Source organism: Malus domestica, chromosome 08 (genome assembly GCF_042453785.1).
Source record: "Malus domestica chromosome 08, GDT2T_hap1".
Taxonomy (NCBI): domain Eukaryota; kingdom Viridiplantae; phylum Streptophyta; class Magnoliopsida; order Rosales; family Rosaceae; genus Malus; species Malus domestica.
The window spans coordinates 26,211,319-26,282,695 of NC_091668.1; the positions used below are offsets into that span (position 1 = coordinate 26,211,319).

The 71,377-nt window shown below is 38.7% G+C and overlaps 6 protein-coding genes across 12 annotated transcripts in view; 2 read left to right on the forward strand and 4 right to left on the reverse strand.

The window, feature by feature from the left end:
• Positions 1-93, forward strand: part of LOC103410928 (uncharacterized) — a 2,663-nt gene extending 2,570 nt beyond the window's left edge. The window contains exon 4 of the mRNA XM_008349580.4: positions 1-93. This exon is cut by the window's left edge and continues 193 nt beyond it. Coding sequence (XP_008347802.3) covers positions 1-2 — 2 coding nt within the window. The 3' untranslated portion in view covers positions 3-93.
• A 1,929-nt stretch (positions 94-2,022) lies between these two features.
• Positions 2,023-6,666, reverse strand: LOC103410927 (pectin acetylesterase 8-like). Of its 4 annotated transcripts, none has more exons than XM_070826507.1 (13): positions 6,558-6,666; positions 4,664-4,785; positions 4,494-4,576; positions 4,192-4,321; positions 3,932-4,011; positions 3,717-3,803; positions 3,510-3,634; positions 3,346-3,406; positions 3,153-3,206; positions 2,997-3,074; positions 2,695-2,800; positions 2,378-2,523; positions 2,023-2,281 (listed from the first exon to the last, which is right to left on the reverse strand). In XM_070826507.1, the coding sequence occupies exons 2-13, from the start codon at positions 4,782-4,784 to the stop codon at positions 2,171-2,173; spliced, it is 1,182 nt and encodes a 393-aa protein (XP_070682608.1). In that variant the 5' UTR covers position 4,785; positions 6,558-6,666; the 3' UTR covers positions 2,023-2,170. The 4 variants fall into 4 exon arrangements, with proteins under 4 accessions (XP_070682608.1, XP_070682610.1, XP_070682611.1 ...); XM_070826509.1 differs by having other exon boundaries at positions 6,523-6,632; XM_070826510.1 differs by lacking the exon at positions 6,558-6,666 and adding an exon at positions 5,260-5,374.
• A 3,764-nt stretch (positions 6,667-10,430) lies between these two features.
• On the reverse strand, positions 10,431-14,330 carry LOC103410929 (pectin acetylesterase 8-like). Its single transcript, XM_029107254.2, has 13 exons — positions 14,008-14,330; positions 13,180-13,301; positions 12,958-13,040; positions 12,538-12,667; positions 12,369-12,448; positions 12,148-12,234; positions 11,941-12,065; positions 11,774-11,834; positions 11,640-11,693; positions 11,482-11,559; positions 11,153-11,258; positions 10,870-11,015; positions 10,431-10,773 (listed from the first exon to the last, which is right to left on the reverse strand). The coding sequence occupies exons 2-13, from the start codon at positions 13,298-13,300 to the stop codon at positions 10,648-10,650; spliced, it is 1,197 nt and encodes a 398-aa protein (XP_028963087.2). The 5' UTR covers position 13,301; positions 14,008-14,330; the 3' UTR covers positions 10,431-10,647.
• Positions 14,331-27,431: 13,101 nt separating this feature from the next.
• Positions 27,432-28,403, reverse strand: LOC139198137 (uncharacterized). Its single transcript, XM_070826398.1, has 2 exons — positions 27,629-28,403; positions 27,432-27,565 (listed from the first exon to the last, which is right to left on the reverse strand). The coding sequence occupies exons 1-2, from the start codon at positions 28,401-28,403 to the stop codon at positions 27,432-27,434; spliced, it is 909 nt and encodes a 302-aa protein (XP_070682499.1).
• A 9,330-nt stretch (positions 28,404-37,733) lies between these two features.
• Positions 37,734-40,712, forward strand: LOC103441694 (heat shock 70 kDa protein BIP3-like). 2 transcript variants are annotated; one of them, XM_070826511.1, is made up of 7 exons: positions 37,734-37,895; positions 38,128-38,431; positions 38,554-38,765; positions 38,984-39,595; positions 39,682-39,842; positions 39,954-40,021; positions 40,176-40,712. In XM_070826511.1, the coding sequence occupies exons 1-7, from the start codon at positions 37,847-37,849 to the stop codon at positions 40,615-40,617; spliced, it is 1,848 nt and encodes a 615-aa protein (XP_070682612.1). In that variant the 5' UTR covers positions 37,734-37,846; the 3' UTR covers positions 40,618-40,712. The 2 variants fall into 2 exon arrangements, with proteins under 2 accessions (XP_070682612.1, XP_070682613.1); XM_070826512.1 differs by having other exon boundaries at positions 38,984-39,571.
• A 315-nt stretch (positions 40,713-41,027) lies between these two features.
• On the reverse strand, positions 41,028-57,475 carry LOC139198212 (heat shock 70 kDa protein BIP2-like). Of its 3 annotated transcripts, none has more exons than XM_070826515.1 (7): positions 56,299-57,232; positions 56,071-56,213; positions 55,882-55,964; positions 55,613-55,765; positions 54,690-54,834; positions 54,100-54,192; positions 41,028-41,181 (listed from the first exon to the last, which is right to left on the reverse strand). In XM_070826515.1, the coding sequence occupies exons 1-7, from the start codon at positions 57,017-57,019 to the stop codon at positions 41,167-41,169; spliced, it is 1,353 nt and encodes a 450-aa protein (XP_070682616.1). In that variant the 5' UTR covers positions 57,020-57,232; the 3' UTR covers positions 41,028-41,166. The 3 variants fall into 3 exon arrangements, with proteins under 3 accessions (XP_070682616.1, XP_070682615.1, XP_070682614.1); XM_070826514.1 differs by lacking the exon at positions 41,028-41,181 and having other exon boundaries at positions 53,821-54,192; positions 56,299-56,937; positions 57,181-57,475; XM_070826513.1 differs by lacking the exon at positions 41,028-41,181 and having other exon boundaries at positions 53,821-54,192.
• Positions 57,476-71,377: the final 13,902 nt, after the last annotated feature.

The following is a 71,377-nucleotide window of genomic DNA, read 5'->3' on the forward strand; positions in this document are numbered from 1 at the left end:
GAGTAAACTTGAACTTTTCATGCTTTGAGTTGTGTATTCACTGTCTACTTTGTACATAGAAATCTCATGAAGAAGGAAACTTATTTTCTTCCATGCACCCGTCTCTTTAACTCACTCTAGTCCATAACCGTTATTAGCAATCAGTTTAAAGGTTGCTAAAACAATCTTAAGGCTTGTTTGTGATTGTTTCTTTAGAAGGCACTTATGCTAGAATACTTTTATTAGAAATTCATTGACATTTCTATAAAAAATTAAATGCTTTCGTGAAAAAGCAGGTGTAACCGTGTAAGTGCTCGCTGAAGAAGGATTTGACAAGTGCTTCCACATAAAGAGCTTTTATAACCTAGCACTTTTTAATTATTTTATGTCAAACACAACTTTTGTGTTTACAAAATTCTCAGAGATCTTCACTTTCCTCTACCTACACTGCCTCAACTTTGGTGTGACAACATCTCAGCAGTATCTTTAGCATCTAATCCTGTCTTTCATGCTCGCACAAAGCATGTTGAGATAGACTACCACTATATTTGAGAATTGGTTTTGGCTAATCTTTTTAAAGTGCAATTTGTTTGCAGTGAAGACCAATTGGCTGATCTCCACACCAAGTCCCTATCTAAAAGTCGATTTCACTATCTGTGCTCCAAGCTTCCAATTGGAATCTATTCTGATTCCCCTTCTAGCTTGAGGGGGTGTATTAGGAAGAATGACAAGTCATCCATTTTAGTTACTGTTAAATAATTTGTTACAACTAAATGTAATTAGTTGTGCTAATGGTTGTGATTGGCTAGGATTGTTATAAGGTTAGGCAGTTAAGGGGTATCTATGTAAATAGCCAAAGGCTATATATATAGCTTCACAGTGTACAAATAATCAATTAAGTAAATACAATTGAAAGCTTACAGAGGAAGTTTTCTTGTTTCTATAATTAGGAAGCGATTTTAGCTCTTTCAATTGATGAATGGTGTCCTCTGATTGATTACTTGGAACAGAAGCAATCAAGGATTGTTGGGTTTAGAAGATGATGGACCTTCTAAACGAATATAACATACATAATTCCTTGGAAAGGACTGACACTATTTTCTCTAGTGAGGAAAATGGCATTGTTCCCTGGTACCAGCTGAGCCCATGGAATGTCGACGCTGTACAGCACTATACAGCCCATTAATTCCATGCCTAGTGATTGTGTTCTCTCTTCCAATCAGTCCAGTAGAAAATAAAGGTTGACTTCTTGTTACTGGGTCATTGATCCGAACCTTTGAATAGTTGAATGAAAGTTTTGTGAGCTGTACTCATTTTAGACAATTTAACATGCTATTTTGTGGGACTGCCAATTTAAACCGATGCTCAAGTGGATTCTTGTTTGAATGTATACTTGAGATGAACGGATATTATATGCTATGCACTTGATGGAATTGTATTGATAGTTTGACAATATAATATATTAGACAGAAAATTGCCCAGCTCATTGGGGTTGATGTGCCTGGGCTCCATAGGGAAAGCCCTGCCAGTGTCTAGTGGTCCGATGTTACGTTGTACTCAAACTCCTCCGACTGCGGTATGTGTGACTGAAGGAAATATTTTGCAAAGTTGTAGGATTTACTCATTCTTAGACTTCATTTAAAACGTCGCATAAAATTTAGGAAATAATGCAGTAGGATATATAATTCGAAAAGTAAATTAGGCTCAGAATTACGTAGATGATGAGCGCTTTCAACACCTTTCTTTTAATAACACCGTTCTTAAAGAATCCTCTCCTTGCAAAGTCACATTGACGTTGATAACATGTTTTTTTTTTAGTACAATGATATATTTTACATTGAAAGGAGGGGGGATGGAGTTCGGTTAAGCCACACAATGAGCAACCTAATTTGGTATTGAATTCTCTATCTACGATATTTGAACCTAAGACCTCTCACTTACAAGTGAAGAGAGGAATATCACAAGACCGTAGTAGAGGCTCAGCTATTTGTGAAATAAAATAATTAGAGCGAGGGACATCTATAGAGAGAAGGGGCTCAGCTGTTTGTAGATGTGTATTTTTCCCTTGTGCATTTATTTATACAAATCATATAACCCAAAGTAATACAAGCCATAATAGGTTAAAAAATCCTAGATCTTATGGGATACAAGAAGCTCGCTACCAAATAGAAACTATCCCACTAGCTGATCGTTAAAAATCAAATTCAGCGTTTTTGCAAGTGGGATTGCAAGGGTAAGGGCAATCGATCTTTCTGAACGGAGTGAGGTCGTAATACCAGTCTCCAACTGCCTCTGCAATTGTCTGCATAACACAATAACACGTTAAAGACGAGTTCAGTTTTCACGTTACAACCGAATGAAACCACGATTGAGTGCAGATCACGGTACTCAATCTTACCGTCTTACACAACATAGGAGAGTCAGCTGCCAGCCATGTCTCCTGCATTTCAATTTGGCAATGGGCATAGCAAGAGTGTATGAACCACCCATGAGATGAAGAATTGCTCGCACCAGTAATCGTTTTTAAGAACTGTAACCTAAATTCTGAAACATATTCCAGACGAAAAGACAAGTCAATTTTCGAAGCAGACAGCTTTTTTTTTTTTTTTTCTATGGGAACTCGTAGACAGTGAGGAGTCTTAAGTTGCTTATTATCATCTTAAACACTAAAGTAAACAAGCTGCTGGTATGAAGTGGAGGAGGGTTTTGAAATACCTTGCATGGTTTGAAGCTGACTGGGTGAGCAGTTCTTTATATTAAGCTTGCACTTTTTCCAGGCACCTTCAGGATCAGCAACATCCGGTGCCAAAATGTTCTGTATCTGAGAGGATACAACAATGAATCAGAAAAAAAAAAAAAAAAAAATGCACGCTAGCAGACTCTCCGAATGTGGAAAAAGAGAACTAGTAATTGTTGATTGTTAGCAAATTTAGAGAACTATGGAGCAGGTTGTGCTAAGAAATTAGAATAAAATGGAAAGTACAGGACGCATTCAAGAACTAAGAGAATCAGCTAACCTGCCACCAATCGTAAGCTGCATTGACGAAAAATATTGGCGTCCGGGTTAGTGGTACCACATTTTGTGGGAAGAAGCACTGCAATATTGTAGTGCGAAATATCAGAAGTAATAAGGAGAGCGAATAGCAAAACCATGCAAGAGTATAAACACACACCAGCCCTGGACTCATTCTTGAAGTGCAGGATGCAGGCAAGTTCTTCGCCGAACCCTGCACAAAACATAGATTATCAGAATTAATTAGAATCCAACACTTATCACATGCACAGAACGGAGGCTTGAAAGAGAGAGAGAGAGAGAGAGAGAGAGAGAGAGAGAGAGAGAGAGAGAGAGAGAGAGAGAGAGAGTACATGTAGCGCAACCACTTCACTATAAAAGGCTTGAATGTATGGTGATCCGGACACCGTCCTCCTGTTAGTCATTATAGGCTAGGGTTTTAGAAACTAGAAACGTTTAGAAAAATAAAATATGTTAGGTCAAGCTTTCATGATTAAAGTACTTGCTTAGTGCTTACGCATTAATGAAGTAACCAGCATCTGGTACACATTTCACTTTAGCATCCACAGGTAGAAGAGAACGGAAGTTATCACAATGAAGAATCGAGGCCAATCCGCCAGCCGAACAACCAGATAGAAGAGCCTGTAATCAAAAGTGGTACGAATGAGCTATCGGCAGTGAGGACAGGATGAAAAAAGCAGACAGTTCGTAGAATGGGCCATACAGATTGAGCATTTTTCATTCCTTTTGCCAATAAATCATCCATGATGGCACGGAAAACCCTTGCTCCTCTGAAGTGAAGATTTGTTGCCTGATCAAATTAGTTTGATTAGAAACATGCCATGTGATGCGAAAGCGGAGGGTTAAGGAGGTGCATTAGAAACCAGGTTTAGACTTGTATCAATGCAAAACATGAGTTGCTCATTAACTGAAACTTACAGGGTCTACAGCTTCAACATCACCAGTAAATGATGAGCCATCACAGTATCTAACTTTGATTCTATTCCAATTGTAGAAGTCTAGCATTGAAAAGAAAATTGATTTTACCGTTAGCGAAAAGAAAATGATAGGTATGTTCATCACTATTGGGTAATTCTTAAGATATATATGCTTGTTTAAACAAAGCAAACCTTCAAAGCAAGGCAAACACATTAATTGAAATACACAAAGCTATTGATGAGGTATAAAATCTACCGAACCTGGATTAGTCTTTTGCTTGTTACTAAGAACCCCAGAAAACAACATTGTCTTTTCCATTTTGGTTGATGAACCGAGGGAATAATTCGAGCGATCAAGGCAAGTTGCAACGGTATTACACCATCCTCCACCCTAATAACGAAATATCAATGGAAGAAAATAAACTTCAATGCAAAATTTTATAATTACTAAGCTTACTGAGCTAATTAATCATACACCTAGATGCATGGACAAGAGAAAAAGGTTTGTGACACAAGAACTCAGAATTCGGAAACTATTTTAGCATGATAGGGGAGACACAAACCTCAAAATAAACCAACCAATTGTTGATTCCGGCACCAAATCCCTTGTCAAAGTGGTAAGCGGGTGCGCTCCCATCCAAACAAACTGCATAGCATGTCATATTTAGAAACAGCGCAAAAATAAAACTCAACAGACACAGACATGGTCACATGGTGCACTAGTTTTTCTCACCAGCTCCTTTAGCAACTGCATTCTCGACAAGAGTGATTCCCACAGGGTGGCTTTCTGCTTTCAGCAATATCAGTAAACATACTAGAAGAGTTAACCATTGGCCTAATCTTGAACAGGCCATTCTGCAGATACAATTTTTCAGCAATTAATATACAGAGCATTTGGCAGCTTTTCTTCACTGAAAAATCTGTGTCTAAATCTAATAAAGAATCCCTCTCTATACAGTCTCTGTATATATTTGTCAAAGGAATCCTCCGTCATGGGCGGTAATCCGACTACATTTAGCCGAAAACAAATCCTTCCAAACTGGTTTGGGCAACCAAAATCTTACCCTTGATCTTTCGTACAGTCAAAAGATCCAATTCCATCAGAGATTCAGAACCAAGACGATGAATCTTCATTCATTCAATGGATAAAATACAAATTTTAACAAGCATATAGTAAGAGTAAAAAGTATAAATAAAAAATAAAGAAACAGTGCAAAGATTTACAAATTGCATAATGATCAATTACAAATCATAGATTACATAATATTACTAACAAAATATATGAAACTGCAATACTATTATTCTTCGTTTCGGAATCCATTGTCTAACCAAAGCGATAAGTGACAATGACCCCACTTAGTGCGATAGGTCTTGGTTGTTGTTGTAAGCTCAATCAGCTTGATAGGGTTTTATGAAAAAAAACAGAAACCAAATTTCAAACTTTGATTGAGCTCATATAAATACATGTGTTATTATACTCCAGTCCGAACCACCAAGGTCAGTCCTAAGATTTTTGAGGCTCGGGACGACACCAAAAAAAGTGTCATAACTTCATATAAGAAAATTATTTGTTTATATACGTAAGACTTCGATAAATTATATTTAGAAAAGCACTTCAAACTAAATAATTTCGAAACACGGAAAAACTAATTTATTTTGTATTAAGAGAAGGGAACTAAAAATCACGGGCTTATAAGTTCATAGATTATGAGTTTTGTTTTCCTTCTATATGAACTTTTAAAGTGTATTATATAAATCGTGATGTGTTTTTTTTTTCTTATTTACTAACCTTGGAAATATGGGACTAAAAAAATAATGATATTTTCGAGTCTTTAATTGATATGTATAAGCAATGAACGAGCACTAAAAAAAACCTATTAGCGACACGTCATATAATTTGCAAATTTGGTCTATGCATTACTCTTTGTTGAAAGTTAGACTTGAATTGAAACGAATGTTTAAAAACTGCGAGCCACATAGCTACTAGCTAGGAATTAAAAAGAATTAACAACCAAACAGAGAATCGTGAAAATTGAAAAGAATAAACAAAAACTATTGCATTTCGAACTTCGAACCTCTCGTTAATTTTAAACAACAAAAATCATTGCTTATGATTGACTCTCTTGATCATTTAGTCAAATTTCATAAATTTAAACTCTTATGAAAAGAAATTCGTAAAAGTTGGAAAGTAAAAAAAACACACCTAATGTTTCAAACACGGGACATCCTTGTCAATTTTAAACAACACAACCACCAGTCATGGTGTGTTGAATCCAAGAACTCCTTATTAATTTCAAACAATGGAAGCCACCAATTCTAGTTAAATCTCTTTGTCAATTAACCAAATTTAAAAAATTTGTACTCTTATAAAAATATATATGAATATACGACTCTAAAATTTTTGGTGCCTCTAATTTTTGTATGCCCTAGACGGTCGCCCGACCTGCACTCGGTCTGAGGACCACCAACTTATATTACACAAATGAACATAAACTGAATCAAAGTTTTGATTTCATAAGAACACCAAGTGATAAAAGGAAACTAAAATAGGACAGATTTATCTGTTTAAAATAATATAAATTAAAAATATACCAAAAAAAAAAATAGCATTGCACCGTAGTCTGCACCTGATAATAGGGAATAATCTGAAAGCTGTTGAACGCTTGAGCTTATTCCAAATATAAATATAGATGTATCTGCGTGTGTGTGTGTATATATAGATGTTGTGTGTATATATATCTTGTGTAAGTCTTCGTCGTTCCGAGCTATATTAAAAATATGAAATTTTATTAATAAGTCAACGACTTGTAAGTTACTCTAAAGCAAGAGTCAATCTATGTACGCGTCATGCAGTATGGTCAAAAATCAGAAACTTCTTTCTTAAATTTCAAATCAGAAACTTCTTTCTTAAATTCCAATTTATTATGCATGCATCTCGACCAACATGGTGGAAAATTTAGTTGGAACAGAAAGCATGATTTGTGATGAAATAAGAGGCCTGGTGATTACTTGATAAGCTTAGACTTTTATTGTTAAAAAAAAAAAAAGTCTTTTGATATGGATCCAAAGTAACTAAAATTTAAACATATTTCAAAAGTCAAAAGTCACTAAAAATTGGACTTATTTCAAAAGTAAGCCCATAAAATTGAATCTATTTCAAATTTTCCCAAAGAAAAAAAAAGACTTTTATTTGTTTGAAAAGTCAAGGATAGCCATCTGAAGGATTGGCTTTAGCCTATGGCTACGATTTTGCAGTTGTACTAAAAAACTGTGGTCCAAAATGCAAGCCCTCCAGCCCTCGCAACGTTCATCCTTCGAGAGAAAGATCAAAGTAGGAAGCAAGAAGCGACAGTTATTGTCACGTCATCATGAGAGAACGTGAAGTTTTTGGAGATGGATTGTCTGCCCTCCCCTCTTCATACCCTCCCCATACCCTCCTGTTTTATGCGGTTACGACCATGTCAACTGACATGTCCCGACCCCAATATTCTCTGAATACCCAGATAGGCACGTGTTGGCCGACACTCTAGGGTGACGAAAGCCATTTATTGAATACAAGAGTAATGATGAGGAGAAAATAAACATGAATAATCATTAAAATCTAAAGGTAATAAACAAAGTTTAAGGAAATGTCTAGAGTACACAGAATACGTTCTAATTCAAGATCACAAAAGGAAATATCATTACAAGATATCACACAAGTGAATGATAGACTGCTACTGGTAGGGGAATGCCTCGTACGTTGTGTCGTAGTCCTCGTTTCTAAGACCTGAATGGGGGCGCAAAACAAAGGTGAGTGGACCAAGTTCATATATACAATCCTAATAAAACAATTATCAAGATACTAACCCCCACAGTTTATATAAAGAAAACTACTATCATAATAAGTGATAGGTTTACTGAAAACCCTAGCATGCCAAAAACATCTCAAAGGTCATATCGCGGAAAAACATCGCGGAGATCAAAATATCAATCGTCTCACAAATCGTCTCGTAAGCATGGTGTGCTGCCAGTAAGATCATTGAATAAATATAACTCCCAACCTTATGCCAGCACCATGGTCTCTGCGCCCGTGGCCAGAGATTACCAACTCTCAGCCCAATGCCTGCTTCGTGTCCCTCAGCCCGTAGCTAGGGATTATTTCTCCCGGCATAACTACCAACACCAGATCCTCTCCCTAAGCGGCATAGTGTCCACTAGGTACACACAAATAGTTACGCCTCTTAAATATATAACCACTTCATAGTTTAAAGTCATCCATCGTCTATACTATAAAGAAGGGTTTTGAAAACATGTTCTAGCATCCTATCGTCATCCATCAAATAGTCTACCAGTTCATGGTTTTTATAGAAAATACGATATATTAAAATATAGCTCAATATAGGCCAACAATTAATTCCTTACAAAATAACGAGACGATAATCAACATTTCAATAAACATGCTTAACATAAAATCAATTCATAAACTCGTAAAACATGCATTTCATTTATGCAATTAAACTATAAAATTATGCAAATTTTAGAAAGGGTCCACTCACCGTACACCGATGGTGCAAAGCTGTACCAAAAAGGAATAACGGAATCACCGTTAATAATTGCACATATTCACATAAAGGGGTACCTTTAGTCAAACTCTATTCAAACGATTGAATTTGGGAAAACGGACTTCAAAAACGGGTCTAGGACGTCGAAATTAGCCTAGGAGAGGTCCCGGACGAAACACCGAAAAGTCAACGGGTCAAAGGATCAGACTGGGCTTGGATTTGGATTGGCCCGATTGGGCCCTAAAGGTTTTGGGTCTAAAGGGTAAACGAGCCAAAGGCCCTGATCCTCACAAGGCCTAAAGGCCTATCCGAAAGGGTTTAGGGAGATTGGGCTTAAGCCCTTAATAGAAAATGGCCAAAGGAAATGGGTTTTGGGTTGAAGAAAGAACGGGCCAAAGGCCATTTGGGTCTTAAAACAATTAAAACAACACAATTAACTAACTAAACTGAAGGGGGAAAAGGTTTTGGGCTGAGTTCACCACGGGCCTAAGGCCCGAGTGTTTTGGAAACGGCCTGAAAGGCCTGGGTGCACCGGAGAAGAACGCCAGAGCTTCTACAACTCTGGCCGACTGCAAACATAGCCTTTAGGATGGGTCTGTCTAGGTATCAAAATGAAGCACAAGACGATAGGAGTGTTTATACCTTCCTTTTGTCGTAGAATAGTCGGAGATGACCGGAAAATCCCTCAACTCACACGGGTTCGCCGAACATGGGTGAGCTCTCCTCTGAGTCGATTTCGTTCTAAAATCTCGACAACAACGTAATAAAATCCATTAAAACACCATCACGCATGAATCTAGGATGAAATAGAGGGAAATTCAAGGCTCACCTAACCAGAAAATTAAGAAAACCTCGCCGAAGGTTTCTAAGTTTCATTCTCACAGCCACGGGAAAGAAAGAGAAAAAAGGACGAGGTTGACGATGATGGTTGTGTCTTCCTCGAGTAGGAAATGCATATGGGTGCATGTGGGTGTGTGTGTGTGTGTGTCTCGGTGAAAGAGGGAAAGAAGAAAGAAGGGAAAGAAAACAGAGACAGGAAGAAGAAGAAGATGAAGTCACCGGGAGGGGTAGGGGATAGAGAGAGAAATATGAGGAGTGTTGGGGTGCTGCCATGTGGCAGTTTGAGGGAGTTTAGGAATCTAGATAAAGGGTCTAGATTTAGTGAAGCTAGGGGACCAAAATGAAGTTTTCATTAAAATTTTAGGGACTTACGAAATTATACAAATATTTGGGGGTTGGGTGTAACATCAGCATTTTATATTAATTTTTTTTATAAAACTAATAAGACAAAAAGCAAATATTGACATGACTTAACCGTGATCACACAAAACAGGAGGGCATGGGGAGGGCATGGAGAGGATATGGGAAGGGGAGGGCAAACAATCAATCTCCGAAGTTTTTCCCCTGTTGCTTTCGACTCGTCCTTTGTTTCAGGGGGCAGGGACAGATCTAACCAAGGCATATATGCTGGAGGCAGATTCCCTGCCCTCCCACTTCCCGTGCCCTCTTGTTTGTATGGTCACGGTTAAGTCACGTCAACATTTTATACTACTATTCTTTTTTATCTTATTATCTCTATAAAAAGATAATACAAAATGTTAACATGGCTTAACCGTGACACCACAAACAAGAGGGCACGATAAGTGGGAGGCCAAAGAATCTGCCTCGCCTACCTCAGGGTGCACCCTGCACAGGTGGTGCCGGTATAGCCTCCCGGATATGCATTCATTGCACCTCCTAGCGCTTAAAAGGAAGCAGAACGTCCCCTACTTTGCAATTTCGAGACTGCCTTCACGTTCTTGCTGATAACATGTTGTGAAATAAAACACTTAGAGAGAGAGCAAGAGAAGGCTAGAGAGAGAAGGGGTCAGCTGTTTGTGAGAGATGTATTTTTCACTTGTCCTTGTGTCTTTATCTATACTAATTATAGATAGGGCTTTAGGTAATCCAAAGTCATAATAAGATAAGATGTCTTAAATCTTATTGAATTTTATCTTCAGTTTACACAATCACATTCCTAGAATAACTTTATTCGCAACAGTATACAAGATGCCCGCTACCACTTTCAAATCAAAGCTCAAAAGAATAAATATTACCCAGAACCATAAGTACGTAGGCCATTACATCAATAGCTCATATAGCTCATAAAAACCATATTTTCGACATAATGAAATTAATCTTCCTGATCGTTTGAGTCAAATTCACGGTTTTTGCAAGTGGGATTGCACGGGTAAGGGCAATCAAACTTTTTGAACGCAGTGCGGTCGTAATACCAGTCTCCAACTGCGTTTGCAATTGTCTGCATAACACAATAACACGTTACAAAAAACTAAAAACAAGTTATAGTTTTTCACGTTCAAACCCGAGATTTGAGTGCAGATCACGGTACTCTTACCGTCTTGCTCAACATAGGAGAGTCAGCTGCCAGCCATGTCTCCTGCGTTCCAATTTGGCAGTGGGCAAAGCAAGAGTCTATGAACGCTCCATGAGATGAAGAAGTGCTCGAACCGGCAATTGTTTTTAAGAACTGTAACCTATATTCTGAAACATATTCCAAGACGAAAAGACAAGTCAATTTTCCAGCAGACGGTTTTTTTTTTTTTTTTTTTTTCAATTCTGCAACATGTCAAAAACGTGAACAATCTGCTGGTATGAAGTGAAGGAGGGTTATGAAATACCTTGCAAGGTTTGAAGTTGACTGGGTGAGCAGTTCTTTATATTAAGCTTGCACTTTTTCCAGGCACCCTTAGGATCAGCAACACCCGGTGCCAAAATGTTCTTTATCTGAGCGGATACAACAACGAATCAGAAAAAAAATGCACGCCAATTTCGAACAAAAAAAAGAAGTTATTACGATTACAAACCAAACTGTTAGTCGATTTTATAATCAGGGTCACATATACAGGATATGTCATTGAACTTTAGAAAACTATTATTAAATAGCACTGCACAGTAGAATAAAATCAAAATTACAGGACGCATTCAAGAAGTAAGAGAATCAGCTAACCTGCCACGAATCATAAGCTGCATTGACCAAAAATATTGGCGTCCGGGTTTGAGGTACCACATTTTGTGGGAAGAAGCACTGCAATATTGTAGTACGAAACATCAGAAGTAATAAGGATAGAGTGAATGGCAAAATCATACAAAAGTATAAACACACACCAGCCCTGGACTCATTCTTGAAGTGCAGGATGCAGGTAAGTTCTTCGCCGAACCCTGCACAAAACGTAGATTATCAGAATTAGAAGCTAACTCTTATCACTTGCACATAAAGAGGCTTGAGAGAGAGGCAATACATGTAGCGCAACCACTTCACTGTAAAAGCCTTGAATGTGTTCTGATCCAGACAAACTCTTCCTGTTAGTCATTATAGGGTTTTAGAAACTAGAAAAGATTATAAATATAGAATACATTCGGTCAAGCTTTCATGATTCAAGATACACAGTATGTGCTTAGCGCTTACGCATTAATGAAGTAACCAGCATCTGCTAGACATTTTACTTTAGTACCCACAGGTAGGAGAGAACGAAAGTTATCACAATGAAGAATCGAGGTTAATCCACCAGCCGAACAACCAGATAGAAGAGCCTGTGATCATAAGTGTTACTAATGAGCTATCGGCAGCGAGGATAGGATGAAAAAAGTAGACAGTTTGTAGAATGGGCCATACGTTTTGAGCATTTTTCATTCCTTTTGCCAATAATTCATCAATGATGGCACGGAAAACCCTTGCTCCTCTGAAGTGAAGATTTGTTGCCTGATCAAATTAGTTTGATTCGAAACATGTTATGTGATGGGAAAGCGGATGGTTAAGGACGTACAACAGACACCAGGTTTAGACTTCTGTATCAATGTAAAACATTGGTTGCTCATTAACTTTAGAAAACTTACTGGGTCGACTGCTTCAACATCACCGGTGAATGACGAGCCATCGCAGTACCTAACTTTGATTCTATTCCAATTGTAGAAGTCTAGCATTGAAATGAAAAATGATTTTGGCAAGGCAAAAACATTGATTGAAATACAAAAGCTATTAATGAGATATAAAAGGTAACCGAACCTGGATTAGTCTTTGGCTTGTTACCAAGAACCCCAGAAAAAGACATTGTCTTTTCCATTTTGGTTGATGAACCGCGGTAATTACTCTTGCGATCAAGGCAATCTTCAACGGTGTTACACCATCCTCCACCCTAACAACAAAATATCAATGGAAGAAATTGTAAATTTTATAATAACTAAGCTTACTAAGCTAACAAATCGTACGCCTAGTTGCATGAACAAGAGAAAAAGAAGTTTTGAGGCACAAGACCTCCGAATTCTCCAACTATATTTGACTAATGTTAAAAACAGAACCCGCACACAATAAACAGATTTCTCTTCCCATTGAAAAGTTGGAGATAAATAGCTTCTCAGATTAAAATTCCACCCTTGTCATTCTTATCTTTAAAATCCATTTCAGCATGATAAGAAATACACAAACCTCAACATGAACCAACCAATTGTTGATTCCGGCACCAAATCCCTTGTCGAAGTGGTAAGCGGGTGCGCTTCCATCCAAACAAACTGCATATCACGTCAAATTTATAAACAGCGCAAAAATAAAACTCAAAAGAAACAGACATTTGGGCAATGAAAATGAAACTTTAGGTATCAGACTCAATTCTAATCAGTTAACCGTACGGGGTACACTAGTATTTCGTACCAGCTCCTTTAGCCACTGCATTCTCGACGAGAGTGAGTGCCACAGGGTGGCTTTCTGCTTTCAGCAACACCAGTAAACATACTAGAAGAGTTAACCATTGGCCTAATCTTGAACAGGCCATCCTGCACATACAAATTTTCAGCAGTTAACATAAACATCTTTTGCCAGCTTCAGTTGCAGACTCCACTACACAAACACAGTACCATATGTTGTCAAGATCCTACGAAAACCCGAATACATTTAGCCGAAAACAAATCTTCCAAACCGGTTTGGGCAACCAAAATCTTACCCTTGATATTTCTTAAGAGTCAAAAGATCCAGTTCCATCAGAACAAAAATCAACTTTTAACAAGTATATATAGAAAGAGAAAAAAAATACAAATAAAAATAAAGAAACAGAGCGAAGATTTACGCATTGCTTAATCATCAATTACAAATCACAGATTACATAATATTACCAACAAAATATATGAAACTGCACAACTGTTATTCTTCGTTTCGGAAACCATTGGCTAACCAAAGCAATGGATGATAGGACTTATACAGCCGACCTCAATTAGTACGATATAGCTTGGTTGCTGTTGTAAGCTCAATCAGCTTAATGGGGTTTTATGATAAAAACACAACCCAAATTTCAAACTTGATTAAGCTCATAAAAACACAGGTCTTATTATAATCCTCCAGTCCGAACCACCAAGTTACAAAATACGAAATGAACATAAACTGAATCAAAGTTTTGATATCATAAGAAAACCAAGTGATCACAAAAATATAAATAAATAAATAAAATAAAAAATCAAACAATAGCTTTGCTCCTCTAGTCCGTACCTTAATAGAGAATAATCTGAAGGCAATGGTAGAAGAAAGAATGTGAAAGAAACCTTGAATGCTTGAGCTTCTTATTCCAATTATATATATATATATATATGTATATATATATGTATATGAATATATATCTTGTGTGAGAATCTTAGTTTTTCCGAGCAAAAGCAAGGTATTAAAGTTTGATGTGAAGAGAAAGCTAAGTGCTTTCCAGTGAAGAGATATTTCGAGAGTATTTGTAGCTATTCTGGTAAAAAAGATAAAAGCTACATTATTGGTCTGCTGAGCTGCAAAGCAGAGAGAGGAAAGAAAAAGCCAACGACTAGGACAAATCTTGTCGGTGTACACGTGATCCATTTATTATGAAAGCAATTATATCCAACGAGTTCATCGTCACCGTTATTGTGGCATCTAACGAGTTCATCGTCACTGTCGATATAGCATCCCATTCAAATAATGAATCAATAATATGTATATTTTTTGGGATATACTATCTATACATCTTTTTTTACTTCTTTCACATACTTTGTTAATTTATGTTATTTGATCTTCTTCAATTTATCTAATTCGATGGCCGAAAATTAAAAGAATGTGAGAGAAATTAAAAAGAATGTGTAGATATCATATCCCTATTTTTTTACACATATGACACCTTATAATTAGATCAAAACTGGTAATTCGTTGCGCATTTGTCATCCAAAACAAGATATGCGTCTAACAGTAAACTAGTCAAAAACTAGGGGCTTCACTCTTGTGCAGGATAATGTTGTGTCAGTACTGCCCATGATAGCGATATCCTTTTTTTATATATATACTTATAAAAAATAAATAAAAATCTTACGCTGGTTTTTTTATGTAAGCAATAGTGTAAAGTTTATTACAACTACAAAGAGGTCACACTTATTTTAAATATAAAAGATTTATTTTAATTAATCTTTCTCTAAAACTGTCATTTAGTTTTATTTTAAGGGACTATTATTAGCATACTAAAAATTTTATTTTACACTCCCTCATAAGTGTTTTTTTTTCTAATATAGAAAATTCGGAATGCATAATGAGATTTTTAAAGTGTCATTGTGCCAGTAACAATTTTCTAATTTTAACCTATAAAATTGGTTTTGTCTTGTTTTGCCCTATGAAACTGTTGTTTCTATCTTGTTTGGTCTTAGTTCACTTGACTCTCGTCCATTTCATCGAATAAACGTTAAATTAAAGTGTAGTACCACAACTCTTTGCTTTCAAATTTTCTATTAAAACAATCCTAATTCTATTTGAGTAAACTAATGATTTTCCCTCTAAACTATCACTTAACTTTAGATTTCTCCCCTAAACTTTTTAATTGGAAAATTAAGGACTTAAATTTTTTTTTTTGCCGATTTGCCCCCTGTTGTTAATTTTTCATTCATTTGATCCAAACTTTTGTTAAATGGAAGCATATGGACAACATATGAAGGTAGTACAGTCGCTTTATTTTTTAAAATAATTGAAAACTTAAAATTTCTAAAATTTAAACCTATGCAAATATGTGTGATTCTATAGATTTTTGTATTTGAATGTCTGGTAAAGTGACGCTTTTGTCCACAAAAGAGAGTCACGTAATGTGCACGTGATAAGAGTTCACGTTAATTTGAATGAAATCTATAAAACTAACAGTATGGGGGGAAATCGGTCAATAAAATTAGTTTAAGTCCTTAATTATTCAATTAAAAAGTTAAGGGGAAATTGGCATTTTAACCAATTCTATTTTCATAACTAATTCAAACTCGTATGTCTCTATTGCGGATTGGTGTGCGGCTAGAGTTGCATCCAACGATTGCAAGTACAGCTATGCATCAGTCCGCAAGAGACACAAACAGAGGTTTGAGTTATCGAAAATGGAATTAAGATTGTTTTAGTAGGTAAGTTAGGGACAAAAAAATTGTGTCAAAAATAAAATGTGGTGAATTGAGACAACATGATAGAAAATGACAATTTCGTTGAGACAAAACCATTTCAAGATAGTGTTGCAAAACTAAAAAAATAAAAAATAAAAAAAATCACTTCAAGATATAAGTGAGATTAAATGACACTTTGAAGGCAAATCAATTAAATAAGCCATAGTGTAAATTATTCGTTTACAATGAGAGAGATTCGAATCCCCTGCATGTTTTTTACGTACAAGACTATACACGAATTGTCATACCGTTCAAAATAATCCAAAGGTTATAAATGTGCCACGTATTTAATGTTGCAGTTTTGTAACTTTTTTCTCAGCTTGATAACCTTTCCCCTCCCAAGTCCCTTGGCTTCTCTGAAGTGCGGCAACGTCGCCTCCGCCGACCCCTCCTTCCCTCCTTCGTCGTCAGTCGTCATTCGCATCCATGATCTAAAATATCGATATTATTCCGATATTTTCATCGAAATTTCTGTGTTTTTAGACTACCGATATTTCCGATATCATCGATATTTTAGACCTTGATAGGAATTCTATGTGGTATTAAGTCACTCATGTATCTTACCATGCAATGTATAAAGTGTAAAATATTGTACTAATTCATTATAAATAAATGATTATGGTATGTTTAAACTTCTTTCATTAATTACTACATATTTTCTACCCTCACAATGTTTGCCAGCTTGCTATATAATCAACTTAAATCAGTTAAATTCATCATGCAATGCATTTCCTTCTATTTTTTTGTGATAAACTAATAGATGATTGACTAAATAAACATCCTGCAAAATTTCAATAAAATTTTCCAAGTTTTTCTTACAATTTCCGTGGTTTTTATTCAATTTTTATCGATATCGATAATATCTTGATATTTCCATCGAAATTTCCTTATTTTTGAATTACCGATATTTCCGATACAATCGATATTTTAGACCTCACTCACACCACCCGTCCTGTCGCTCCTTATCCATCAAACCACGTGAATGATCCAGCATGGTAACAAGTTAACAATGCTGTGACTTTCCACCATAGTTCTGCGATGGATTTATCCATGGATGACTCATAAATTTCTTCAATAGTTGTGGATGCATGCAGCAGGAGGCCAGAGGCAGGAGGGAGGATGGGGTGGGGAACAAAACTGGAATATCAAATACGTGGCACATCGATAACCTTTCGATTCGTTTGGACGGTGTGGATTAAAAGTCGTGTATAGTATTGTAGGGTAAAACATGCTGAGGATCCGAATTCATTCGCTTTGACCCGTATGTTGAATATTGTAGTGTTTGTCCTGGTCCATTTTAAAATCTTATTTATTTCTGTCAGTCACTTGACATAAATTCCGCACACTGATATATACACTTATTCTTCTTTTTTTGGTACGATTGGAAATCGTATCAACTATTGACTAGCAACTTGCAACACGTGTATGCTTTTTTATATTAAATTATATCTTTTAATTTTTTTTAAATAACTATTTTATATTTTTACGAAAAAATTATTCAGAAAAAAAAAATTGAAGCAAAGCCATGAAACCACCCATTAATATGGGATTTTTTTTAATTAAAGTTTTAAATTTAAAATTCATTCAAAATTAAAATGTGGTGGATTACTTTAAATTCTTATTGTTCAATTGTAATTTTTAAAAATTTTTAAAAGACGATTTTTAGTATTTTAAATGTTTCATCTTCTTATTCTTTTTAGTTTATATATATAGATTAAGGCACATGCCCATATCGTCCTGCCATGATATTGATTGGACTCCTCCCAAATCCCAATTATAGACCAGAATAAGGTTTTTTTTTAGCAAATGACTCGCTCACCCTTATTTTTGGTTCATTAATGTTTTTTACGGGTCTTTTTTTTTTAAATTTTATTGGTGGTGGTAGATCGGTGATGGTAGCGCAACTAGTGTGATAGAGTCTACATTCTTTAACATTTAAAATTTTTGTTGTTGTAGGTTTGTGCTTTTTATTAAATTTACTTTTAAACTATGCTTGTATGTGAATTGTGTTTAAACATTCTATATCTTGTATTAAATTTTTTAATTAATGAAAGTTACCAGTTTGGCAAAGAAAAATACCAAACTGTGGAAAACCGAATTCGGCAGTCACATGGAGTCGCGCAATTGTGATGCTGCTCGTTCGGTGTTAAACTCCATATTTTTTTGTAGGTTACAATTTCAAAGAACCAATCTTTTGGTAGACCTTGATACCATGTTTTCAAGTAAAGATTATCGATAAAAAGGGGGCCACCAATCCACGTCCAGATCGAACCACCGACAAACACAAATTTTAAGTTAAAAACATGCAAACATAATAGACATGTATGTGGTATAATATTATAATGGGTAGGATGTTGGATTTCCAATCATGTAATCCGGGTTTGAAACTCACATATTTTTTTTAAATTATTATAATATTTTCGAACTCTACATTATTCCCTTAATAATAATAATTTTTTAGAAAAAGGAAGAAAATAAAATGTCAAGTATCAAGAATTAATACAGGCAAGTGATTTCCATAAAAACGAAACCAAATCATTCAACATAATTGTGATTTGGATCAGTTCCATGTGATGCCTGTACGCGTGGTTTAGCCTATAGAGAAAGACAAGTCCATGGCTAACGGCCACTGAGTTGGAGAGTGGGACATCATCGGTGGTTGTGGAGTTTGAACATTACACGTGATTGGTGGTGATCAGGTTGTGCGGAGTGTCTTGAATGTACACCATGCGTTTGTAACCCAATTTACAAATTCCTATCTAATTGACAAATTCCTATCTAATTGATTATAAGCTATAATGTAGCGGTCCAAATCAAGGTGAAAATAGCTTTAAAACTTTGGATACATTTGTTGCATTGAATTATTTCGGATTAGACCAGCTTCAAGAACTAAGCTGGACTAACTTAGTGAAGCGTTTGGTGCAATGTCTGACTAAGAAATAGGATAACCATCCCTTCCTATTTGTTTGTCCTGTCAGATAGAAAAATATAAATTTTAAGTGGGCATTCGGAAAAATCGGGCCGATCAGGTGTCTTCATTCAAGGATGGATTTCTGTAGTTGGTTAAAAAAAAAATCCACTTTTATTTGATATCCAAGTTGGGATAACTTTGAATTTACTTTTTTACATTTTTTTTTATATAAGCTCACTTGAGGAAGGGGGGACGGGGAAAGCTACATGCCCAAAACCTCCCATCGTAGATGGTTCAGCCACAACCTTTCTTCACTTTCTTTGTTAAACCTTCTTTGTCAACCAAAAGATGGTGAAAAGACAGCTTAGTCTTCTATCACACAAAAGAAATGATGGGCAATAATGTAATTTCACAACTACAAATTTTACTATTTTTTATTGAAGCCTCACCTACAGGTGATGTTAAAATATCTTTAATATCTTAAAAAAAATCAAAATCAAAAACCTCTCACTCCCCCCATGTTCTATCTCTCTCTCTCTCTCTCTCCCTCTCTTCTTCTCATTTTCTAAAAAAATATGTTCATACACATAAAGTATGTAGACAAATGCTAATATCAATTAATATTTTTTTATTACTTTATCTTTTTCCCTATTCTTCTAGAACCATCTCCCTTTTCTCTTCATTCTTTTTTCTCTCCGCCTCTCCCTCCCCATTCCCCTTTTCTCCCATTTTTGTCCCTCCATTTTTTATTGCAAATCCTCTGCCTCTTCACTTCATCTTCTTCGCCTCCTACCTCTGCACTTCACCTCTCCCTCGTTCCTCTCCCTCCTGCCTCTTCACTTCCTCTCACATAATCACTTGCATATCTTAAAATCAAAACATAGAGCAAGAAAGAGATTGAAGGAGGTGGGCTACATGCGTGATTGGCTCAAAGGTGGAAGATAAGGGTTGGATCTGGTTTGGGTTTTTTGGGTGCATGTGTGATTGAAACAACCATGATCATCCCACTGCATTTTTTTTTTAATTTCCTGGGTTTTCTAAGTTTTCTAAGTTCGAATTTTAGGATTTTCTGGGTTCAAATTTTAGGAGTTGGTTCTGGTTTTGAATAGGGAACCGCTGCAAATTTTTTGCATTTTTTTTTTGGAATTTTGCAGGATTTGGGTTTGAAAAGGGTTGTGGGACATGAGATAGAAGGAGATGGGAGGAACGAAGCAGGGAAGGGTGAAACAAACAGATTTGGCTTCACAGTCTGGCCAATTTAGAGGGGCCTCGCTAAGACCCTTCAACGAAGCTTTTAGTCCAACTTAGTCTAGGTGAGTCTCATTAAACGTAGTCCTGGCGTGAAACAAACACGGGACTAAGCTAAGGTGTAATCCAGTCTAGTCCAAGGAAGTTTAGTGAAGCCAAACAAATGGCTCATTTGAGTTTTAATCAAAAGTACAAAAAGGTGTTGTAAGAGAATAGTATAAAAAGTGACTTTTTAGAGTAAACATGTCATTTTCGTTAAAAGTGAATAGTACTAGAAGTATTTCGTTAAAACTCTCAAAATCATATCCACAATTTAACTAATTCAAAGCACTTTTGATGCAAATAAAGATGATGGACACAATCAAGGCTAGCCAATGGGGTTGGACTTGAAATTCACATTTTTGGCTAAGTTAATATTAGTACTTGATTTTGCACGTACTCGGCCCATATACTCTAAGTTGTTGTTGTTGTTGTTTTTTTTTTTTGAAACAAAAAGATATTTACACTAATGGGGAGGGGGTGGGCTTTGCCTCATAATGGGCCAGTAATAATGTAGTTCAAATTCATCCTTGGCGAGAATCGAATCTAAGATGTGAAATTTCGTCCCTGGATTTCCCTATTTATAATTACATATTTCATATTGTTAGTTTTGACGCGTTTATAATTATGGCATATATTCCGATAATAAAAGGACAAAGATGCCCTTAATGAACTGAATGGACTTTTTGAAGACATATTTAATTCCTATGTGTTTTGTCACTTTTATTTACATATTTGGATAGAGCTCGACCTCACGAGTGTGCAGGCAAATACCCTTCACCAAACAGAGCTATAACGAATAAGATACAAGCGAGCAAAGACATGGGCGAAATGGTCATTTGATCATTATCTAGAAGGTTCTAGATTTGCTGGAGCAACAATTTGGGTGCCATGTGTACAACTGAGATGGAAAGAAGAGAAGAGAAATGAGGGGAGAAATTGGCCAATCAGAAATGAGGGAAATGAAGGAAATGAGGGAAGAGAGAGAGGAGATAAGCACCAGATCCTCTTTGACCCGCTAACCCGACCTGGTTTCCTTTGACTCCTCCGACGGTTTTTCCTGCAAACCATGTCAAACAACCACCTGGAAAACACTCCACGACCCTCCTTCTTGCATTTACACTCAAACTCGAAGAGTTTTGGCTCTAGTTTTACGAAGAACAGCGTCGGTGGCGCCGAGGGTCCCATGGCAGCGATCCGCCATTCCTAAAGCCAATTCCATCGACCACCACCACCAATAGACTCCCTTCAACCTCAGGAACAAAGCCTATGCATTGGTTGGATCGTCGGTGTTTGTTTTGGCATCGAATCGAGAATACCAATTTCTAGGGTTTCCGAAGGATTAAGGCGTTTTCAAGCCTTTTCCCGACTAAATTGGACTTCGGCCTAGGTATGAAAATTATTCCCCTTGACTTGCTCTACATTTATGTGAAATTGGTAATTTTTGGAGTTTGTCGAAAAATTGGGTTTTTCTTTTGTCTCGACATCCGACTACTATTAATTTGAAGAGGGCTATTTCTTATTCTATATTCTTTCTAAATTTTCGTCGGAAACCGCCACCTGCGGTGGTGTGTAGCCAGTGAGTCGACGATACCTTTTTAAGTTAAATTAGATGTCCTGATTTCATATTTGATATCTGTATGATGCGATTTGATTGTTTGAACCTAGTTTCATTATGGGAAGCCACTTGAACATTATATGAATCGACGATCTGACCGTTGGATCGACACCAAACTTTAGTACATTATAGTACGTAATATTTTAGGACATTAGAAACTAATGGATCGAGAATCTGAGGCACGAATCTTGATGAATTGAATTCTTAAGTTTGTAAAACTAATTGTTGACTACCACCTATTTCTAGCAATTGGCGGACATCCGACCGTTGGATCGTTCCTAAATTTAAGGATATTGTTCTAGAAGATAAACGAGACTCTTGGAAAATTACGGATCAGAAATCCGTAGGTGGATATTCCGAATTGAATTACGTAGGGTTGTGGACCTCACCGTTGACTGAGAGTTGACTTTTGGTCAACATGTTTCGAATCGTTCTTAAATACTAAAATTCGTACTACTAGAAACTAAGTGAAGTCTAGTGGGCCTACATTGGTTAGTGAGTAACTTTAATGTATGTGATATGGTTATTACCCTAATTTTGTATTTAGTATCCTTTGTGGATATCATTTGATTTTATAAATGTGATTTCTATTGAAATGTGATTTTTTATATTTAGCCATTGATCTATGTTTATTAAATGTGATTTGACTTGTGTATTGAAGCTATTTGTGAAATGTGATTTGAAATGCATGTTGGTTTGTTTGTTAAATGTAAGGGCTAGCAGTGGACCGTTAATCCATTGTCATGGGGATTCGTTGCTTCGATATCATTTCCTTTCTTTCTTCATTGATCCGTTCTAAATTTAGTACTTGTGCTTGTATCATATCTCATTTCATTGTTTCATTTCTCGTTTCGTTGAGCTGTTATAATTTGAGTACTTTGATTCATGTCTTGGTTATTTGAGCCGTTGATATGTTTCTTTGACTTCCACTCGGTTTCGTTGAGTGGTCTAGAACTGGGTTCTGCTGGGGTTTCGTTGAGTGGTCTGGTTCCCTACTATGTCTGGATTTCGTTTAGTGGTCCGGAATCCCTCATGCTTTGCGATTCCGTTGAGTGGTCCAAAATCGTATCCTGTTTTGGATTTCGTTGAGTGGTTCGATATCCATTGTACTCCGCGATTCCGTTGAGGGGTCCGGAATCGTATCCACTCGGATTCCGTTGAGGTCCGAAATCTCTTCTACTCTACGATTTCGTTGAGTGGTACGAAATCATATCCTGGTATGGATTTCGTTGAGTGGTCTAGAACCCGATATGGTTGGATTTCGTTAAGTGGTCCCAAATCGCATCCTTTGATTCGTTGGATTCGGTGTAAATTGAGAAAGCTTTAGAGATGTAGGTTTTAGCCAAACTGTGTCGTTCTAGCCTTGCATTTTGGTGTATTGTATGAGTTATTAATTGATGTGATTGTGGAATGGTGTTGGAAAGTATATGTGTGTGTGAATGGCAAGATGAGTTTGGCTTATGGTTGACGTGTAGTGTGGTGTGGTACTCTATGTTTTCTGCTAGGAAGTGTTTTACGAAAAGTTCAGAGTTTAACAAATGGTGAACTAGGAATGGCTTGATCCCTTCGAAGGGTACATAGGCAGTCTAACAAAGAGGTTAGATACAGCCATAGAGTAAACCAAAAATTACTACGCAATTCGAATCTTGAGTTGTGCTTTGTCCATATCCTGGAGGTTGGATATGTTAGATATTCGGGTACTTGGTGACGTCACGTGTCGATCTTGAACGCATGTCGGGATTGAGGTGTGACATAAGACCTCTCACTTATAAGTGAAAATGAATATTACTAGACCATAGTACTAAATGGCAAAACAATTAGTGTTTTAAGATCTACAAATTCTAGAAAATAGAATTTATTGGGTCTACATATTCCGATTTGTAGTGATGTGAGAATTAACTTGACACACAAATTAAACCCTATTTGTGACAATTGTAGTAATGATGTAAGTAGGGATCGTTCTAACCAGGGATTAACTAGGGGTGCTAATCTAATACAAATTGACTTAAAACACACACAAAAAACTAAACTTAAAGACTCTAGTGAGACTACTAGAGCTCAAAACAGATTTGAAACACTCAAATCTGCTCAAAACTGACTAAAACAAGCAAATTGACTCAAACAGCAACTAAAACAAGATTTGGACGAATTTGACACAACTTATGACTCAAAATACTTAAAAACACCAAAGAGGACAAATTATGAAGACTCAAACTTAACAAAATATGGGGGGATTGTGTTTGGACGAATTTGAACTAAATGCACAGATTGTAAAGTAAAACAGATTGTAAACTAAATGTGATGAATCAATGGGTGATGGAATGGCTAAGGGGTTCTTCTCCACACATGAAATTTATGCAACGTAAATCGATTTCCAGTTATCAATTCAATAAGCTATGAACCTCGACACTCCAAGTTAATTAGGTCCGCTTGAATTAACCTTCAGATTTCCTTAGAATCATTGAATTGGATGAATATGCATCGCAAACAAATTATTCCTAACAAGTTCTCTATATGAACAACATGATAAAGATACAAGTTAGAATCATTAAGTTCTTTGGAAATCATAAGCATCGACAAGGCAATTGTAACTATGAAAAGCATGATACTCCTGCCATGAATCTACTTAATACGATCGTGATTAGCGACCTTCACTACTTACAAATATAAATTCATAACGATTAGGTGAAACAAACTTATATCTTAGCACCAAATTCCAGCATGCAAATCAAGCGTGCACTCTCAATCAACATACAAGAATAAGTTTTGAATTAAACGGTTAAGCAAATTGTATTCACGACTTATGCAACGATAACTGGAAGCAATCAACTTATTTCACATAAATAAACATGGTTTCGAATACACCCTTAACCAAAACGAATTTAGCCAATCATACTTAATGAAAAACGAAGATTACAAGAAGTAGACATTGAAATATAAGATAGAATACACCTAAAATTGTTCAACAACTCAGATTGAAGAGCCAAACAATTTCATGAACTGTCTCCTTCTCTTCTCCTTGCGGCAGATTGGAATGGAGTGGTTTCTGGGCTGTTTGTGTGATGTAGAATGGATTATGGATGGTATAGGGGCACGGCAATGCTTGGGGATGGTGTGTGGGTGTTGTGTGGAAGGTGTGGATATGAAGAATGGTGGTTGAATGCGGCTGGGATGAAGGAGTGATGGTTTCTGGGTTTGTGGATGAGTTTGTACGAAATTTTGGAGAGTGTATGGCTGAATGGGATGAATGGAATGTGTGTGGGAGGTGTGTTTCTGAACTCCTTTTGATGAATGGCTGAATGGGGATTATATAGTGGCTGAAAATGTCAAGCAAACATCAAGTAATGGACAATCTGCCATCCTTGCAGAAATCCACTTCATGGTGGTCCAATTTCTGCCATTCCTTGTTGTCTCTTCACTACCCATACTGATTCCTACACTGCCCATGCTGATTCCTTGCTGTTTCTGCACTGCCCATGCTGATTCCTTGCTGTTTTAATTATCAAAATCGTCCATCCACATGTCTCCATGTTTGCACCATCCAAACTTGGTCCAAAAATGCTCTAAAATGCTCCAAAATGCCTCTTTTTGCATACTTTGCCATATGAACCTGAAATTGCACAAAAATGACTTTAAACACTATAATAAGTTATAACTAACTACGAAAATGCAAGAAAACAACATAACTAAGTAGCATAAATATGCTCCTATCAAATTCCCCCACACTTAGTTTTTGCTAGTCCTCGAGCAAAACGAAATAAACAAAACGAAACAAAGTGAATAAACACACTCTAATCCTTCCAACATTTGCCTCAGGGATTTCCAATGCAACATGACATATTAAAAATCATCATCCCCACAGATTTTGGCTTTCCCCACCCTTGAGCACATACTTCATCATAGTCACCACATACTAGTTCACATATAACCATTTAAAACGATGTTTTGAATGTAGTAACATGCCTTAGAGAACTTACTCAATTCCTTTCAAGATACACTCTTATTTTCACTCCGATTTCCTGACTACACACCCTACACTAAGTATATGTGAGATGATTGATGTAAACATGTAGACTAGTACTCACGTATGTATTAGCAAAGAGAGCACTTTCTGGAATTATTAACATGTGTATATGTATATGATCTCATGAATGGAATGCTACTACTTAGATGCGAGAACCAGTGACACCATATGCTCATACCAATTTCAAACTCCACATATTGAAACGCACAACACTCAAGATTGAAGTTAAGGGTTGTAACGGGGCTAGGGGTGATTGGCTAACAATGAAAGGTAAGGAAAACAAACGTTCTTAAAGCATAATAAGCAAAGTAATGAAATCGAGACCTAGAATCACTTATGATTGCAGAACTCACTTAGGCACACAAGGGGAAGATTCATACAACTCTTAGGGCCATATTCAACGTTTTGGACCCTTTTTTCAACTACCATAAAGATGTGAACTTTTTTTCACTTATTTCATACTCTTTTTCCTTCTTTCTACAACTTTTTCTTTTCTTCTTCTCTTTTTTTTTTCTTTTCATGCCTTATTTCTTCTCTTGGCATATCAACACACACACACAAATTCCCTCACACTTGTTTTCTGCCAATCATTAATCAAAAAGGGATTCAATTTGAATCATGCTTTATTATGCTTCAAGAATAAGGGTATGGATGGTCCTAATCTAGGCTAGGTAGGGGTGATGTGGGTTAACAACGAATATGGCTAAACAAGGCTCAACGGGGTTAAACTTAAACATAATGCATAGAGGGTCGGCTTTTTGGCTCTTGGTTTACTAAACAACTTCATCTTGCTCATGTGTTATGCAATTCAATATCATGCTTTGAATGGAATGGGCATGAGTTCTAGCATTTGGAACTAAATGATGAAACGCCTTCTAAGTAGTAACCAAGCAAAGAATAATGAGATCATGCAACGACTTTAGAAAACAAAAATGCACAGATTAATAACTCTCCAAAGAACGTATTAGGCTCAAGTCTCTCAAGGTTGTAGCGTTAGTTTGAGTTCCTTCCTTCAAGCATGTTACAAAAACTTATTTTCTTCTTTGTGATTACATATGAATTCGTAAGCTATAACCACAACCAAGCATAAACCAAAGAGCATATCAAACTTCCATCCATGTTTATAACTCTTTTTAACAGCCATGCAATTAAAAACCAAATCCTCATCATTGTGTTGGAAGGTACCCTAAGACACAAACAAACACACAAAAACAACTCTTTTTGGGTTTTTGAAAACAAATTTTTCAAATTTTTATGAGATTTTCGGATTTCTATATCAAAACACACTAAATGCTTCAAAACACACTAAAATGCTTCAAAACACACTAAAAACACTTAAAACAGCAAGAAACAACATTGTAAGTGATAGGTGAATAAAACCCACGAATTTCATGCAAACATATTGTTTTCCCCCCCACACTTAAATCAAACATTGTCCTCAATGTTTCAAGCATAAACTAACATAAACAACAATCAAACAAACAAACAGCAACTAAACACACTAATCATGGCAGATTGTAAACAACAAAGAGAAGGGTTTGAGAAATTCAAATCTGGAATTGGAGTGATTCCAAGAGATTCCTTTGTTGATTGCATGGGTTGCCTCCCACGAAGCGCTTTCTTTTACGTCTTGCAGCCGGACGATGCTCCATTGGATCAACCTTCATAGGAACCCACGACATAGTGGGTTGTTTCTTCCACAACATGTTCTACAAAGTTCTCGTAGTAAGGCTTCAATCGATGCCCATTCACCTTGAACTCTTGACCTGTTTTGAAACTACGAACTTGGACTGCACCATGAGGAAAAACATTAGTAATAACAAAGGGTCAAATCCAACGTGAACGTAACTTACCCGGAAATAGACGAAGACGAGAGTTAAACAACAACACTTTCTGTCCAACAACAAAGGACTTGGTGCGGATCATTTTATCATGAAAGGCCTTGGTCTTTTCCTTGTAAAGGTGAGCATTCTCGTAAGCTTCATTCCGTATCTCCTCAAGTTCGTTCAATTCGAGCTTACGATGAATTCCCGCCTCATCTACATCCATGTTGAACTTCCTCACGGCCCAATGAGCTTTGTGCTCCAACTCCACAGGTAAGTGACATGGTTTGCCATAAACAAGCCGAAAGGGGGACATGCCTATGGGTGTTTTGTAGGCTGTCCTATAAGCCCACAATGCATCCTCTAACCTCAAGCTCCAATCTTTTCTTGTTGGCCCAACCGTCTTCTCAAGAATCTGTTTTATCTCCCGATTCGACACCTCGGCTTGCCCACTTGTTTGAGGATGATAGGGTGTTGAAACCCTATGTGTAACATTATACTTCTTGAGCAGCGCCTCGATTGTGAGATTACAAAAATGTGAACCACCATCACTTATGAGGACTCGGGGCATGCCAAACCTAGCAAAAATGTTAGACTTCACAAAATCTGCCACCATTTTGGAATCGTTAGTACGGGTGGCTTTTGCTTCCACCCATTTGGAAACATAATCCACCGCCAACAAAATATAGAGAAACCCATGTGATGAAGGAAAAGGACCCATAAAATCAATTCCCCACACATCAAATATTTCAACAGAAAGTATAGGGTTTTGTGGCATTTGATCTTTAACACTTATATTACCCATTCGTTGACAACGATCACATGTGAGGCAAAATGTCCTAGCATCCCTAAAAATGGTTGGCCAATAAAACCCACATTCTAAGACTTTAAGGGCAGTGCGTTGGGTGCCAAAATGTCCCCCACATGCATATGAATGACAAAATGTTAAAATGGATTGAAATTCAGATTCATTCACACAACGTCTTACAATCTGATCGGGACAAAATTTCCAAAGATATGGGTCATCCCAAACATAAAACCTAGCATCCTTTTTAAGCTTATCACATTGATTCCTATTAAGTGTGCTAGGGACATGTTTAGACACCAAAAAGTTCACCAAATCAGCATACCAAGGCTCACTAACCTGGATAGACATTAGTTGTTCATCGGGAAAGGTTTCAGAAATTGGCAATGCTTCCTCATGCACCATTCGACTTAGGTGGTCAGCCACCACATTCTCCACACCCTTCTTATCCCGAATCTCAATGTCAAACTCTTGTAAAAGCAATATCCATCGAATTAGTCTAGGCTTGGCCTCCTTTTTCGTGAGCAAATACTTGAGAGCTGCATGATCAGTAAAAATAATAACTTTAGTACCAAGTAAATAGGATCGGAACTTATCTAATGCAAATACCACAGCAAGTAATTCTTTTTCAGTGGTTGAGTAATTTAATTGAGCATCATTTAATGTCCTAGATGCATAATAAATAACATGAGGTTGTTTGTTCTTTCGCTGCCCCAAAACAGCACCAATAGCATAATCCGAAACATCGCACATCAACTCGAATGGAAGGCTCCAATCTGGAGGTGTGATAATGGGAGCCGAAGTGAGAGTTTCCTTCAAGTGCTTGAAGGCCGTGGAACATGCATCATCAAACTCGAACACCACCTCTTTTTGGAGCAATCGGCATTGTGGCTGTGCAATCTTGGAGAAATCCTTTATGAAACGCCTATAAAAACCTGCGTGACCAAGAAACGAACGAACTTCTCTAACCGAAGTTGGAGAGGGTAAGTGACGAACAAGGTCTACCTTAGATTTATCCACTTCACTGCCTTTTTCAGAAATAATATGTCCTAGAACAATACCTTGCTTAACCATGAAGTGGCATTTTTCCCAATTAAGCACAAGATTCGTTTCAACACAACGCTTCAAAATTAAGGTCAGATTATGCAAGCAATGATCGAATGAATTACCAAACACACTAAAGTCATCCATGAATATTTCAATAATTTTCTCCACATAATCAGAAAATATACTCACCATGCATCGTTGAAATGTCGCGGGGGCATTGCACAAACCAAATGGCATGCGCCTATATGCAAAGGTGCCAAAGGGGCACGTGAAGGTTGTCTTCTCTTGGTCCTCCGGAGCTATCACAATTTGGTTATATCCGGAATATCCATCAAGAAAGCAATAAAATGTATAACCGGCTAACCTTTCTAACATTTGGTCAAGGAATGGCAAAGGAAAGTGATCTTTCCTTGTCATGGCATTCAACTTCCTGTAATCAATGCAAACACGCCAACCGGTCACAACACGAGTGGGTACAAGCTCTTGTTCTTCATTCTTCACCACCGTGACTCCGGACTTCTTTGGAACAACCTGCACGGGTGACACCCAACGACTATCAGAAATAGGATATATAACACCACAATCAAGCAATTTTATAACTTCCTTTTTCACTACTTCCAACATAGGTGGATTAAGGCGACGTTGAGCTTCACGAGATGGCTTGGCTCCCTCCTCCAAAAGGATGCGATGCATGCACGTGGTGGGACTAATGCCTTTGATATCCGCCAAGGTCCACCCAATGGCAGATTTGTGTTCCTTTAACACCTTGATCAACTTATCTTCTTCTTGGGCCGTGAGTGAGCTAGATATGATGACGGGTAGTGTCTCATCTTCTCCCAAGAAAACGTACTTCAAGTGACTAGGTAAGGGCTTTAACTTAAGTGTAGATGGCTGCACAATTGATGGAAGTAACTTGTTAGTCAAAACCGAATCTAAAATTGAGAGTGGAGACTTACCAAAGTGTGAGGGCAATGACTCGAGGGCAGCGACCATTTCAATCACTTCACTACAAGGGTGCACGGCAACATGGTCAGATTGCATGCCGTGGGTTGCTTGGCTTCCCCCACACCCCATTTTTGCTCCTATGCCGTGCACTAGGGCTACCTCAAGTGCATCATCGTTCATTTGATCCAAATGCACCTGTGCCAAAGAATCAACAATATCAATAGCAAAACAAGAATGGTCCTCAATTGGATATTTAATGGTCTCAGAAAGATTAAAGTTAATAATGTCCCCATCAAACTCCATGGTCAAAGTTCCCGTAAACACGTCTATCTTTGTCCTTGCTGTTTTCATGAATGGACGGCCTAGCAAGATTGGCAATGATGGAGCATGGCTCGAATCCTCCATTTCTAAAACATAGAAATCTGCAGGAAAGATAAGGTGATTGACCTACACTAAAACATCCTCAAGGACTCCTTTGGGATTAGCGTTAGAACGATCGGCCAATTGAATTATAACGCCATCTTGTTTTAACTCACCAAGATTCATAGATGCATAAATGGAATATGGCATAACATTAATAGAAGCACCTAAATCTAACATGCATTGTTCAAATCTAGTGTTTCCAATTATACATGGGATAGTAAAGCTCCCCGGATCCTTACACTTTGGAGGCAACTTTCGTTGCAAAACCGCGGATACATTTTCACTTACTTTCACAACTTCTTTGTTTGAAATTCTTTTCCTAGTTGTGCATAACTCTTTCAAAAACTTTGCATACCTGGGCACTTGCTTAATGGCATCAAGTAAAGGAATGTTTACTTGGACTTTCCGAAAGGTATCCAAAATGTCTTTTTCGCTCTCTTCCTTCTTTGATTGTGCAAATTTGCGAGGGAAAGGAACATTGGGCAGATTAGTGTTTGAATTCACAACATTTGGAACAACATTACCTGAGGTGGACGGATGTGAGGGTTTAGGTGGCTGCGGCATGGGTGGTACCACCCTTGCCGTGGGGTAAGCTTGCTCTTCCTCCTTGTTTTGGGCAGATTCATGTGCTTTGCTTCCTACTTCTTTTCCACTTCTTAGGGTGATAGCTTTTGCAGATTCGAACCCACCTTTAGGATTGACCACCGTAGTGCTTGGTAACTTACCATTCTCACGAAATTGCCCCAAAAATTCTGCCATTTGGCCCATTTGCTTCTTTAGCTCATTAACCTCCTTTGCTTGGGTCTGCAATCCTTGCGCCATTGTGGTTAGTAATTGATAAGTTTTATCATCATTCATAGACGTACCTGAGTTGTTTTGTGATGATTGTGCTTGAGGAGGTAGTTGTGGTGCCATTGGCCTTGGAAAGAAACCCGGAGGTTGTCGGAATCCACTTTGTTGGGCAGGTTGTTGTGCATCTCTCCATCTGAAATTTGGGTGGTCACGCCATCCTTGATTGTATGTATTAGAGAAAGGGTCACCCCTTGGTTGGTTTTGATTCCCATAACCCACGACATGGGCAGATTCCCACCCTCCATTTTCAATTAATTGAGGGCATTGGTCAGATTGGTGTCCTTGAATGGAGCATACACCACAGATTGTAGTTCCTTGCGTTTTGGGGCCTTCAACAAACTGCGATAACATAGAAGTAAGGTTAGCCATTTGGGATTGTAACTCAGAAATAGAACTTACCTCATTTACATGATGTGGCCGTGGGGTATCTCTCTGCCCAACACCTTCATATTGTTGTGCGTTGTGCGCTCGGTTCGCAATGAGAGTCTTGGCAGCCATAGGAGTCATGTCCACCAATGCACCACCCGCCGAGGCATCTAGCATTTGACGTTCCATGGGAAGGAGTCATTCGTAGAAGTATTGAAGGAGCAACTCCTCCTTCATTTGATGCTGTGGACAAGAAGCAACAAGAGTTTTAAAACGTTCATAATATGTTGGAAATGACTCACCTTGGCTTTGTTGGATGCCACTAATTCGTTTCCTCAAAAGAATGACTTTTGAGGTTGGAAAGAATTTCTCCAAGAACGCTCGTTTCATGCTCTCCCAAGATGTAACCGTCCCCGGGGCCAATTCATACAACCAATCTTTAGCTTTATCCATTAGAGAGAATGGAAAAGCTTTCATCTTCAAAATGTTGCCATCAACATTCACCGGCGTCATGCTTGAACAAACAACTTCAAACTCTTTCAAGTGTTTGTTTGGGTCTTCCATGGACAGCCCATGGTACTTTGGAACATGATGTAACAAGCTCGACTTCAATTCGAACTCTTCGGTCTTCCCTTGGGCTGCCGCGGGGTATTGGATGCAAAGAGGGGCTGCATTATCCAAACCCGAGGCAGAAAGCTCCTTGATGGTTCGGTTATCCGCTGCCATCTCTTGGTTCTCCTCTACAACTCTAGCCGTGGGCTCTTCTTCCTCTTCAAATTCGTTTTCTTCGCAATGAGGTTCCGGGCTAGGTGGATTGGATGCTTGTTGCCTTCTTGTTCTTCTCAAAGTTCGCTCAAAATCGTCGTCAAACTCCAAAATGTTTGCTTGGACAGATTTGGAACTTCGAGTCATACACTCGTACCTAAAACAAGAAAACAAAAACCAAGTCAGAAACTGAAATTAAAACAAACGAAAATAACACAAAAAAGAAATAAACGAGGGATTAGCAACTTTGCTAATCCCCGGCAACGGCGCCAAAATTTGATGTGAGAATTAACTTGACACACAAATTAAACCCTATTTGTGACAATTGTAGTAATGATGTAAGTAGGGATCGTTCTAACCGGGGATTAACTAGGGGTGCTAATCTAATACAAATTGACTTAAAAACACACAAAAAACTAAACTTAAAGACTCTAGTGAGACTACTAGAGCTCAAAACAGATTTGAAACACTCAAATCTGCTCAAAACTGACTAAAACAAGCAAATTGACTCAAACAGCAACTAAAACAAGATTTGGACGAATTTGACACAACTTATGACTCAAAATACTTAAAAACACCAAAGAGGACAGATTATGAAGACTCAAACTTAACAAAATATGGGGGGATTGTGTTTGGACGAATTTGAACTAAATGCACAGATTGTAAAGTAAAACAGATTGTAAACTAAATGTGATGAATCAATGGGTGATGGAATGGCTAAGGGGTTCTTCTCCACACATGAAATTTATGCAACGTAAATCGATTTCCAGTTATCAATTCAATAAGTTATGAACCTCGACACTCCAAGTTAATTAGGTCAGCTTGAATTAACCTTCAGATTTCCCTAGAATCATTGAATTGGATGAATATGCATCGCAAACAAATTATTCCTAACAAGTTCTCTATATGAACAGCATGATAAAGATACAAGTTAGAATCATTAAGTTCTTTGGAAATCATAAGCATCGACAAGACAATTGTAACTATGAAAAGCATGATACTCCTGCCATGAATCTACTTAATACGATCGTGATTAGCGACCTTCACTACTTACAAATATAAATTCATAACGATTAGGTGAAACAAACTTATATCTTAGCACCAAATTCCAGCATGCAAATCAAGCGTGCACTCTCAATCAACATACAAGAATAAGTTTTGAATTAAACGGTTAAGCAAATTGTATTCACGACTTATGCAACGATAACTGGAAGTAATCAACTTATTTCACATAAATAAACATGGTTTCGAATACACCCTTAACCAAAACGAATTTAGCCAATCATACTTAATGAAAAACGAAGATTACAAGAAGTAGACATTGAAATATAAGATAGAATACACCTAAAATTGTTCAACAACTCAGATTGAAGAGCCAAACAATTTCATGAACTGTCTCCTTCTCTTCTCCTTGCGGCAGATTGGAATGGAGTGGTTTCTGGGCTGTTTGTGTGATGTAGAATGGATTATGGATGGTATAGGGGCACGGCAATGCTTGGGGATGGTGTGTGGGTGTTGTGTGGAAGGTGTGGATATGAAGAATGGTGGTTGAATGCGGCTGGGATGAAGGAGTGATGGTTTCTGGGTTTGTGGATGAGTTTGTACGAAATTTTGGAGAGTGTATGGCTGAATGGGATGAATGGAATGTGTGTGGGAGGTGTGTTTCTGAACTCCTTTTGATGAATGGCTGAATGGGGATTATATAGTGGCTGAAAATGTCAAGCAAACATCAAGTAATGGACAATCTGCCATCCTTGCAGAAATCCACTTCATGGTGGTCCAATTTCTGCCATTCCTTGTTGTCTCTTCACTACCCATACTGATTCCTACACTGCCCATGCTGATTCCTTGCTGTTTCTGCACCGCCCATGCTGATTCCTTGCTGTTTTAATTATCAAAATCGTCCATCCACATGTCTCCATGTTTGCACCATCCAAACTTGGTCCAAAAATGCTCCAAAATGCTCCAAAATGCCTCTTTTTGCATACTTTGCCATATGAACCTGAAATTGCACAAAAATGACTTTAAACACTATAATAAGTTATAACTAACTACGAAAATGCAAGAAAACAACATAACTAAGTAGCATAAATATGCTCCTATCATGTAGCTACTGGATCCATTGTGGTAAACATCTATGCCTTTTAGAGATTTGTTAAACACTTCTTCTAATAATTTTGATGGCACATGTATTTATTTTTTTTGTTTGTCAAACGATAGATTTTGTTAGATTAGATGTTAGATTAGTCACCGACGAGATTCGAATCCACATCGTCATGTAAAGACTCAACACTTTTCCACCACTGTAGTAAAGACACACTTGCATGCCACATGTATTGAATTAATCATTTTTTGTGCCAAAATTACATGACCTGCCACTACCCATATTTCTTAAAATATCATGTCAAAAGAATGCACATGATTTTGAACCAAATTTCCTATAATCTAGCATTTTGATTAGTCTTTCCCCTTTAGAGATAACTAGAGCATGTTTGGTACCATTTTGCTGGTGCTTGTGTTTTCCATACCAGTCATCAAGGAAATGGCGTTGCTCATCGCAATGCCCACCATGCTCCATATGGTTTCGATGAATTTCTCCTGATTTGAGGAGCCTCGGATTCTATCCTTAGTTTAATTTCGTCTATACTTGACTATGGTGGCATTTTTGCCAGCCTTTGATATAACTCTTTTTCTTATATATATGGAATCTACTATTGTTGCTTTAACCAAAATAAAAATAAAAAAACAAGTAAAAAAAGAAAGTCAAAGACATAAGTCTAGAATTCACAGGCGCCATATGTGCCCAACCCAAGAGCTGCCATTCCTGTTTTTCAATAATATTCACAAATTGAGTTTTCTCATATATGATAGAAAAAAAAAAATATTGAATTTATACAAATTAATATATATATATATACACACACCACACACACATGCAAATAAATATTGCGATTTCATAGAGATTGTGAAATAAATACTAATATATTTGTATGTATAAATATTAAAACTCGGATGGATATTGGATGAGTTGAGATTTTCTGCACCTATTTTTGCCTGTGGCCCATTTGTGCCTTTGTTAATTAAACTAAACATAATTAATGTTAACTTGACAATAATTAAAATAATAAAAAATAAACCAAATCCTTAACCAATTAACAAAGGCACAGAAGGGCCACAAGCAAAAATGGGTGCAGAAAATCTCAACTCATATCGGTTGGATAGAGGCCAGTTATTTGCATGTATAAATATTAATACACATACATGCAAATAAATATTAATATATATACATGCATATGGGTGTATTCAATTAGGATTCTGAGAGAGTTTCAGGGAATTAATAATTCCAGGGGTATTCAATTAGGATTTTAAGTGATTCTCTGAAATTCTAGGTGTATTCAATTAGAATTTCAAAATAGTTTATTAAAATCTTTAGAAATCTAGGTGTATTCAATTAAGATTTTAAAGAAGTTTATAACATTCCAGGTGTATTCAATTAGAAATTGATTTTAAAGAATTTGAGAAAGTTAAAGAATTAGAGGGAATTGGAGAGATTTCGTAGTGTATTTTAAGTATCCACAAATCTCACCTCTTCCCATGAGATTTCGAGAGAATTGAATCAAAATTTTATATGGAATCTCTACAAATCAATTAAACTCCATAAAAATCCATGGATTTATAAATCCATTAAAATCTCTCACATTCTCAATTGAATACACCCCCCTAAATGTTGCGATTTCTCTCTGCAACCAACAGGCCTCTTTCCACGTCCAAACCTTCCCATCCATCCACCCTCACCCTTTTCCTGTGCACGGTCTCCTCGATGTCACCATCTGCCTCTCCTCTGCACGATCTCCTGGTCCTCGTCGACATCGAGATGAACCGCCCTAAATGGTGGTCGTTGGATCTGGACCGAAGGCTGAAAAAGAGTCATTTTGACCCTTTTGGGGAAACCCGGGCCAACACGCATGACAGCTGACCCCAGGCCCAAATGCAGCAGCCCAACCCGCCTGTTTTGGGTGAAGAGCAACACCCAACCCCCACACCCCCAATGGCACAATCGTTATTAATTCAAAATTGAAGCCCGGATTCATATGTTTTTAAATCAATATCGAACATACCAATATAATTTTTATATCAATACATTAAAAGAAAATAGGCCTGAAAACAATATAAACGTATGTATATGATACCGAACGTACCAAAATTGAAAATGATGTACAAATATCAATAATATGTACCAAATCAAACGTACCAAAATTACAAATAACCGTACCAGTAAACTTTTTTTTACAAATTCAAGCGTACACAATAATAATATATACAGAATGTTGTACCTAATAATAATTTGTCAACAATTATAAATAAAAAACAACAAAGAAAAACAGTTCGACAAAATAATGTGAAAGAAAATCACAGTTGGATAAACACTTGATAAAAAAAAATCAATAAAACAAACTATTTGGAAAAAGAGATAATATTTAATGTTTGTAGGACAAAAAAAAATTATGCTTCTTTATCCATTATTTAATGTTTGTAGGACAAGATAACGAATATCTTACTGTCACTAAGTACTACTCTCTAGTGTATTCCTTTTCACTTGCAAGTGAGAGAATTCTTAGGTTCAATTTTTGTTAAAGACGAATTTAAATCACATTATTGTTAGCCGATTATGAGGCTAAGCCTAAACTAGCCCAATCCCCTCTCCGTAGATAAAATTGTTTGTTTAGGTAAAAAAAAAAAAAAACTAATAAAGATGCATCAAACAACTAAGAGGATAAATTCAGAAATTAATAACATGTAATTTAAATTATTATTGAATTTAGGGAATGTAGGTTGGAATTTTATTTCCACGTCCGAATCTTTGGTAATAGGTTTCCGGACACCTGTCGAATTGCCATAGGAGATTTGACGTCATAAATGAAATTTCGGAGTCAGTCGGACTCAGTAGAGACTAGACAGACGAATAACCACTTGAAGAAGGAAGATGAAAAGCACTGCCGGCAGACGTTAACAAAAAGCCAGATACTGTAACAATTAAGAAGAAGATGAAATCAGTGCCGTCAACTTTAGCGCTGCTGCTTTTCTTTGTTTCAGGTACATATATAACTGCTTTCATGTTCATGGAAGATCATCATCCATCCGTCCATCCATCCATCAATAATGCAAAATCAAGACACATACATAGCTTTACTGTATATTTTACCAAATTCATATAATTATTGCATGTATATATGTTATTAATTGATGGACGATGTTTTCCCTTATTTAATTATGTCATCTGAGTTCTTCTTCTTCTTCTTCTTGTTTGGAATCGGAATTGGAATAGCGATAACAATATTAGCATTAGCATTAGCATTAGGAGAGGATGACGTTGTGATTGGAATCGACCTTGGAAGTGACTATGCTTGTGTGGGAGTGTACATCAACAACAACAACAACAACAACAACAACAACAGTGGTCGTGTAGAGATCATACCGAATGAACAAGGCAATACAGCCACACCCTCATGGGTTGCATTCACTGATTATGATGATGATACCGGCCCTTTAATTGGCGAGGCTGCAAAGGATCAAGCGTCTCTCAACGCACAGCGCACTATATTCCATGTCAAGCGGCTTATTGGAAGGAAGTAGGGAAATATATGTTGCTTTTAAATATCTATCTATCCATATTCATCATATATAGAAATTTGAATCTGTGTACTGTTATCAACCGAGTTTAATTTATTAGTTGTGTTGGTACGTACGCTAGGTATGATGATCCGGAAGTTCAGAGAGATATTAACTTGTTACCGTATGAGGTTGTGTACAAGGATGGAAAGCCTTGTATTCAGGTCAAAGTTAGAAACAAAACAAAGGTGTTTAGTCCCGAAGAAATCAGTGCTATGATATTGGCTAAGTTGAAGGAAAACGCTGAGGCTTATCTGGGGAAGAAAATTAAACACGCTGTCGTCACCGTTCCAGGTATATATATTGCACTAAAGTAATGGTCTAATTAATTAACATCTCATTCGTGTTCTGCGTTTGACACACGGACCAAGTTATGATTGGATTAATGCATACATTCAATGAAAATTACTTCTTGGATGGTACATGCAGGAATAAGAAAAACATATATGATGATGATGATGAATATGATATATAGCTTGAATTCGTTGGTGTAATATTGGTGCTTGTTGTAGCTTATTTCACAGATGCGCAGAGGCAGGCTACTACGAGTGCAAGCAACATTGCCGGGCTCAATGTTGTTAAGATACTGGATGAGACTACGGCTGCAGCGACCGCCTATGGCCTAGACAACAAAGAACAGAAGAACATATTGGTTTATCATCTCGGTGGTGGAGTTGGTGGTGGTAAAATTGATGATGTTAACATCTTGACCATCAATAATGGTGTGTTCGAGCTCAAGGGAGCTACAAGTACTGGAGACAGCCACATGAGAGGTAAAGACAGCTTCGGAGTCCTCAGAATGATGGGTTCTGTCATCAAATTATTCAAGAGGAAGTACAACAATAACAACAACAACGAGGAGAAGATTAAGGCTCTTGAGCCAATTAAAAAGGCTTTAGAAGATGCTGGCATTAATAAAACAGATATCCATGAGATTGTGCTTGTTGGAGGGACTAGTCGAATTCCTAAGGTGCAACAGTTGTTGAAGGACTTCTTCAACGGGAAAGAGCCGAAGAAAAAGGGTATCAATCCTATTGAGGCTGTTGCTTTTGGTGCAGCAGTTGAGGGTGGAGTCCTCTTCAGACTCAGAGAAGGAGAAGGTGGGGATGAAACCAAATTTAAAGGTATCGTCGTTTCACTTGTATTTGCTTGTTTAATTAGGGTTTGATGATATTATACCTAACAATTTTTTTTTCTACTTTGCTTCCAGATCAACTTTTCCTTGATAATACTGATCCTTTTCGTCTCCTTATCAAAATGAATGTTGGTTTGATGACCAAATTGGTTAGCAAGGGTGCCATCTTTACTCCAATTAACGAGTCTCGGACCTTGAGCACTTATCCAGACCCGAAGACCCTAGTATCCATCAAGGTATAACTTTACTTGTTGCATGCATTTTAAGCAGTACGTATATGTCTTATGTAAAAGGAAAATGGAAAAGATTAACTTATACATGGGCATATTTGAAAATTATATTACCAGGTGTTTGAAGGTGAAAGAAGCATCAGAAAGGATTACCATGAACTATTTAGAACTGCACCTCTTCGAAGGTAGTTAGAAACCAACGCGACTAGTTATTTATTTATTTATTTTGCCTCTTGGTTTCAATTAGTACTTGGTGTCTAAGTTAGCATGCATGTACTAGGAGTGAAAATTGAGAGAGGCTTTATATATTTACTAAAGCTGCTTTGAATCTGTACGTAGCTGGGGAGTGCATGAAAGTATAAAGAGCTCTACGCTGGCTGATGCAAATGGCACCCAACATGTGAAAGCAGAGGAGAACAAGGTCGGAAAGGCTAAGAGGTCTCTGCTTATCCCAATCGGGATAGTGAAGAAGGAGCCTGGGGAACTTGCTGTACTGGACGAAGAGTTGTCGAAAACAATGTATGCCAGGTTCAAGCTTCAGAACTTCATATACAGCATGAGGTCCGCCTTCAAGCTGATCGATAAGATGGACTTGTATGACATGATAAATTATGACTGCAAACTTATACAAGCTCTTGAGTGGTTGCTGCATGACAGTCAAATTATGAATGCAGAGAAGGATGATTTTGATAAGAAGCTGATGGAGGTGGCTCGAGTGTGCTTTCAAGTTATAAAGCAATTTGTAGAGAAGAGCGGTGGAACTTCTTCTCCTACTCTATAGAATATATTCTTTAATCAGAGTTTCCTATTTTTTTTACTTTCACCTTCTGCAAGGAAATAAAGGATTAGGCGAGATTAATTAGCTCTTTATTAAAAGCCACGTATGACATATTCATCCCCACCTAAAAGTGAGAGGATCATTGGGCGAGATTAGGTTCAGATTTGTTCCCTTTTTTCTTCTCATCTATAGTTTTGCCCAACATGCAGCATTTCTAAAACCATCAAATGCCAAGATGGGTTACACTAATTTAAAATAGTCAATAAACACAAAGCTGTCTGTCCTTCAACACAACCATCTCTAAAACCATTGCCCATTGCGAACTTTAAATGGTGTTCAAGCAGCAGTCACCATGGGCGAAGCCATTGGAGCCTCCGATGACAAAACCTGCAACAGCCTGAGACTGTACAACCGACCCACCAAAAATAATCTTGTGCATTTGACCATTGATGGTAGAAGTAGCCTGAGATCGTCTTGAATTCAAGGAGAACCTTTATAACATAGAGTTACCAACAAATGAGGAGAGCCTTACTTAACTTTGAAACCTCCTCATCACTGGTATAAACCCTAAATCAATCAATCAATCAATCAATCACCAGTAATACTTCGAACTTTCGAGAAAATTAAGCTGCAATTAATAAACAAGATGTCCATCATACTTCTCTTCACTGTTATAAAAAGAGCAAACAGAGTCAGTGATTGGCCAAAATCTGTGTAATCTATGTCTCGTTGGAGTCTGCCTCTGACAAGAAGCCAGCAAAAGTTTTGCACTTTTCGTGGAATTAGGAGTTTCCACATTTTGTTTAACATCCTAGGTTTATGAACAGGATCAAGCATGAGAATTTCACGACACAACTGAAGTGGCAATTCCTTTTGAGGGTTGTTTGTACCATACTTGACCAATCCCGAAACTACTGAGCACCGGTCAACGTTATACCGTCAAGGACCCAGAAGAGCTTCCCTTCCACTAGGAGGCCAATCACAATACGACACGTGTCGACATCAGAAGCCAATCACAGCGCGACACATGTCAATATCAGAAGCCAATCACAACACGACACGTGTCAATGTCAAAACAAAACTAGAAACTCTCTTCTATAAATAGGGATCATTCTCCCACAATAATCTCTAATGTCATTTTGTACTAAACCATTCACTAGAACTCACAAAAGGAGAGCTTGAACCTATGTATTTGTGTAAACCCTTCACAATTAATGAGAACTCCTCTACTCCGTGGACGTAGCCAATCTGGGTGAACTACGTACATCTTGTGTTTGCTTCCCTGTCCCTATTCATTTACGTACTTATCTTCACTAGTGACCGAAGCAACCAAGCGAAGGTCACAAACTTGACACTTTTTGTTGTACCAAAGTCTTCGCTGATTTTGTGCATCAACATTTGGAGCCGTCTGTGGGAACGACACTTATTCCCACTCTCTTCAGCTTTGTCAAGCTGGTTTCCACCGCTCGTACACTCTCTTTTGGCCAAGCATCTCTCTCCGACATGGGGAGCGAAAGAAGCCATAGCACACAGAATGACACCCCCCTTGGACCTAGTATGAAGCAACGAAAGCAGGAAGGAAATAGAGTTACTCTTCAAGCTAAAGTCGATGAGCTAGAGGTTCAGAATAACAAGATGGCGATGAAGAATGAGGTCCTCCAGGAACAATATGAAAAACTTTTCGAGATGCTTCATGAGGCTAGGCATGCTCAAACACATAAGCTCGTCGCCCCTGTTGAGGTCAACAATCATCTGAATGCCCCCCAACACGGAGGGTCACCGATATCCAACACGGACATCCCTGATAGGGATCGAGCTACACATCAAGGTGATAATCAACATGAGACTTCTCTCAACCCAGCTGCTTCAACCCGAAGCAGAAAAAGTAAAGGAAAGCACATCTTCACAGAAGGAGTGGAAGGATCAAAAGCCGTCTATCGCGATTGTCGAGACTTCCTAAAGCAACGTCAAGAGAATCTTATCCACATAAGCTCGAAGATCAATGACCCAAGAGTTTCTGAAAGACTCGGTCCTCTTCCACGACCCAGGCCAACAGCCAATCTAGGGAATGGGCAACAAGTCCCAGAAGAACATGAAGGTACAGGGAACTCGGAAATATTCCGACATACTTACTCTAGGAGTCATTGTGATGAGTCCAAGGAAAAATCACGCTATCTTGATCAAACTTTCCTACTTACAAGAGGCGATGGGGACTTACGGAAGAAAACTTCAGTGGTGACGACTCCACTCAGGACCCCCTTGTCCTACAACTTCTGGATGAAGTAAACAAGTTGAAGGCTGAACGTCAAGCCGAGATACCTGACTGGAACCAACTCAGGCCTGGCCTCCTCACAAGAAGGATCCTCAACACCACCTCCAAGCGAAGACAAAGCAGAAGCTTGACTTACAACTCTATACTGGAAGGGAAGACCCGATTGAACACCTTAATCTCTTTGAGTCCACCATGGTATACCGGAGACACACCGACGAAGAACGGTGCCTTCTCTTCCCCTCCACCCTCTCTGGCGGAACTTTAAACTGGTATTGCCGTCTTCCACCTGATACAATAGACTCATTTGAAGAGTTGAGGAAGCTGTTTGTCTCTCAACACATATTCCAGACCGATCGCTTGCATTCTGCAGATGACTTGTACACTATTCGCCAGAAGCAGGACAAGTCATTACGAAAGTATGCTGGCCGCTTCAGCCATGAGTATTCTCACTGCGCTGAGGCAGATGACAAGACCACCCTTAAGGCCTTCACGGCAGGCTTACGTGACTGTTTCTTCAAGTACATGATCAACGCCAACACTTGGAATACTTACTCTGAGGTGATGGCACAAGCTTACAACCATGCCACCGTCGAGGCAAGGACATATCAAAGGAAACCCCTACAGTCACCCCTTATCAGCAAGTAGGGAGTGGAGGCCAGATCCAACCAAATGAGAAGACCTCAACCTTCCAAACGGTAGCAGCACACTCCCCTGCCTCATTTAATGCTTCGCCAAGTCAGCAGACATATCAATCCCAGGGCAAAATGAAAGATTTCCATCCTCACCAATCCCATTTTAATAAAAAGAATAAGGGGCACTATCACGATAACTCAAGATATCGTCACAATAACGCCCGTCCCCAGGCAGTCAACGCAGTGGACCAATCACGTGCCAAGATAGGCCTTACCCCGAGGTATGAGACATACACACCTTTGAACGCTACATGCGCGTCCATCTACCCCAGTATAGCTCACCTGATACCAAAGCCAAAGCCAAGACAGCCAGATTACAAGTCCACGAAGAACACGGGCGTGTTTTGTTGCTACCACGAGTATAATGGCCATGATGGCGAGAAATGCATCATCCTCCGTGATCATATTGAAGCTTTGGCACGTGACGGAAAAATTGATCAGTTCCTCCTTCACCCTCCAAGGGATAACCGTAACCAACGCCAGGTGAATGTGATATATTCCATAAGCGGCGACACACCCATGTCTGAATCTTCTAATAGGGCCATGAAAAACAGTGAACGAACTTTGAGACTTGGCCATCAAGTGTTTCACGTGGAAGACATCAGGGGAGGCAAGTATCAAAAGCCTAACTGGGATCCAATATGTTTCTACCCTGAGGAAGAAAGAGGTATCATCTACCCTCACAACGACCCGCTGATCGTGGAGGCTCACATAGCAAATTTTGATGTGAAACGAATCCTGATAGACACAAGTGCTTCAGTCAATATCATGTTTGCTGAAGCTTTCAAGGCACTTAATGTAGCTGAACACTTGCTCGATCGCTCGATTTCTCCTCTGATAAGCTTCTCTGGCGATATCGTACAACCTTTAGGGAGTATACACTTACCCCTCACCATTGGTACAGGCCCCTACACAGCTACTATTACCACTAACTTCCTAGTGGTCAATTGCCCGACGGCATACAATGTCATCTTTGGGCGCACATGCATCAATGATCTCAAGGCCATGGTATCTACACATATGTTGTTGATGAAGTTTCCAACCCCTTTCGGCAATGGATACATCAGGGGAGATCAACTTAGTGCTCGATCATGTTACAACACTTCAGTTAAGCAACAACACCTGCATGTCCCCAAGGAGACCTTCTCTGTACATAACCAGGTAGTAAAGACCAGTCAAGATGAAGCCAACTCGGATTTTCATGATAGCAACAGTCAACCCGACGACCCTCGAGATGACTCATTCACCCAGCAAGCACAACCCGCTGAAGAGTTAGAGAATGTCTCTATCTCCAAAGACCATCCAGATCGCATGGTGAAGATTGGCACAACTTTGTCACCACCCCTTCGGTTGTCGCTGATCTCATTTTTACAAGAGAACGTCGAGGTCTTCGCTTGGTCATATAAAGATATGCCGGGCATCTCTCCCGATATCATTTGTCACCACTTGAGTATTGATCCCAAGACCAAACCAGTAAAACAGAAGTGAAGATCTTATGATGTTGAACGATATGAGGTGATGAAAGCAGAAGTTGAAAAAGTCAAGGACATAGGCTTCGTCCGTGAAGTCAATTACCCAACATGGGTAGCAAATGTTGTCCTTGTTAAGAAAAATCCGACCAAGGAAAGTCTCCTGCTTCAAAAAGTCTTGTGGAGAATGTGTGTCGACTACACCGACCTAAACCAAGGATGCCCGAAGGATAGTTTCCCTCTTCCTTTCATTGATAGACTTATAGACTCTACGACAGGGTGTGAGCTCTTGAGCTTCATGGATGCTTATTCAGGATACAACCAAATCCTCATGAACCCCTCAGACCAAGAACACACGGCCTTCACTACTGATAGGGGACTATATTGCTATAAAGTCATGCCTTTCGGCCTAAAGAATGCAGGAGCAACTTATTAGAGACTGGTCAATTCAATGTTCGCCGAACAGATTGGGAAGAGCATGGAAGTTTACGTTGATGATATGCTAGTCAAGAGCAAACATGCTGACCAACACATCACCAACCTATCTGAAACTTTCACCATTCTAAAGAGGTATCGAATGAGGTTGAACCCCAACAAATGTGCCTTCGGCGTGGGCTCTAGCAAATTCTTAGGCTTCATGATCAGCCAACGAGGCATTGAAGCTAACCCCGAAAAGATCAAAGCAATCCTCGACATGAAAGAGCCAGTAACTTCAAAAGACATCCAAAGCCTTACTGGCAAGGTGGCAGCCTTAACCAGATTCATCTCTAAGGCCACAGATAGATGTGCTCCTTTCTTTAAAGCACTCAAGGGAAATAAGAAGTACATTACATGGACGGAGGAATGTGCCAAGGCATTCAGGAACCTCAAAAAGTACATGAGTAAAGCCAATCTGCTCTCCAAACCAGAAATTGGTGACTCTCATTATCTATCTATCGGTTTCGGCTTCAGTAGTCAGTTCTGTTCTTATTCGAAAGGACAATGGTCTCGAACGGTCCGTCTACTACGCTAGCAAGGCCCTACAAGATGCGGAGACACGATACTCCAACATTGAGAAATTAGCTCTAGAATTGGTCATGTCTGCTCGAAAACTTCGCCCTTATTTCCAAGCACACGCCATCATCGTGCTTACCAATCACCCTCTTCGACAGATACTCCAGAGTCCTGACACGTCTGGACGAATGATCAAATGGGCGATAGCATTGGGTGAGTTTGACATCTGCTACCAACCAAAACCAGCCGAAAAAGGTCAAGCAGTAGCATATTTCATCGCCGACTTCACATATCCTGTTGACATTGCTTCTACACCTGAAGCAGTAGCTTCATTACCATCGGAAGCTCAGAAAGTAGAATCAACAACCCCAGCATGGAGTCTGTATGTTGATGGCTCATCCAACCAACAAGGCTGCGGAGCAGGATTAGTCCTCACTACCCCCGACAAAGTGGCGATGGAATACGCTCTTCGTTTCAAGTTCAAGGCATCGAACAACGAGGCCGAATACGAAGCCCTTCTAGCAGGCTTACGTTTGGCCAAGCACCTTGGGGTTAAACAAATTGATATCTTCAGTGACTCCCAATTAGTGGTCAACCAAGTCACGAACAACTTTGATGCTAAGGATAGCTCTATGGCAGCATATCTTGCGCAAACACGACTTTTGCTCAAGCACTTCCACTACCAGATCACCCAAGTTCCTCGAGCGGCAAACAGTCATGCAGACGCTTTGGCTCGCCTCGCCTCGGCAGTGGAAGACAAGATTGGAAGAAAAATTCATGTCGAATTGTTGGCAGCACCAAGCACCATGGTCGCGGAAGTGTGCAATTTACAACAAGAAGATAGTTGGATCACCCCAATTTATAAATTCCTTGCTCATGGCACCCTCCCAATTGACAAAGTCCAAGCTAAGCAGATTCGATACAAGTCTGCCCACTACCTGATCATTAATGACCAACTCTACAGGCGCGGTTTCACCCTGCCATACCTAAGATGCCTTACACCTGTTGAGGCGAAAAGTGTCATTTGGTAAATACATGAAGGAGTCTGTGGAGATCATGCTGGGTCTCGATCCCTAGCACACAAGACTTTTCGCCAAGGATACTATTGGCCAACACTCCACCAAGATGCCATTAGAATATCTCGCTCGTGTGATAAGTGTCAACGCTACGCAACTATCCCTCACTCCCCTCCCGAGCCGCTCACTCCTATGATCAGCCCTTGGCCCTTCGCCCAATGGGGACTTGATTTGATCGGCCCAATGCCTGCAGGGAAGGGAAGGTCCGCTATGCAATCGTTGCAGTTGACTACTTCACAAAATGGGCTGAAGTAGAACCCTTGGCAACCATTACTGAGACAAAAATAGAAGACTTCGTATGGAAGAACATCCTATGCAGATTCGGCATTCCCAATGCGATAGTCACGGACAATGGGCGGCAGTTCGACAACAAGAAGTTCAGGATGTTCTGCTCTAAGTTCAACATTAACTTATGTTTTGCCTCTCCAGCCCATCCCCAGTCTAATGGACAAGTCGAGGCCGTTAACAAAATAATCAAGCGCACTCTGAAAACTAGCTTGGACAAAGCTAAATGTTGTTGGCCAGAATTCGTCCCCCAAGTTCTTTGGTCATACCGCACTTCATATCGAACTTCCACAGGAGAAACTCCATTCTCACTTGCTTTTGGTACAGAAGCAGTTGTCCCGGTTGAGCTTGAGCAAGCAACATACCGAATCCAAAACTACATGCAGAGTGAGAACGACAAATAACTCACCCTCAACCTGGATCTAGTCGAGGAACACAGAAATCAGGCTCACCTGAGGAATGTCGCCTACAAGCAGCGCATTTCCAACTACTATGACTCAAGGGTCAAACCTCGCTCTTTCAAAGTGGGAGACTGGGTACTGAAGAAAAGATTACTCTGTGATAGAGTCCCGAGTGAAGGAACACTCAGTCCTAACTGGGATGGACCATTCGAGGTCGTCGGCATTAGCCGCCCTGGCTCCTATAAGCTCAGAAGCTCCGACGGCAAGACCATTGGCCATCCATGGAATGCTGACCACTTAAAGTACTATTACAAATAGACTCACATTGTACAAGTGTTAAGTTACAGCCGTTCGGCATCCTATGTAATAAAAACCATTTGGTATGAATTCAATAAAGAGGTGATTTAGCCAAATCGGCCCTAAACTCTTTTACATTCTGAGCAATGAAACACTCAAGTGTTGAAGCTTCAACGCAAATGTTTCCAATACAAAACAAAATCTAAGTATGTGTCAACAAGACTATACAAAGAATCTACATCATACATTCCAACACATCCATACATAAGCCAACTGTGCTTCGAAAGGGTTCAACACACTTTGTGTCATTCGACATTTGCCACAATGTGCCTCGACACCTTGCCCTTATTCTCACCAACTAGGTGATGAAGGAACTCACATTCGTGCCACCAACTAGGTGATGAAATGTACAACCCGTACTCTAATATTATTTGAAAACTTGCCACCCTTATCACCAATCAGGTGAAGAAGGAACTCATCTTCATGCCACCAACCAGGTAATGAAATGTACAACGCGTACTCTCATTCATGCCACCAACCAGGTGATGAAATGTACAACACGTACTCTCCTTCATGTCACCAACCAGGTGATGAAATGTGATGAAAGGTGATTAAGGAATTCACATTCGTACCACCAACCAAGTGATGAAAGCAACCCACCATTCATTCCACTAACCAGAAGACGAGTGGTACAACTTGTACATGTGAACTCCTAACATTCACAAATAATCAAAAACCCTCAAGCTTTACAACTCAACTAGGGGAGCACTTATGCCTAATAAGAGCTATAGTCACCAACAAAGTCTAATTGCAAGCCAACAATGGCTTCAGTGCATGGTATACGAAGATCAAGCTCTTCATCCCTCTTGCATCTGCTTCAGACATTTCTCCTCTGTAACAATGCAAACACTACAACTCATAGAAAGCTTCACACGCTCTTGATCAAGACTGTTCGAAGCAAATTCAATTTATATGGTTCATTCAAACCTTCGACTACTACAAGATGTGGCTTGCATCACAATCTCTCGCTCAACAGTGTGGAAGCAAAATTTGTATACGTTGTCTCTCCCACATTTTCAAATTTCTAGTTTTCCCAAAAAAAAAAAAAAAAAAAAAGAGAGGAAATTGGAAATTGGGAAATTCAACAAAAACTTCATCAATGGAGGACAAATATCAATATCAAAAGCTTCGCACTATCTTCATCAAGATAGTGTGAAGCAAAATCAATTTATGGTGCCACCAAAAGCTTCATCAATGGAGGACAAATATCAATCTCAAAAGCTTCGCACTATTTTCATCAAGATAGTGTGAAGCAAGATCAATTTATAGTGCCAACAAAAGCTTCATCAATGGAGGACAAATATCAATCTCAAAAGCTTCGCACTATCTTCATCAAGATAGTGTGAAGCAAAATCAATTTATGGTGCCACCAAAAGCTTCATCAATGGAGGACAAATATCAATCTCAAAAGCTTCGCACTATCTTCATCAAGATAGTGTGAAGCAAAATCAATTTATGGTGCCACCAAAAGCATCATCAATCGCACTATCTTCATCAAGATAGTGTGAAGCAAAATCAATTTATGGTGCCACCAAAACTTCACCTACAATACCAAATTTCAACACCAAAACATATAAAAGCTTCACACTCTTCATCAAGATAGTGCGAAGCTAATTCCAATGGAGCTGAATTTTGGATATCTTATAGTTCTTGAGCAGATGAACAACTTTCACGAAGGAAATTTTTCTATTTGAGCGACGGAAGTTAGAGTGTTGAAGCTCCAAACATGACGGTCAGATTTCTGCAAGCTTCAAAGCTGCTGCGGTGTTTCAAAGATCTGGAAATATTCAACCGTTAGTTTGTTCTGAATTTTTGATATGTTATGGAAGATATGATGAGGAACAACTTCGATGAAGAAAGTATGTTGATCTGAACAAGAGAAAATGGAGTTTCGAAGTTCCCAACAAGTCTGACGGGTTAACAGAAAAATCATGAACATTTACTCATCATACCTGAATGTCTGGAGTTGTACTACTCCGATGGATCTCAAATTTGGGTATGTTGTAGTTTACACGCTAAGGAACAATTTTCATGAAGACAATTTTTCGATTTGAGCTACAGAGGATGATGTTATATTGAAGAGCTACCGCTCCCTCTACTCTGACTCCCTTTGGGCTTGCCATTTTGGGCTACACAAATAATTTTGGGCTCTCGCAAAGCTAAAACCAGCTTGAAATATTTTTGGATAAGGCATATATGAAGGTGTGATATCAAAACAAGGCTTCGTTACTTTGACAAATTAGTAGCAAGCAAGACACCTCATTCGGCAACTCTCATCGCCTGAAGACTTGGGGGACTCCCACCATATGCTACTGTACCTTGATACTCGGAAGTCTCACAACCACTCAGTGACTTGGATTTTTCAAGTCTCCAACCGAGAAGTTTTCCTCACTCGGCAAACTAAGGGAATACTACCTCAAACTACATGCTTCACTCACAAAGCTTCAACAATACAAGTTTCGACAAAAGAAAAAATTCAGAGAACTTTCTGAAGAAGGCTTTGGTGTATTTAACACAATACGTTGAAATGAAACAAAATTTATTTATTAATATTTCCAAACAAATATGTACATATACATGAGTTAAAATAAACAAACAAGAGGGAGACTTCACAAAGGTTGCTTAGGGGAAGTCTTAGCAGTCGGTAGAGTCCCAGAAAGAGAAAGTACCGGAGGATGGTTATCCGGAGCCTCAGTACTAGACAGAACCCCAGAAGGAGGAGACATCGGAGGTTGATCATTTGGAGCTTCATTACACGGTACAGCCCCAGAAGACGACGGCAATAAATGCCTTTGGAACAAACCCATAAACCGCTGATGATCATGTAAAACCTGACCATCAGATTCCTTCATCTGGTCAAGCTTCCTCTTCATGTTTGTAGCATAGTCATGTGCGAGCCGGTACAACTGTTTATTCTCATGCTTGAGCCCTCTAATCTCCTGTTTGAGACTCATCACTTCAGCAGCCAATGATTCAACTTGGCGGGTTCTAGCAAATAGGCGTTATGCCATATTAGACACAGAACCTGCACACTGAACACTAAGAGCAGAGAATCCTTAACAGCCAACTCATCAGACCGTTTGGAAAGTAGTCTGTTATCTTTGGGAGTGAGAAGGTTCCTGGCAACCACCGCAGCGGTCATATCATTCTTCATCACAGAATCCCCAACGGTAAGAGGACCAGTAGGAGATATGAAAAATGGGCGCCATATGTTGTCTGGAGAAGGCGTGGCTGTCTCTTCTCCAAGGTTCAAGTCAAAACGACGGTCGGAGGGGCCAGACATTTTCAAAGGTGTTGAAGAGGGAAGAGGTCAGACAAATCAAGATCTTAGAAGTGCAAGAAGGGAGCTTCTACTAGTAGAGATTCAAATGTGATGTGGAACTTAATACCAGCCTCTATAAAAATTCGCACTCGACGGAGCTTCAGAAATTGAAGAGGCATTTGTTTTCTCAAAAGCTAGGCTGCTCAAAGACCACGAGGGCCGATCTCAGAAATCGAAGAGGCATTTGTTTTCTCAAAAGCTGGGCTGCTCAGAGACCACGAGGGCCGATCTCAGAAATCGAAGAAGCACCTGCTTTTTCAGCCTCGTCAGCACCTGTCACATGCATACTCAGCTTTGCGGAAATTACGGGCAATCTGTCGAAGATTTCTGGTGAAGTAGAAAGCACGTGAATCTTACTGTTCAATCACCACTCTCTACACGCAACATCAATTCCTCAGGTACCACATATAATTTTGCCAAAGATCTCTGACAAAGTTTAGGCACGAGAATTTCGAAGTTCTAGCTACCCTACTATTACCCACAAGAGTAAACGAACAGCACCACTGCTTGACAACTGGAAAGTCGCTATGTGTGTCGACCTCCGTGTTCTGTGGCAAGACAGACTGGCAAGAACGTCCAACCTTTACTCACATTTGAGAAAAGACTCCCAACATAATTACTTTCTTAAAAGCCGAAGCGGCACCGCTTTCCGAATCTCGAGAGCCAGATCCCCGACAGGATTGCTTGTTCGAAAACCGAAGAGGAACAGCTCTCAGAACTTCGAGAGCCAGATTTCCTTAGATAAAGTTTGTCTGTAATCTTCACACGCAACATCAGCTTTCCAGATACCACATACATCTTTTTCAAAGTGCTCTGACAAAGTTAAAACACGTGAAGTTGGCAGCTCCCACTATATTGCTGTGACCAAAAAGGGTAAAGGAATAACATTACTACTTGCTATTGGGAAATTCCTATATATGTCGACCTCCCTCCTCCACGGACAGACAAACCTGCAAAAATGCTCAACCATTTCTCGCATTCGAGAAGGCACCCTCAACATAACCTCTCGAAATACTCAGCTTTATTTCCCTCCGATAATACCTCAGCAAATAAGCCACACCAAGAACAAGAGTATCTCATATCATCAGGGTCGAAAGCAAGAGTATCCCATATCATGCTTTCTCCCTGTCTTTGTCTTTGTCTTTGTCCACACCTGCAGGACAAGGAGAAAGAGAGCAGTCAGTCGGAACCTGAAATCAAACCTCCAATCTGGAACTGACTGCCTGGAACCTTTGCCTGGTTGCTTACTTAGCATTGCTCTCGAGTACTCATCCTCAACTGCTGTCAAGGTCACGAATTCCACCGGCAAATACCTCATGACAGTTGATCAGATATTGGCTCTGCTAAGTGTGGATGAGTCACTATGAAGGAATGTTCTAAATGACCATTTAAATGCAAAGGTTGCACACCACTTCTGCCATGCAAAAGATTGAAGCAGAAGGTTCAACGGTGAGCTGAAACAGATCACTACAACACAACACCTTTCCATACCACATTCACTATTCCGTCAACAGCAAAAGTATCCCATATCATCAAGGTCGAATGTACTCTAGATTTGATGGACTTGTTTTGACCCTCAAATTCTTGAGTCGGCCTTATACTCTGGAGGGAATCAGAAAACCCTCCAGCACAGTTCAAGAATAAGCCTGTGGAAAGTTACTTCTTCAAAAGCAAAAGTATCTCATATCATCTCTTATCCATTTGCTTCTTCTTATCCTGGCAGTTGAATGAGAGACAAGGAGAAGGAGAATCATCAACCGGAAGCCGAAGTTGAACTTCCGATCCTGGGTTGCTTGCTTGGAAGTTTGGCTGCTTACCTTGTCTGTCACCTCTTTCGGCAGATCTCCTAGCTCGGCGACTCGGGGGACTCCTACTATAGGGTTTGTATCGCACTTGACCAAGCCCGAAACTACAAGTAAGCTTCAAGTGAAATTGATACATTACCTTATGCATCTTCATCGGTTAAAGATACCATCCCTGGATGGAGGAAAAGTACTTCCAGAGAAGATGCCACATCTACATATGAAACAGACAAGGCAAGTGAAAATGATACCACACCTCGGTACTTAGAAGTTTCGTGATTACTCAGCGGCTTGGATCTTGCAAGTCCCCAACCGAGGAGCTTCCCTCACTCGAGAACTTAGGGGAGCACTGTTTGTACTATACTTGACCAATCCCGAAACTACTGAGCACCGGTCAACGTTATACCGTCAAGGACCCAGAAGAGCTTCCCTTCCACTAGGAGGCCAATCACAATGCGACACGTGTCGACATCAGAAGCCAATCACAGCGCGACACGTGTCAATATCAGAAGCCAATCACAACACGACACATGTCAATGTCAAAACAAAACTAGAAACTCTCTTCTATAAATAAGGATCATTCTCCCACAATAATCTCTAATGTCATTTTGTACTAAACCATTCACTAGAACTCACAAAAGAGAGCTTGAACCTATGTATTTGTGTAAACCCTTCACAATTAATGATAACTCCTCTACTCCGTGGACGTAGCCAATCTGGGTGAACCACGTACATCTTGTGTTTGCTTCCCTGTCCCTATTCATTTACGTACTTATCTTCACTAGTGACCGAAGCAACCAAGCGAAGGTCACAAACCTGACACTTTTTGTTGTACCAAAGTCCTCGCTGATTTTGTGCATCAACAATGGTAATTAAGCATTCTTTCCCAGGGCAGTGGCTAAATCTTGACTGAAATCCAATAACATTAAATGACATTAGAATTGAATAACAAGATGTTAAGAATTGTTTTTTTAATCATAAAACCATTAACAAGATGTTAAGAATTGAATAACAAGATTGATCATCTTGATGCTACAAACTTGCTTCCATCTAATAAACCTTGAGGGTTACCACAATGGAACCAGTAGATTCAAATCGGAATATGCAGACCCAGTAAATTCCATTTTCTAAAATTTGCACATCTTAAAACACTAGCTATTTCACTTTATTTCTAATTGGTCTTGACTCTTAACCCCCCAGCATCACTTCCCACACCCTCCTATTTTCTTGACGCCAATTAGTCTAATTTGATTCCTTATCACAATTTGATAGCAATCCAGAACTAAATAGTAAGAAGAATTTTGCAAGCCGCCTATTCCATTAGTATCAAACAAAAGAAAATCAACATTTTCCATGTTCAGCTAAGGTGAGTGTTGAAAATCAAATACTAGTTTATCATAAAGCACCTGAACCACTGCCCTTTTCAAAATCTTGGTGGCTGCTTGCATGGCTTTATACGAGATAACACGCTTATGCAGGAAATGCAACACAGGGCGGTCAGTAAAGCTAGGGCAAAGAACCAAGTCAAGAGCTTCGATGCCCATGCCCATCCTTGGACAATTGCAAATCATAAACAAGATTCAACTTTCAGCTTCAAGAAATTACAATATTCACTCCATATCAAAGTGTCTTGAAAACAAAAATAACTACCATTGATGATGCAGAGGGATTGCCATTGACAAGGGAAATGTATGAATTCAAACTTGAAAACTATCAACAGTATATGATCACGGATTCACTCCAGAATCATGAAAATATAATGTATTGGAATATGAACTCAACCTAAAAAACTATCAATAGTAGAGCATACCAAAATTTGGATTTTTTAATAATATCAAGAACTATCAACAGTAGATGATCCTACGCTGTTGACTTGGAAATCAGACAATTTGCGTTTGAGCACTGGAGTCTGCAGAGAAACTCTGAACACTACTATTTCATTAAACTAAATTTTTCGGTTTATTCTATTTAGTACAAACTTCTAGTTACGAGAATAAAAGACAATTCACAGATGCAGCAGTAAATACGATGTTAATGAAACATGAACAAGTGCTGTAAATGGAAGCAACATCTAACAACATTTATCTGAATGATGCTTATGCACAAACCTCAGCCAAAAAAAAACAGTGAAATAGCGAAAGAAACTATCTACATTATATCAACAAGTGGAATTTGTACCTCTCTGGTAAGAAACCATTTATCAGTCTCACAGTATCCATTACTTCAGAAATTTTGACCCAGAAGCTTTTGTAATTCACAAATTTCAAATTTTCTCTCATGTCAAGACTATCTACATAAGATTTTCCCTCATCAAAGTTTTCTATCAAACCTTACTATTGTGATCGTTTCTTCCACTTCTACCACATGTCTGCTCTCATCTGCTTCCAAGTCAAAGCCGGGTTCCTTACACTTCGTTGCACCAACATGTAGGATCCCATTTGCATCAACCTCGAAGGTCACATTAATCCTGCTCTCTGGCACCCTGAAAGAGATATTAAAGCCACTTTCAACCTATAATTTCATTTTTTCAATTGCCAGACACCAAATTTTCCAAAACTAATATTCAAACCAGTCACTGTCAAAGTGATTTCTGCTTACCTAAATGAAGGTGCAGTTCCAGATAGACGTAACCTTGCAAGCTCACGACAATCCTTCATCCCAATTTGTTTACATTCATAGACCTGTTAATTTTCATACATATGTTGGTTAAAACAGTTCACACTCTTTTCAACAAGTAAAATACCAACCACACCAACAAAATGTGCACGCATCTGTTCTGACACATACCGGGATGGATATGCTGTTTTCAATGGCATAGAAGATCCAATGTTTCTGAGTAGGAATAATGGTGTTCCTGGGAATCATTGGCGCGGACAATTCAGCTGCTCTAACACCGAGAGTGAAAGAAGCAACATCTAGCAAACGAAGGTCTGTAAATGAAATAAAAATTGATAAGCATATGTTAATTAGTTCACCAGAAAAACTAAAACAATCCCAAGGGAAAATGGAAAATACCTTTGGTTTCATATCCACCTTCTTCACTGAGGACTCCGCCCAAAACAGCAGCACCAAAGGCCACATCCTCATCAGAGTTGATACCTTTATACAGTTGTTTCCCATCAAACATCTTCTTCAACGATTCTTGCACCAGCGGAATTCTACTACTCCCTCCAACCACAACAACATCATCAATTTCCACTTTCTTGAGGCCGGAATTTTCTAAGGCCTCTTCCACTAACCCCATGGTCCTCTTAATTGATATTTTCACCAACTTTTCATACATTTCCCTTGTCAATGGCAACTCCTCCGCATCACCAATGGTAGTTAATGCTTTCTTGATCCTCTCACATTCCTCCATAGTCTTGACATCGTTTCCAACATTAGGGAAGTAGCTTTTCTTGATCAAGTGGTTCATGAGTTTCCGGTTAAAATCCACTCCTCCCAGGTGGGCATCTCCACTCGAAGACATCGCCTTAACCTCGAACCTGTCACCATGAATCCGCAGGATGCTGACATCAAACGAACCGCCACCAAGGTGATAAACAACAATATTCTTCGAAGCCCTTCCATTGGCAGTGTTAGCATTGTGATTTTTCGTCTCGGTGTCGTCAACTTTCTGCGGTTTGTCGACACCAAAGTCGGTGACATTCGAGCCTGCATATGGTACAAGAATGTATAAAAAATGACCCATCACCACTCCCATCACCAGCATAAGGAAAAGTTGCAGAAATGCCATTTTTGCCGTCAAACACGAGAAAATTTGAGCAATTGGAGTAAAATGTTTGTAACTTTATATGAGCAATTCGAGAGAAAGAAAAAAGTACCGAACTTTGTGTGTTGGAGAGAAAGATTATTTATAGTATATGAGCAGATAACTAACTACAATCTGCAACTAACCTCTAACAAATTCTAACCGACTCTTTCTTTCTGGGCTCATCAGTTGGCCTAGTGTCTACTCGGCTACTACCTACGAAGCATGGATCCGTCGTTCAGATACGCTTGGATACGCATCCGGGTCAACCGATACCATTTTGACCAAATGGATACGGGTATCCGACTTAGGCGCCGGTAAATTCTCTCCATTGAGAAGGGAGAGGGAGGGGGAGAGAGAGCTGTGCTGCCGTAGGAATACAAGAGGAGGAGGTGAGTCGGGCGACAAATCCATCTGCTGTGAGAGAAAAGGAGGCACAGGGCTGATGATAGCTTTTTATTTTTTTATTTTATTTTATTACATCTGGGCCTAATGAACAGAGCAAAATCTTTTAAGAAGCCCAAAATGCGTTATCCAACACTTTTAGACGATTTCTATACCCTTGAATTAAAACTTCAAATTTTTAACTTAAAAAATTTAAGCTTTAATTCAGAAATAGTTTTTTGCTTCAATTTTTTTGGGTTAAATTTTTAGCCTTATATTATTAAAGAATAAATTTATGATAATTTTTTTTTAAACTAACTTAGAAAAAAAAATTATGTAAACTCTCCTAATTTAATTTTATGTGAAAATATTTGATAAATATTGAAATGTTACTAAACTAACACCATGAAACTCATGGAACACTATAAAAAAAAATATGAAACACATGAAAGAATTTCCTTTTTAATTATTTTAGCTGTTGGATTTAAATTTGGACTGTTAGTTTTTGTTACTGTTAGATTTGATCATATTAAATCGTACCATTGAATTCAATGAACTTATATGTAAAACTAAAAAAAAAAATACAAATATATGATTAAATTTAGGCGTAAATTTGCCCAAAAATGAATTTTGAGTTAAAACTCATATTTGGCCCAAAGGTTGGAGAAAGTTAGGATAGGTTTAGAACCAAAGATTTAAGTTTTACTCTAAGGGTTGAAGTAGGTCATAAATGTACTCAATGGCAAAGCTAGGAATTTTCGAGTGAAGGGGCGAAATTTAAAAGCATAATAGGTTCCAAAAAAATGTAGGCAATCAAATTATTTTAGAAAGTAGACAATATTAATGTCATTAATAATTTATCAATACAAACAACTTGCAATTGTTGTCAGCGATGCTTCATGTCCTGAAAACGTTGCATAATAAGCTCATTATTAATAAAAGCAAAAACATATCTCTCAGTACAAACTACCAAGCTATCAAACAACAGTTGTACATCTCTCACAATGTAAACATCTCTCTCAATAAAAGCAAAAACATCTCTCACATAATAAGAACACTAAAATCATATTCCTCACAAAAGTCTTGTATATCTAAAACAAGTTCTCAAAGTCATCATTTCTGAAGAATTAAAGAACAAAAAATAAAATAATTTTAAATACTAGAAATAATAACAAGAATTGAGAAAGAACAATAACAAACATCAATCTTTTGTATTATAATTTTAAATACTAGAAGTAATAACAAGAATTGAAAAAGAACAATAACAAACATCAACCTTTTGTATTTCTATAGTCTAAAACAAATGAGAGAGAGGGAAGAAAATTAAAATGGTGCGGTGGTAGTGTGGTTGGAAAAGAAGACCACATCAATAAAAAAAAAAAAACTAAAGGAGCTCACCAAACCGCACCGTTTCATTATAGGACTGAGTTTTATAACCAATAGCACATATTTTTATATAGTTATTATTATTATTATTATTACTAGCATTTGTCTACACACTTTGTGTGTATGAACACATTTTTTTAGAAAATGAGAAGGAGAGAGAGAGAGAGAGAGAGGGAGAGAGAGAGAACATGGGGGGGGTGAGAGGTTATTGTTTGTAGTTTTTTCTTTTATTTTTATTTTTAATATTGGAGGTAGTTTAACATCACTTGTAGGTAAGACTTCAATAAAAAACAGTAAAATTTGGACCTGTGAAATTACATTATTGCCCATCATTTTTTTTGTGTGATCGAAGACAAAATAGTCTTTTCACCCTCTTTTGGTTGACAAAGAGGGTTTTATTAATTAATAGAGATTATTATTATTATAATTTTAAATGTTGAACTCATGTCTTCGTTTTTTTTTTAAATTTAACACATTCCCGTTTCATGTCCTAACGTGTTGTATTTTCATACGGACAATACTTGGGTTCACACCAGGGTGGAACCAATTTACTCACCAAACTATGTGGACTAGTCATTTTAAAACATCGGTAAACCCTCAATACTTGCAATTTTTGTAACCAAATAGAAATTCTTGCTGAAAGCATGTTACCAAACAAGGATCTTCTTCGTCCACTCCAACTTTCGTCCACAACCACAGCAACTCCGACCACGGCTAACTCGTCGACTCCACCATCGTCAACTCGGTATGAGACTCTCTGGAATGACAACGCCCGTCGCGGGAGGCCATCTTCATCAATCGCCGTCGTTCACAAGGAGGACGACGAGTTGATCTTGCTGTAAAAGAGAGGGATTGGAGGTGGGTCATCGGAGGGGAGAAGGATTGGTGGTGGGTTGCTGGAGAAGAGAAGGATTGGTGATGGGTTGCTGGAGAAGAGAAGGATCAGTGGTGGGTCGTAGTGAAATTTAGTTGTCTGTCCAGATTTGATAGAAAAAAAGGTTTTCAAATGGGTAAATTATTGCTAGATAATTATTTTTGTTTGTTCTTATGTTTGAAATGGGGTGGTGATGATGAGAGCACTGGCAGCCATGTAGTGGGGAGAGGATGGTTGGGGACGAAAGGAATATATGGGATCTTTGGATGCATGGCTTACTTAAATAACTAGGTGTTTGGTTGCTAGTTTAAATAATGAAAAGTTGGACATGTGTTTTAATTTTATTGGGCCACATCGTAGTAGTAAAAAGTGAATCATCCCTAATGAGGATCTAAGTATTGTCCGTATCTTTCGTGTCCATGCATACAACTAACCTCTAACAGACTCTACTTTGCTAGTACGATGCAGGACGTAAATAAAGCAACTTAACTCTTTTGGTTTCATCGACTTTTGTCTCCCTTTGCAACTCCTTAGAACAAGTCTACCGGGAGCGGATTGCCCGACACCCAGCATCCAAAATAGGCCGGCTCCCAGCCAAATCACTCCAACCTAGCCTAATAGGCTGGAACCCAGCCCAAGCCAAGCAAGAGACCGGCCCAGAATCGACAGACCCAACAGCCAGGCCATCTGATGTGAGCAATCCCGTGCTTGGCGATCGCAACGATGTTGGCCGTGGGGGCGTTCACCACTAAGCACCCGAATTCAGTCTCCACAACTAGATCCACGTTGTCGATGCCACAACCTTCAACCTTTCATCGGAGGACTCGAACACTTCGTGGGTGACCTTGGTCCCGTTATGCACGATCAACGCGTTGCAGAACGAGATCTTGGTGCAGAGATCTTCGGGGTTGAGATTGTAGGAGCAGTCGACATTAGTGAACTGCTTGAGGAGGTTGATTCTGGGTTCTTTAAGCTTCTCTGAGACGAGGGCGGTGGGCTTGGCGTAACGGGTCGGGCTGGCGATGATGCTAGAGATGGCGACGACGATGGTGTTATTGTATGTATAGGTGTGTGTCAAGTGTATACATTGCTGGGTGTAATTTATAATAATATTTTGTAAAAATATCAAAAATTAATAATATTTTTTTATAAAGTCAGAAATTAAAAATAAAATTGACTAGGCTATTTTTTGTTAGGGGTGGAGATGCATTTAGTTTATTACTGTTCATTGGGGTATATCACTGTTCACTTAGTGAATTAAATAGGCTGGGTGCTGGAGCATTTTTTTAGGGGTGGACTTGCTCTTAAAGGTTCCAGCTCTGCCTTGCACCTCAAACATTTAATACGACGGCCCACGACATTTTATTTTAATGAACATTTGTTTTTTTTATATATGTAAATATTCAAACCTGATATACGATAAATATGTTGTTACTAAAGTTTAATTATTTATAAAATCAAATGTAAAAAAAATGATAACTCCAGCTAATTACCTTAAAATATTGTTTGTAATTAGATCCATTAATCCTGTGATTGGTCTAGCATATCATGTTTGAGTTTTATAAGTTTATTTCTCATCTTTTAGATATATATGCAATATTTTTTTTAAGACGGCAGACGCTAGTCTGACAGCGAATTGGGAGCTTAGTGCCTAGGTGGACTAGGTGATTTTAAGTATATTATATATTATACAAATTAATTTAATTCATAAGGATAAAATAATAATTCAAGATATTTTGAATGATTATTAAATTAATTTAATGTATAGGGATAAATATAGGCATGTGCTTGACAATATACTAGCACGCAAATCAGAGTCACCTAATGTGACCTGTACAACTGTACCTATTACTCATCAATCTATACTATCACACAAGTCGGAGTCACATAATGTGACCTGTATGACATACTAGGTGTAATAATGAACACTCTAGTGCTACGATCATGTGAAGCTTGCGCTAGGCGCAGTCACCTACAAGTCGGAACTGCCTATTACAGTCTGAATGATAGGCTAACACCTACTTGGATCCAAGATGAGTAGGCGGTGCTGGGAGGTGAACATACACGTGAAGGCTAGCCTTGGCCACGAGCGGGAGCACTAACACCTGGGTGTAGTAATGATGAGCTAACTATATGAATATATGTATGCCATACGATTCAAAACAACATATATAACTCACTTGAATTTACCTGCGCATCATGTAGAATCATTTTAGTATTCTACCATTGTACTATATATATAAGCAGGTAAAAAGTGTATGAATATGCCATAGCCATTTTATAATTCCAATCACAAAGCAACGTTTAACAAACTAAACTACGATTATGGCATAATAGGCGTAAAATTCATTTAAATGCATTTGTGGAAACTATAATTCATATATGTATAAAAGTAAACTGCCCACTCACAAGTACGTCGTTGGGTCGTAGCCCTTGAGCCTAGCTTGGTCCTGTAAGTCATTGGGACACGTTTCCCCTATATGTGAAATAACTATAATAGAATTAATTAAAGCACATATACGGAAACTTAAATAAAACCATTATAGTTTGCTCAAACCTAGGGTTTAAATACATGAAATCGATCTATTTGACGTCACAGACCTACACAAATTTTCAGATAAATTTTTGACACCGCATGCGTCCTCATGCGCCGGCCAAGGCACGACCAGACCCGTAAGCACGAGACGTCCGTGTGACTGACGTCGTTAGGAATATTCCGTTAAAAGCTTAACAGAGGTTAACGGCGTTACCTGACGCCGTTAGAATATTCCGTCAACTTTAACGGAATATTCCCTGTCTTCTCTGGCGAGGTTAGTTGTCCGCAGCTGGCGCCACCGTCTGCAACTCGAATCTTGTCGGTTTCTAGAAAAATTTCAAACGTGCATAACTTTTTCATTTTTCAACTATTTTCAACCTACTTTATATGAATTTGAAGCTTATGAAGAGTAGAATCGCGTTATACCTTTTTGGAGTCCAAAAAGTGGACATAGGTGGTCGAAAAATGCCTCGAAAGATCAGGTCAAAACTTAGCTCCTCAAAACTCGATTGTTTCATGCCAACATTCTTCCAAAATTAGTCTAGGACCCTTAGAGAGTTGTGTAGAAGCCTTCCCAAGTCTTAGAAACTTGTAACTCGGTAAAAAACACGTCGATCTAAAACTCGGCAGATTCGAACCTTTCGAGTTAGCGAATCAAAACTCGTTAATTCTGAATTTGATTGGTATGCTTGTGTTCATGAAGTTGAGATGAACATGATGGTGGTGTTTTTGGGTTATGATGGTGAAGTTCGATGTGAGTTTGAGGGGGTTGCAAAGTGAAAGAGCTCGACGGGGGAAAGAGAGAGAAAAGAGAGAGATATATAACTTTTCTTCTTTTCTGATTTCTGATTGGGTGCTGTGTAGAGGGAAAAGATGGGATTGGGACTTTTAAAAAGAAGGAAAAACACAATTGAGTGGTAAGGAGGGAAACCGGGAAAAGGAATGAAGAGGGATGGCTTGAAAAAAGTTGATTGGCTGTATGACATAAAGGGAAGGGCATAGATAGCTAAATAGGAAACTAGAGATATTGTTTCAGATTTTCTAGGTGATCGAAACCTATCCTTAATAGTGTTTCTACTCTGATAAAAATTCACGTACACTCGTAACAACTTGTACAATTTAATTACGATAGCGAGAAAATAATTAAGAGCGAATAAACATGTCCACGTCACTTGCCAATAAGGGCATAATAGTCAATTGACATATTCGAGAAGAAATTACATAGGAAAATTAGGGATAGGTCGTCATAATCTACCATTCTTAAGAAAATTTCGTCCCTGAAATTTCAACACTGACTATAAATCAAAATCATAGAATAGACGTGGGTACAAATCTCGTATGTGCTTTTTTGTCTTCCAAGTGGCTTCCTCGACTGAGTGGTTCATCCATAGGACTTTCACCATCCGAACTGTCTTGTTCCTAAGAACTTTATCCTTCCAATTAAGAATAGTCATTGGAACCTAGTCGTAGGTCAAATTTGGATTGATCTCCAGTGGTCGAGGAGGGATCACATATGACGGATCAAAGACATATCTCCGTAGCATCGACACGTGAAACACATTATGCACCCTCGACAACTCTGATGGTAAAGCGAGTCGATATGCAACTTCACCAACTCATTCAATGATCTGGTACGGTCCGATGTACCTAGAGTTGAGTTTCCTGTTCTTTCCGAATCGTACAACACTGTTCCACGGTGATAATTTCAAAAATACCCAATCACCAACCTTATAAACTCTGTCGGTGGAATGTCTATCGGCGATACTCTTTTACCGATCCTGGGCTACTTTCAGGTTAACCTTTATCACCTGAATGTTCTGTGTCGTTTCATCCCTGATCTCCAGGCCTACCAAAACTCGTTCACCAACTTCAGACAAACATAGTAAAGTGCGACATGGTTTCCCATACAACGCTTCAAATGGTGCCATACCAATGCTAGAATGGAAGCTGTTGTTGTAGGCGAACTCTATCAACGGTAAGTGCATGTGCCAAACGTCTCCAGACTATAAAACTGATGATCTTAACATATCTTCCAGTGTCTGGATAGTTCTCTCTGATTGCCCATCAGTTTGAGGATGATAGGCGGTGCTGTAGAATAATCTTGATCCCAAAGCTTCCTGAAAAGCTACCTAGAACTTCGAAGTAAATCGGGTGTCTCGATCAGAAATGATACTAACTGAAACTCCGTGGTACTTAAGAACTTCAGAGATAAACCGTTTGGCTAACTGACTCAACAAGTAATTCTCACGAACGCGTATAAAGTGTGCTGACTTGGTAAGTTGATCAACTATCACCCAGATGCCATTATAACCATTTCGCATACGAGGTAATTTGTACGCGAAATCCATGGTAATATCTTCCCATTTCCACTAGGGTATCGGGAATGGTTGTAGCCATCCAAATGGCTTCTTCGTTTCCGCCTTAACCTGCTGGGAATTTCTTTTTGCATACCTGGCCAATAGTAGAAGGGTCGGATGGTATGATACATCTTGGTACTCCAAGGATGCATCACATAAGCTGAAATATGCACTTCATCCAATATGTCATTCTTTAGTTCCTCAATATTTGGCACATACATCTGATCACCTTACATCACCATGTCATCAGGCCTTCTAATCCTGAAGTATTTCTTTTTCCCGTCTGACACTGCTTGATTAACTCTTGAGATTATGCATTGTCCATTTGGGCTTCGAGAACATGATGCAATAGAACCGGTCTGACTTGAAAACTGGCTAGTAGGGCTTCACTTTGATCCATTTCTAATGATACTCCAGTGGATATTAGATCATTCAAAAGAGGAATATGACTGACATAAAGAGTATTAAGTCGGGCGTAAGGTTTCCTGCTAAGAGCATTAACTACAGTATTCGCACGACAAGGCTGATACTCAATTGTGCAGTTATAATCACTGAGCAACTTCACCCACATTCGTTGTCGAATATTAAGCTCATTCTGAGTGAAGATATACTTTAGACTCTTGTGATTAGTGAAAATCTTACACTTTTCTCCATAAAGATAATGCCTCCAGATTTTCAGAGCGAAAACGATCGCTGCCAACTCTAGATCATGAGTAGGATAGTTCATCTCGTGGGGCTTTAGTTGGCGTAAAGCATACACAATCACCTTTCGATGCTGCATTAACACACATCCAAGACCATTCAGAGACATATCACTGTAGACCTCGAAGTTTCCACTATCGTCGGGAAGTGCTAAAACATGCGTGTGAGTGAGAAAGTACTTCAACTGCTGGAAACTCAGTTCATAGTTTTCACTCCACACAAACTGAACTCCTTTTCTAGTCAACTTTGTCAGAGGTAGTGCTATGGCTGAAAAGTCTTTCACGAAGCATTGATAATAGCCAGCAAGACCAAGAAAGCTTCGTACTTCAGTAACCGTCTGAGGTTGCACCCAATTCTCCACGGTTGCTACTTTTTGAGGGTCCACAAGCACACATTGAGCTGATATCATGTGCCCTAAGAATGACACCTGATCCAGCCATAACTGACATTTGCTGAACTTTGCGTACATTTGATTTGCCCTTAGTGTATTTAGAACCAAACTCAGATGTCTGGCATGATCAACCTCGTTCTTAGAATACACCAAAATGTCATATATGAAAACAATGATGAACCTGTCGAGGTACAGACGGAATACCTGATTCATCAGGTCCATGAAAGCTGCTGGTGCATTAGTCAACACGAATGACGTCACAAGAAACTCATAATCACCATATCGAGTTCTGAAAGCTGTTTTTGGAACATCGTTGCTTCTGATCTTCAATTGGTAGTAACCAGACCTTGGATCAATCTTCAAGAACACACAGGCACCTCTAAGCTGGTCGAAGAGATCATCAATACGAGGTAACGGATAACGGTTTTTAATCGTCACCCATTTCAACTGCCTGTAATCGATACATAACCTTAAAGTTCCGTCTTTCTTCCTTACAAACAAAATTAGAGCTCCCCAAGGGGAAGTACTTGGCTGAATAAAGCCCTTATTAACAAACTCTTGCAAATGGGTCTTAAGTTCCCTTAACTCCGCATGAGCCATACGGTAAGGAGTAAGAGAAATAGGATTAGTACTTGGAAGTAGTTCGATGGTGAACTCCACTACACGATATGGTGGTAAGCCATGTAATTCCTCGGGAAAAACATCGGGAAAATGTTTGACTACTTCGACGTCTTCCACAGATGCAGTAGTCTCTCCCGTTAGCACCACATAAGCTAAGTAGCCTTGAAAGCCTTTACTCAACAATCGTCTCGCCTTCATAACAGTGATAACTTCGTGATTTAGACCACTACGTTCACCAACAAATGTGACAATAAGCATGTCCGGTCAGTGAAAAGTAACCACATTTTGATAATAATCCAATTTGGCATGATTGTAGTGTAAACAATCCATGCCCAAGAAAACCTCAAAATCAACGATATCCAAAGGAACAAGATTAGTTGGCATGACTACATCTTCGATAAGGACGAGAGATCCTTGATACTCCTAGCTAACATAATAGATTTTGACACGCCCCAACCCCGATATCCCCAAATACCAGGGTAGACACGTACTGGCCAACACCCGAGGGTGATGAAGCCATTGAAAACATACATACCGATAAAATATGTAATTAGAAAGATATAAATCGATGCAGAATCATGTTCAGAGCATGCAACTACTAAGAATAATATGGAACGATTACTAAGAAAAGATATGAACAAGGAAATAATACCTACACTGAAAAGACTCGAGGATAAATAAGCCAAAGTGCCCTGATGCCAGGATCATGTGCCTCGATCCTAACTCCTGAGAAGGCGCAAAAAACAGAAAAGGTGAGTGGACCAAAGTTTATAATAATAATACTAGTAATAGGAAAACCATTTTCTTTATGAACATACTAAGCCCTTGTTTCGAAAACATATATAATACTACATATAGGTTTTATAAAAACTTTAGCATGCCAAGTAAAACATTTGTAAAACATGTACGTGTAAAACCATGTTAAAAAATGCTGAAAACATCGCCCGAAGGCAAATCCGTAAATCTCATCAATGAAGTACTCAACTAGGGGTATCATAGTCGCTCGAAGGCAGTACCTGTCCATCACCCGAAGGGTGAAGCTGAATAACCTGTCCATCACTCGAAGGTGAAGCTGTATAAAATAACATACATCCACACCCACACTAGCCGTAGTTAGTGAAGCTATCTGACACCGTTTTCAGTGGTGAAGCTGGAGGTATATAATATATCATATCTCACTCCTCCATCATATGTGTCTTATGGCCATAGACAATACTTGTGGTGTGCGGATGTGCCGTATGATAACCCACTAGGTAAGTATAGAAAACATAACTCAAAACTTGTATCAAAGCTCGAACCATCTTCACAACCATAATAAATCCATATCCGTAAATCCATCATATAAATCATAATCAAAATCCATAGAAATCCATATAATACATATCTGCTCGTAAAAACATAATTTCAATAAATCATAATACTACGTAAGGCAACTTAATTAAATCATGAATTCTATATAAACCATACTTATAGAAATCCGGAAAATATAATATAAAACATATTAAATGCACAAAATATGAAATGCATGCTAGGCTAATATTTTATAAAAATATATAAGTTATGAAGGGTTCAACTCACTAGTTTTCCATTGCTCGAAAGCCGCTCAAATTATCGAGAATGTGATCACTTCCCGCCAACGCAAACACAATTAGCGACCTATTAGTAAAACTCTATTAAAACGTTAGAATTTGGGGAAAATGGATGGCGGATTCAGATTCAGCACGTCGAAAAACCTAAGGAGGGACCTCGGGTTTTTCCCTCACGCGCCGCCGCGCATGGTGGCCTGTCGCCTCGACTCGTCGATAAATTGAACAACTCCAAAAATTCTCAAATTTTACAAGAATGAATATCTCGATGAGTGGAGCAACTTTCATATCTGTGACTAAGGCCAATTTGGATAGGAAAATCCATAATTTCACGAAAAACCGCCGGAACACTAGATTTGGGGGAAATGAATAAGGGAAGGTCGGGTAGATGTTTGGTAGTGGTGGTAAGACGTGATTCGCCGGAAAAATTGCCTGAATAGCTTCGGAAAACATGAATGCCGCCGAGTTGGGTACGAGTTAAGGGGAACTGGTGGGTTTCTCTCCTTCTCCCATTCTCTTATTTCTCTCATTTCTCCATTCTCCCATTGGTTGATTCTCTCATTTCTCCTTTCTTGATTAGCCTTCACTTCTCCCTCATTTCTCTCCTTTATCTTCCATATCCACCGCCCATCTTTTCTTTCCTTTAATTTGGGCCACACACGTGGCTTTCCAGATTTTGCTGCAAAAATCTGGAGCTTTCCAGAAAATATTCAATTTACTAAAATACCCCTAACTTTAAATGTTAATATCTCATTCATTATAACTACAAATTACGTGACACGACAAGATAGTCAACATAAGTCAACGTATTTGCCTCGAAGGGCATTTTCGTAAATTCACATTTTAAAATTATAAAACTATAATTTTTGGGGACTGGTCATTACAATCAACCCCCTTAAGAAAATTTCGTCCCCGAAATTTAAAACAACTCGCTGTATGTAAAACACTTGGAAATAGAGAGAGTTAGAGCGGCTACATAAAAAAGAATGCCATTCCATCGCGATCAGATTGCAATTATTCCTCTTTCATGCCTCCAAGCTCATACCTTATTCCTTCCTCAATAATATAGTAGTATACTACCTGTGTAATCCGTAAGGTTGAAAACACCAATTATTACATAATAACATAAGGTCAAAAATATACATATAATAAAATATCAAAAATAGATATATATAAAAACGTACGATTCAAATACTCGTGTTGAGTTTAAAACCAAGAGTGAAAATAACTCACCCAAAATTTGCAATGGTAAAAATACCCATATAAATAAAGTAATGTAGCAGGAAAATAATTTGCATTGAAAAATCAAAACCCAAAATGAAAATGGACCTTGCCAAGCATTTGTTGTTTTGTTCCTCATGTGCGAATATGCCTAGATCGTCGGATTCATGCCTCGATCGTGATGCTGTACTATCCCAGAGCGCACCAATCTAGCTGCTGAAAGTGTTTTGACGTCCATGTTCCCACAACAATAAAACCCTGGAGTGAAGCAGAGGAAATATACGTAGAGACGAACACATATTGCAAAAAAAAAAAAAAACTTCCTTCGTGACTAATCACTAGAGTTGCTCTCCAAATTGAATAGTATAAGATCTGAAAGCTTGAATTAGAGAAACCATATCTCTGACGACATCCTTTAAATGACAGTTGCAGTCTCGAGCCCCATATAGAAATTTACGCCACAATTGCCAAGCTCAAAACCTACATTTATGCCTTCACCAAATCCATGCTGAACTACTGCTCAATCCTCAAGACCACTTGGAATTCTTCTTGGTAAGTCTGGTAAACTTGCGAGAAGATTATACTCCAATGGTTCTTGCTAGCATTGATATGCATCTGGCGCACGCATCCGCTGAGTCATTCTATTGTGAATTCCTCACTGATTGAGCGAGTCAAAAAGGCTAAAGGAACACTCTAGGATTTGAGAGTCAAAACAAGTTCATCAAAACTAGAGTATAAGATATTTGGAATGAATAAACAGTTTCGATGCTTGAATACGTGTGAGTATCTAACTTGATTTTGTGACAGAAATTTGAAATGGTCGAATGCTAACTCTTCTTGAACAATACTCTAATGAAAGTTTACAAATGGAGACATATATTTTTCCTCGATCCAAAAGTCACAACGATTTGTCACAACGGTAGCTTTAGGAATATTAAATCCTGATGGTAAAGATTCACCTGATATGATGCTAATTAGGTGATTTAAGGACTGATGATCTTACAAAAAAGTTTCGATGTCTAAGTTGTCTTCCTGGATAATCTGACTATTTCAAAAATGATATTGGGAACAGAAGAGTAACCCAATGTTATCAAGGATATCTTTTAGTGCTAGGGGATGAAAACAAAGGCATGAACAGAGCCGACGCAACCAAAACATCGAAGAGTCTGACAATTTTGATAATGAAGAATTCTACCGAAGGACTAAACAATTCCGTTGTCGTCTCAGGCTAAAGGTAGGAAGGTCGAACTTGAAAATTAGCTAACAAGGTTTCTTGATAATAAAAAAAAGTAACGTCGCAAAAGTATTTGAGAGTTTTGAATAAAGTGAAAACTAGAACTGACTGAAAAGCATTCGATACCTAAGTATTTTCTGCTAAGGTCGTCATTAACTACAATTACACAATCGGGATAGTACGTGATGGTGCAATTGTAGACATTGATATATCTAATCTATCGCTGCTCCCAGAGAATTAGCTAATTTTGAGTGAAGCTAATCGAGTAGTATGTGAGGTTGATAAAGATCTTACGCGTTGCTCCATGGTGAGGGTGTCCTTAAACTTTCAAACCTGGATGGTAGCAAATGACTCAAGGTTATAGACAGAACTGTTCACATCATGTGGTCTTAACGGTCGAAGGATAAGAGCGTCGCTCGATCAAACTGCATCCGTGCACGACTACACCTTCAGTAAAACATCACTGTTGGATTCAAAATTCATTTATGTCGCTAAAAAGTTTAAGAATAATGATAAGGTGAGGCAACATCTCAAACAAAACTGACTTGTTTCCTAACTGAATGAAATGGAAATAGGGTCAAAAAATCGTTAGCAACTGTCGATGGCAACCAACAAGACCAATGGTATTCCGAGTTTCACGACACTTGAGAGAATTCTCAATTTCCAACGATCACAGTATTGAATTTGATAAGAACAACCTCTGTTATGCTCACACCTCCCAAGAAAGATACGAGTCTAAGCAGGGTCGACATTTGACGAATTGGATATGCTGACCTCATGGGTGAAGTAGTGGAGTAGGCAAGAATGTTCCCAATAAAATAATCATTGAGAAATGTTTTTCCTGATTTTCCTCTGACAAAAGCCTCCGATCTTCAACTGGTCTCAAATAGACTTAATCCCACTAAGACTTTTCTATTTCTCGTCACATCTAAGTGGAATTGACTTTGCTGCCATTCCTAGGGAACACATGTCGTAAAGTATCGGTCTGATGCTGAAAGCCATTCATTCATTCAATTACGTCACACTAAAGGCACGATCCCGAAAAGAATTT

Excerpts from the sequence above, each read along its gene's own strand:
- LOC103410927 (XM_070826507.1), bottom strand. The coding sequence starts at position 4,784 with ATGGCCTGTTCAAGATTAGGCCAATGGTTAACTCTTCTAGTATGTTTA. Across the intron at positions 3,804-3,931 it reads ATGTTGAAGCTGTAGACCCT|GCAACAAATCTTCACTTCAG; the intron begins GTAAGTTTCAGT and ends TAATTTGATCAG. Across the intron at positions 3,407-3,509 it reads GCTGGTTACTTCATTAATGC|GAGGACGGTGTCCGGATCAC; the intron begins GTAAGCACTAAG and ends AATGACTAACAG.
- LOC103410929 (XM_029107254.2), bottom strand. The coding sequence starts at position 13,300 with ATGGCCTGTTCAAGATTAGGCCAATGGTTAACTCTTCTAGTATGTTTA. Across the intron at positions 13,041-13,179 it reads TGCAGTGGCTAAAGGAGCTG|TTTGTTTGGATGGAAGCGCA; the intron begins GTACGAAATACT and ends CGTGATATGCAG. Across the intron at positions 12,066-12,147 it reads GAATGAAAAATGCTCAAAAC|GCTCTTCTATCTGGTTGTTC; the intron begins GTATGGCCCATT and ends TTATGATCACAG.
- LOC139198137 (XM_070826398.1), bottom strand. The coding sequence starts at position 28,403 with ATGGGTAATATAAGTGTTAAAGATCAAATGCCACAAAACCCTATACTT. Across the intron at positions 27,566-27,628 it reads TCGTCTTCGTCTATTTCCGG|TCCAAGTTCGTAGTTTCAAA; the intron begins GTAAGTTACGTT and ends CTCATGGTGCAG.
- LOC103441694 (XM_070826511.1), top strand. The coding sequence starts at position 37,847 with ATGAAATCAGTGCCGTCAACTTTAGCGCTGCTGCTTTTCTTTGTTTCA. Across the intron at positions 38,432-38,553 it reads AAGCGGCTTATTGGAAGGAA|GTATGATGATCCGGAAGTTC; the intron begins GTAGGGAAATAT and ends TACGTACGCTAG. Across the intron at positions 40,022-40,175 it reads AGAACTGCACCTCTTCGAAG|CTGGGGAGTGCATGAAAGTA; the intron begins GTAGTTAGAAAC and ends ATCTGTACGTAG.
- LOC139198212 (XM_070826513.1), bottom strand. The coding sequence starts at position 57,019 with ATGGCATTTCTGCAACTTTTCCTTATGCTGGTGATGGGAGTGGTGATG. Across the intron at positions 55,766-55,881 it reads GGAACTGCACCTTCATTTAG|GGTGCCAGAGAGCAGGATTA; the intron begins GTAAGCAGAAAT and ends TATCTCTTTCAG. Across the intron at positions 54,835-55,612 it reads GAAACGATCACAATAGTAAG|GATGGGCATGGGCATCGAAG; the intron begins GTTTGATAGAAA and ends CAATTGTCCAAG.